The 68388-nt window shown below is 50.0% G+C and overlaps 5 protein-coding genes and 2 long non-coding RNA genes across 7 annotated transcripts; 2 read left to right on the plus strand and 5 right to left on the minus strand.

Moving 5' to 3' along the window:
* Positions 1–1584: 1584 nt before the first annotated feature.
* Positions 1585–13248, plus strand: MSLN (mesothelin; the record flags this gene model as incomplete). The annotated part of the gene is made up of 20 exons (XM_082490739.1): positions 1585–1685; positions 2308–2429; positions 2861–3032; positions 3344–3559; positions 3667–3837; positions 4889–5035; positions 5181–5230; positions 6103–6223; positions 6551–6636; positions 7219–7348; positions 7479–7669; positions 8437–8527; positions 9022–9133; positions 9367–9551; positions 10369–10515; positions 10748–10881; positions 11441–11568; positions 12169–12263; positions 12845–13038; positions 13125–13248. Exons 2-20 carry the CDS (start codon positions 2344–2346, stop codon positions 13246–13248), a joined length of 2580 nt encoding a protein of 859 aa, XP_082346865.1. The 5' UTR covers positions 1585–1685; positions 2308–2343.
* A 1514-nt stretch (positions 13249–14762) lies between these two features.
* On the minus strand, positions 14763–22208 carry LOC309677845 (mesothelin-like protein; the record flags this gene model as incomplete). The annotated part of the gene is made up of 16 exons (XM_082490742.1): positions 14763–14845; positions 15553–16597; positions 16817–16917; positions 17089–17222; positions 17488–17621; positions 17797–17952; positions 18152–18336; positions 18940–19084; positions 19180–19270; positions 19369–19559; positions 19645–19771; positions 20250–20335; positions 20469–20589; positions 21125–21174; positions 21683–21714; positions 22169–22208. The coding sequence occupies 16 exons, from the start codon at positions 22206–22208 to the stop codon at positions 14763–14765; spliced, it is 2721 nt and encodes a 906-aa protein (XP_082346868.1).
* A 4679-nt stretch (positions 22209–26887) lies between these two features.
* Positions 26888–29732, minus strand: RPUSD1 (RNA pseudouridine synthase domain containing 1). The gene is made up of 6 exons (XM_082490475.1): positions 29712–29732; positions 28859–29050; positions 28625–28748; positions 28378–28480; positions 28188–28289; positions 26888–27869 (listed from the first exon to the last, which is right to left on the minus strand). The coding sequence occupies exons 2-6, from the start codon at positions 29038–29040 to the stop codon at positions 27469–27471; spliced, it is 912 nt and encodes a 303-aa protein (XP_082346601.1). The 5' UTR covers positions 29041–29050; positions 29712–29732; the 3' UTR covers positions 26888–27468.
* Positions 29733–29954: 222 nt separating this feature from the next.
* On the plus strand, positions 29955–41382 carry CHTF18 (chromosome transmission fidelity factor 18). The gene is made up of 22 exons (XM_082490489.1): positions 29955–30059; positions 30199–30378; positions 30545–30671; positions 30787–30961; positions 31097–31186; positions 31327–31379; positions 31578–31719; positions 32388–32600; positions 33338–33435; positions 33530–33653; positions 33792–33925; positions 34297–34390; positions 34465–34563; positions 34834–34964; positions 35274–35436; positions 35693–35917; positions 36025–36174; positions 36750–36880; positions 38614–38758; positions 39619–39735; positions 40430–40487; positions 41087–41382. Exons 1-22 carry the CDS (start codon positions 29966–29968, stop codon positions 41221–41223), a joined length of 2880 nt encoding a protein of 959 aa, XP_082346615.1. The 5' UTR covers positions 29955–29965; the 3' UTR covers positions 41224–41382.
* A 455-nt stretch (positions 41383–41837) lies between these two features.
* On the minus strand, positions 41838–43147 carry GNG13 (G protein subunit gamma 13; the record flags this gene model as incomplete). Its single annotated transcript, XM_082490526.1, has 2 exons — positions 41838–41943; positions 43050–43147. 2 exons carry the CDS (start codon positions 43145–43147, stop codon positions 41838–41840), a joined length of 204 nt encoding a protein of 67 aa, XP_082346652.1.
* A 6969-nt stretch (positions 43148–50116) lies between these two features.
* Positions 50117–52250, minus strand: LOC309677746. The gene is made up of 4 exons (XR_014269709.1): positions 52185–52250; positions 51843–51965; positions 50377–50419; positions 50117–50199 (listed from the first exon to the last, which is right to left on the minus strand). It is a non-coding gene; the product is annotated as an uncharacterized lncRNA (long non-coding RNA).
* A 3145-nt stretch (positions 52251–55395) lies between these two features.
* On the minus strand, positions 55396–56590 carry LOC309677936. Its single transcript, XR_014269721.1, has 3 exons — positions 56523–56590; positions 55813–55866; positions 55396–55539 (listed from the first exon to the last, which is right to left on the minus strand). It is a non-coding gene; the product is annotated as an uncharacterized lncRNA (long non-coding RNA).
* Positions 56591–68388: the final 11798 nt, after the last annotated feature.

Consider the following 68388-nt stretch of genomic DNA (forward strand, 5'->3'; position numbering starts at 1 on the left):
AAATATTGCTATGATGAGAGTTGCTATCCAGAGAAGGGATTATTGCTAGAGTTGATTCTGTCCATAATGTTCAGATTCATGTGGATTTATGTTAATGTTTGTTTAGAAGTCCATATTCACTTGAATTCATGTGTTTCATCTCGTCTCTTACCTTCAGTTTTCTCACGTGCCTCTTTCTCTTGAGTGGAACATGATCTTCATTAATGGCCTGTGGGAGAAGATGTTGCAAGTACCTGATATTGACAGCCCACCCGTTTTGTCTCAGTGGGTCCATGAGGGGCTTCAGCCGTTCCTGGTTGAGCCCAAGGTCTTTGCTTGCCTGCGTGCCAAAAACGTGTTCTGTGAGACGTTTCAGAAGATGTAAGTGGTGAACACAAGCATCGTTTAGTCCCGTGTTGCTGAGATAGGAAAGTGGCCCTGACTCCAAAACAAAGGGCTAAATCCTGTAAGCGCTGTGAACTGATGGAGGCCTGGACGAGGTCTCTGAGAAGCTGTCTCCAAGGCTTCATAACACACCTGCTGACCCTGTAACTAGTCCTCTGCATCAGCCAATGTGTGTGTAATGGCCCTGCTAGCACTGCGTTTCCAAAGCAGTATTGCGGGATTGGCAGTGCAGCCCTCAGATGATTGTGGGGGCTCTTATGAAGGGATTGGTAGCTTTGAAAAGGGATGTGATTGATAGTATCAGTCTTCAAGTAATAGCTGTTTCTGTGAGAATCCAACCCTGCCAGGTTTTACTTCATCTGTGTTTGAGATGTCTGCCTTTCTTATTCATCTTTAGAGTTGCTGCCCTGAATGGCATATATTCTGACCTTCCAGTGGAAGAACAGAGGAATCTTTACACTGGGATCAAATACTATCTCATCCAGGATGGTAAATTACTTAATTTTCTTTAAGAAACAAGAGAATGCTTTAAGTCACTGATATATGCTACAACATTAGCTGCAATCTGTTACAGGGTGAGGCCTCACTGATTTTTTGTGAATTTATATTGTCTCTTCAATGGAAATCGTCTGGGAATATGACAGTGATAAGAAGTATTGGGAATAATTTCCCTGCCTGAAGGGTTTATTAATCCTGGGTTTTATAAATCAGCACAGTCAGCCCTATGCTGACTTATATCCTGTGCAAATGGCATGTACTGCTTTTGTTGTGAAAGAACAGTACAGGGTTTGGTTCTGAGAGCTAAAGAATTCAGCTCAGAATTAGAAAGGCGACCCAGATAAGACACTCCCCTGTCTCCAGGCAGTAGCTTGCATGCAGAATTTAATGACCTGCAAAAAGTTTTTGGCAGATTTGAGGGGAGGAAGGAAGAGACTGGAGAAGTATTTGGAGGGCTGTACAAGAATGAGGTATCTGTCCTGTCCCATGTGTAGGGAATGCACAAACCCCACAGATTTGAGCACAACGAGTGGTCAGAGGCACTTAGGGAGCTCTCTGCTCACTGAGTTCTCTATAGGCTGAATCCTGTTCTGCGTTTGGAAATCTCCAGTCTCCACTGATTTCCTGATACAGTGCAAGTCTGTAGTTTTATGGTGTCTGCCTGTTTTGCAGGATCAAACCAGAAATGCTACAGTGCAGCCATTCCAGGTCTGAATTCCACTGCTTGGTTTGAAAATTATCTTGGATCCTTCTTGGAGCATGCTACTGTTGGAGACCTGCAGCTTTTTGGTGATGAACCAACAGTAAGTGCAGGCTCATCATGGTGATGAAGAACCTACAGTGTGCAAAATATTTTGTGCCTGGGAGGTTGTCTTCCTTCCCTGACCAAAATTCATGGAGATGCTGCTAGCAGGAACATTTCTTTTGTTTATTTGTGGTGAACAGTCACTTCAGTTCTTATTTTCCCCTCCGTCGTGATTTCTTGTGATAAGAGGCACTTGCATAGAAGTTGGTTTCACAAAGGTAGTTCTGCAGAAAGCAAACCAGAGTCAATAAGAGGAGCAAACCCAAACTTTGTCTCAAGACCAATATCCAGGCCTGGTTTAGTGAATGACTGTATGTGTGAACAATGCTGTAGGGGCAGGTCCACATCCTTTAGCAGCTCTCCTACCTTTGTGCCTTACAACAGTCAAAGAGTGAGAGGCTTACCATGCCCTTGGAGTGTAAAGATAAAACAAGGTCCCAGTGTATTAGTTGAAAACAAAAAATAAATTTCCTTACAGCTTTAAAGCCAGGTGAAAAAAAACTTATTGCTTGAAGAGAGGTCTGTTCAAACTGTCCAAGTAACTGTCAGAATTAAAGTATACATCTAAATTATTTTTGTTTGGGTTTGTTTTTTTTTTTCCCTCATGTCAACACCCTCAGCTTCAAAAATTTGCCAGGGATCCAGTCAATATACAGATGATCAGCAACCTCACCTTGCTCTGGGAGACAGCTGTGTACTATACCTCGCTACTGACCTCTGGACCTGGATTTCCCTTATCAAGGTACAGGACCTGACCTGACTTCCTACTTGACTTATGGTTTAGCATGGTACTGTGACTTAGCAAAAGTTTGCTGAGTAGTGATTCTGATGGCTGCTTCCATGAAACCTTTAAAGCGTTTTTCTGTTCCTCAAATAATTTCATCTCACTTGATCTTGGGGAGGGCCAGACCACAAGTTCCAAGTCTTGGGAAATGACTGTTATGCAGTGCCAGCCACCAACTAATGACCAGTAGCACATCTTGCATGTTTTTGCAGTTTTGCATGACACAGGAGTGCTCTCTGTAAACAGGAGCATCAGCATTGTCAGAGCTAAAGTGAATCAGGGGAAACGTGCATTGGAAAAGAGCATCCTTTGGAAAAAAAAAAGGAAAGATCTGACAGATCCACTGTCTATCATACTGGCAACCTCTCCTCCTTGTCTCCCACCTGCAGTCTCCCAGACAGATTTGTTTGCTACCTAAGCCCTTCAGCAGTGAGCAACTTGAGCAGAGATGACGCTTTGAGCTTGGCCCAGAGGATCAGTAAGAACTGTCCATTGAACCTGACACGCAGAGGAATAACTAGAGAGAGAGCTCCCTCCTCCCTGACAACGGAGGAACTGCAGGTAATCTGTCCAGCCCAGTGACTCAGTTCTTCATTCAACTAGACAAAATTTGTGAGGCTTGAGGATCGACTCTAGTGCCTCCTCCTGTGTACACTCCTGTAGGCAATCTTGCTTTTTTTATTGTGGCTTCTGGCTGGTGTTTCACGATATGCAAAATCTTAGTCAGGGGAGGCCAGTCCGTCAACAGGCTTCATCACAGAAGCTTGAGGCACAAAGTCCAGTGATTTAAGACATCCAAAGGCCATAGGATCCAATAGGCTCACCTCGTTGTTGCTCTGACTTTCTTTTCTATCCGTGTGGGACCTTTTCAGGTTGCATCCTCTTTGGTGAGAAAATTTGAGCGTTTCCCTCCTGCAACCCTGCGTGCATTGGGCCAGGCTGCAGTTGGGCTGTCCATATCTGACATCGAAAACAGCATCAGTGATAAAGACCTCGAAGCATCTATTCCTGCCCTGGGTGAAGTTCGTGGCTGGAGCGCTGAGCAGTCCAGCACTATAATCAACAAACTGCTCAGCTCTGGCTACCAGGTACAAAGGATGAGGTCCACAAATGTACCTCACATCTGGTATAGCTAGCTGCCAGCAAATGACGTTTGGCCCTTCCCATAGTCATTCCTGCATGCTTTACCTTTCAGATCTCGAATGGACGGAGCCTGGCAAAGCTAGGTAGCTTGGTGGCTGGCCTCAACAGCAGCACACTTCAAAGTCTGTCTCCAGAAGTGGTCTTGGAAGCCATTAAGTTGCCTGAGTTTGTTCAGCAAATGGTGACCCTGCCCTCTGCTCTGAAAACGACATTTTTGGAAAAGGTGAAGTTGGTTTTCTCTTCAGGCATCATAAATTAGCAAAGCTCCAGTGACTCACAGCTAAGAACACTGGTTACCTGGGGCCAGGCATTGACACACACCCGCGCAGCCAGGCAGCATTCCCTTGGGGGTGTTTGTCATTGCTAAACAGAGTGTGCAGCAGGACAAGCATCTCAAGTCCCTATCACCATGTCTGTGTAGATGTCCTTGGCAGCCAGCCAGTGTGTCCTGTTGAACCTCCTGAGGACAAGGGCAGAAGAGACAGTTGTTTTACGGGGTGGTCCTGGAAGCTACTCCCCACTGACTTGAAAAGATGCTTTCAGAGAAAGGGTATCGTTGTGGTTTAGAGTGAGAACATGTGAGAAGGGAAGGTGGCTTAGAAAGTCGCTTTTAGGCTAGGCTGATCCTTCAGCAATGCACTATTTCATCCCCCCATGTGATTGTGTAGGACGTGTAGGATTTGGACAACTATGTTTTTTTCTAGCCATGACTTCAGTCTTCAGGTTGCATGCGTGGCATTCATGTTTGCTGTTACTCATCTTCCTCTGGTAGGAAAGACTCTGAACTGTGTTTGGCACCAGAGGCGGTGCCTACAGCATGTCTGGAGGCAATGGGGCAGTCAGGGCTCTGTGTCAAGCATTAGGGAAACAACACCTCATTCAGCACAGGATTGTTCTGCAATGTGCCTTAGGCAAGTTGAGACATTGCTAATGTTGGCAGAGGGGAAAGATGTGTCCCTCCTTTCTGGCCTGTTGAACATTTTTAAGGGCATAAAGCCAGGAGGTGGGAAACCGATAAGAGACAGAATCATTCCCATTCATCAGAACCCCAGATACTAGCTCCAAGCAGCTCTCCTAATCTGATGAATATGTTAAACAGGAAATATTTCATAGTGTTAGGTCTCCAAGAAATGCACAGATGATCAGCAGGGGAATTTGCCTGGCTTCTTTCCAGTTTGTCATTTCTTCTACAGCAATTGTTTATTTTAGCCACAGTGTTTGAATGGTTTTGTTTGGGGTTTTTTGTTTGGGGTTTGTTTTTTTTTTTTTCTAAGATTTCCTCCAGTGTAGGTCACCCTGCTGACCTGGTTAAATATATTCCTGATGCTTTGGCCAGTTACATTCCAAAATCATTGCTTGTTTATGGGGAAGAGAAACCCAATATTCAAGATCTCAACAGTAAAATGTGGACCCGAGAACAGTTAATATGCTAGCGGCTTGTGTCCTGCTTACCCCTCAGTGTCATCCTTGGACTCTACAGAGCTATGTGTTTGCTCTGCAAATCTGTCTGAAAATACAGGTGAATGTTGCATGGTAAACCATTGACACCCTGGCTTTGCTTCACAGGCTGCCATGTTTTTCAGTGATGTGATAAGGACTGAGCCTGACTTCAGCAGGTAGCATTTTTCTTCTCTCCTTCCATTTTCCATGTTTGTGTTTGCTTTGATTGCAATTTCCATGTTTCCTTTGGTATGTATGGCAGACCCACCATATTCAGTCCATAGGAGATAGCATGCAAACCCAAACACAGGCATGTAGCATCAATATTTACCAGAGTGTCAACTGCAAAATATACCCATAAACCACACTTTCTTTCTGAAATGATGCTTCCAGCTGAGACTGCGCCTGAAACCTTGTTTCTGACTGCCTCTGTGGAAGGCGTTTCTAATCAGAAAATATGTCAGTCTTCCACAGTGTTGTTCCAGGCACTAAATTTAGCTGATATAAGTCTTTTGTCAGCTCTCGTATCTGAGATGAAAAATTATGAAAACCATGGTATATATCTGGAAAACCAATAGTCGACATCAGTGTCCTGCTGATTGCACAGTGAAGCTTTTCCATATAAAAAGCAATCAAAGTTTCAAGGACTTCTCCCTGAGCTCTCCGAGACTGTGCAAACTATGTTCAGTGATGAGGATCTGCACAACTTTATTTCACTTTCAATGTGTGGCATGTGCTGTAAACGCAGGGAGAAGACTGATTTTGTAATTCAGAATACAGCAATACAACTTGGGATGGAGAGTTTGTCCCTAAATTCCTATTTCTACTACGAGTCTCTAGATTATGTCTATTTGACCAGTGATGGTTTTCTGATCCCCCACATAGGTCAAGACTAGCAATTTTGAGGGGATGGAGTTTGGAGAGTGTTAAACTTTGAGAATGGGGGAGGTTTATGCTTGCTGTATTTCTCATTATATATGTGGGAGATCAGCACTGAATTTTCTCCTGAAGTCCTTGCCCTTCTGAATTGCCTTCTGTAAATGTTCAGGCTTTCCCAGTCAGTCCTCCAAGGCTTCACATGTGCAGCTGTCAATGAGATGGAAGCAGAAAGATTTCAGGAGCTGGCCAAAATCATGAAGAAGAAGAATGTCAAGCTAGGAGAAGACCAGGTCAGTTCCCATATTTCGAAATGCCATGTTTGATGTTGTCATGAAGATTGAGGATTGTTTGAGCAAGAACAAAAAAACTTTCAGCTTCAGGGGCTAGAACAAAAGTAACTGGTCCTGTGTCTCCATTCCACAGTTCTGCATTTCCCTGAAGAGAGGAGGAGTCAAAACCCAGCTGGCTAGGTTTCTCAGGAACCAAACCCTCTGATTTCTTTTTTTTTTTTTCTTCCTTACTTTCAAGCAGAGTAAAATCTTTATATTTCTTTTATTTTTTCTTATGTTTTCATGCTGCTTTTTTTTTCTTTGATGTAAACTGTGGTGTCCTTTCAGCTGAGTTGCTTAGTGAAGATGGTGACGCTGCATGGGATTCCCGAGGATTTAGATAACTATCCTAAAGACCTGTTGCTGTTTTTAAGGTAACTGTGCTATGGTTTTCATGTTGTTGCCTTAGTACTTGGTGGGAAAAAGTGGTATTACTTTATAGTCTAGCTGGTAATGACTAGTTCATGTTTGTATATTTCAGACTTGTTCAGGCCTCCTTAAAGGGAAAAAAAAAGAGATTGCAGAAAGCTTTCAAAAGCCTTTAAGGTCCTTTCAGATTCAACCATCCATCGTATTAATCTAAACACTTTGAAGCTCTTTTTAAATATGTCTGTTTAGTTATGAAACCGGTATGGAGTTTTAGTACTTTCTGGCCTCTGTGAATGTGCTTTTTCCTTACAACATCAATGAAAACGGACAGTAAAGCGGATTTCTTTGTTCCAGTAGCTACCCACTGTGGTTCTGTATGCAAATCTTGAGCAATTTTAAGCTGAGTCTCACAATAGATTCCTTAAGGTGAAAATGAATTTTTAAAAAATGTGGACTAGGATCTTTGGGAACAACAGCTTCATAAAGTTTAGTCTGTGGATGTGGAAGATGTTATATTGGACACAGTATATGTTGAACAGCCTTTTTGATATCATTCACTAGAATTCACAGAGTATTTGTTTTTCTAGTCCTTCTGACTATGCAGCGACAGGAAGCTGTAGGCAGTACTTTGCTAATATTGGGAAAGCGAATCTTGATGTTCTGCAAAGGGAGTCGACTCAGCGGAAACAGCTGCTCTTGGAAGCTTTAGCATGTTTGGTACGTGGTCAGGGACAGCTCTGCACAAGGCTGCGGAGAACTTGGGGTTGTCAGCTGTCAGCAGGAGCAAGAATGCTCGTCTACAGTGGCATCCAGTTCTTTTTAACGCCTCTGTCTTGGATTATTTCAGAAAATTTCTAGCACACAAGTTAATGAGGAAAATGCAGAGATTCTGGGACGTCTGGTCTGTGACCTGGGTGGAGAATACATTAGAAGTTCTGGTGGGAATTTGCTGAAGCAATTAAGCCAGTGTGAATCTTTCCTGCCTGATCAAGAAGAGGCTATAAGGAGTGTCATCAGCAGTGGTAACACTACATTTGGGTATGAATTCTTCTTCCATCAACAAAACAGTTCCCTTAAGCAAAAACATTGTCCTATTAAGACCGGAGTGAACTCCAGCCAACCAGCTTGATCAAAAACTTGAATAATTTGTTGCTTTTGAATTTCACATTGGGCATTTTACATTGCTTTGTTTGAACTTTCTTCAGCTGAAAGGTCTGGCTGGAATTCCACAGGAAAATACATTGTCACTTCTCACCTGCACTAGTTATAAAAGCCTTTCCTCTGGTCTGTTTTTCATTAGCCAAACTTCTCTGAGGCTGTCCTGATGAACACAGGTAGGCTCTAGCTGTTCGTCAGCCACTCACTTTCAGAAAATATTCTGTTTCTACCTGTCAGACTGACAGTTGCTTGATAAATCCTTGGCTGTATCTAACAGAGGTGTTGTCCAGGGAAGCAAAATATTTTCCCTTCCTGTGTCATATGCCCTGAGATCTTGGCACTGAATTGGGCAATAGTGAGCAATAGATATTATTTGGGTTTCAGGCTTAGGAAAATAATGTATTTCTCAAATGCCATTTTCCCACCCAGCTGCCCTTATTCGTGTTAGTAACAATTGCTCTTGCTCTGGTGGAATGAAGTTTTGTGTAACAGGAAGAGATCAAGAAGTTTTAGGATTTAAATCTTGTATTTTCTTAACTTCAGATGTTACAAGGACATAATCCTGGCAGCTTTTAAGGTGTTGTTTTTGGGGTTTTTTTTGTGGCATTCTTTCTTGAAAGCTGATCCCTGCTAATTTTTGTGTGCAGGCCTCCTGTAGCATGGTCAGCTTTTACCTTGAATGAGCTCAGTGGATTGATTCCTGTATTTGATCACAGCATTTTGCAGAAGATCCCCAAGGTGGGTATTCATAGAGGTGTGGGGAGTTTGGGAAGCACTCCTAGGTCCTGCAGTATGGAAGAAATATGATGGGGGTTGTTTAACCAGTATGTTTTCAGTAGTGTCTTCATTTAAAAAGTGTGGTGCCAAAGGGGATGGGTGTACTGTGGGAAGTGAGGGTTGATCAAGCTGACAGCCTGGAACTGCAAATCTAGATCGCTGTCATCCCCTCCCTGTAACTGTTTGAAGGGTACCAGAGGTGGAACGCAGTAGTAACTGTATACAGCGCTTTGTGAGGGGGTAAAGTCATTTATGGGGCATGGGATATGATAGAGTTTAAGCATTTAGAAATTTTCCTTTGGCTCACTAAGGAAAAATCTCTACGCTTATAGCAGCAGGTCTACTGCCCATAGTACTTCAACAGCGAAGTTCCTTGTCTGTGTGAGTGGCAACTTGTTATGCTGGTGGTATGCCCAAGATCACAATATCCCCCTGATGAAACATTTTCCTTGCAGAATGCTTTAACTCTTTGGCTGAAAAACTTTGCACACGATTCACCTCTGTCAAGGGAACAGCTGGCCACCATTGTTGAAGAACTCCTGCCTACTAGGCATAGGCGTGCTGATGGTATGAGAGCTTTCTCTGATCCATAATGGCAGCATTCTCCCTGGTATCAGGTTGACCCTAGTGCTTGTGGGTCTCCCTAAATGCTCTGGGTTGAACTATGAAACACTTGGTGGCAGGTCGCCCAGCAGGAGGGTGGTACCATGATTGCATACCTGCCTATCTCCAGCAAGGGAGCATTCAAAGCTTGAAGCAAATGATTTAACACTGAGCGCATTTGATAATTGCTTCAACAGGTTGCCCACCTAACAAGCGGATAACAGAGATGGTTCTCAACAATTACTTAATGCCTATTGACTACACAGCTGAGCAGTTACATACTTGCCTGAAGAATGTCTCTCTGGATAATCACCTCTCTCAGATACTGACCTATCCCTTCAATACTCAGCAGTTAGCTGTGCTGAAGAGGCATCTGGATGAGGTAATGCCAGGCTGAAGGATGTAAAATTATCTACTGATGAGATTGCTCTGGGACTTGTCCAGTTGAGTTTAAGCGTCTCCAAGGACTGAGACTCCGCTATCTCTCTGGGCTCCTCTTCCAGTGTTTGACCAACTTTACTATGAAAATATGTGTTTCTTAATATCTAATCAGAATTGTCGTTGCCTGTTGGTCCTTATCCTTTCATTGTGCACCTCTGAGAAGAGTGTGGCTCCATCTTCCCTATAGTCTCCCATTAGATAGTTGAAGACAGTAATAAAATCCTCACCTAGTCTTCTTCAGACTAAACAACCCAGCTCTCTCAGTCCCACTGCCCCACTTTGAATGTTGTGTGCTTCTGCCTTCCTGACCAGCGTGGCCCTCTGCTAGACTTGCTAGTCTTTGCTAGACTTTGTCAACGTCTTTCTTGTATCAGGGAGCCCAAAACTGGACATAGTATGCAGATGGGGTCTTGCAAGTGCCAACCAAATGGAGGGGAATAATAATTTCCCTTGACCTGCTGGCTGTGCTGCTGCTAGGTAAGCCCAGTATTTGATTAGCCTTTGCCACTGCAAGGCATAGTGCCCGCTCAGGTCCGTGTTGAGTCAGTTCACAGTGCTTCAGGTTTTCTTCCTTCCCCCGGGGCCTGCTTGCCTGAACTATCAAGCAGAAAAAAGACAGATGTGCTCATGGAATCTCACTGGCTTTGGTTTCTTTTTCCTTGCAGGCCTTTTGGGCTTTTCCACATTAATTTTGCAAAGAGCATAAATTCATAAGCGCAGGCATGATAATGGTAGCACTAACAACAGTCTGTCCACAGACATATCCTGATGGGTATCCTGAAAGTCTGCTCCCCAAACTGGGCTCCCTCGTTTCTTTCATCACCCCTGAGGATGTTTCCAAATGGAAGATAACTTCGGCTGACATGCTGGCTGTCTTGCTAAAAAATCGGCCTGCTGATGCTCAGGTAGGGATTTGGGTTTGCTTTCCTGCCCATGTTTGCTTCCTGGTTTGGGAGCTGCTGGTTTAGGACTAGCTTAGTGGGTTCAAAGATGATTGACCCATCCTTGAGGTCCAAACAAATACATTTGAAATGATTCAATTTTATTTTTGTAATTATTGCATTTGTTTATCTTTTGAGGATGAAAACATAAATTCTGATTCAAGTTAACTTTTGAAAAAATTAAATGTGTTTCTAGGCTTCTGCAATGATTAGAAGATACGTTGGCTTGGGAAATGCCTTGAATGCCGATGCACTGAACGCAATTGGTACAGAATATGTGTGCCTGCTAACTGTGACCGAGTTGAATATGATAGACTTCAACAGCTTGAAGTGAGTCAAATATTGTGATGCTCTTGGCTTCTTGCAAAAGCACTTTCCCATCAACAAATGCATTTTCCTTTTCTCTCCACTCAGTGAGAGGAAATCTAGGAAGCAACTCGGTACCTGCCCTGTGTCCAGGTGTAAAAGCCTGCTGTTCTCTATCCTGCCAGGAAGGGCTCAGATTTGCAATCAAACTCTCTTTATTGTAGCTCAGCTGACAACAGATATGGTCTGCATACATGCTTTTATTCTAGAGCTAAAAGAGAGTTAATTAATTTAAATTCCTTTGAAAGACTGCTAAATGAAATTAATTAACTACATCTTTGTAAATCCAGAAACTTACCAGGCCCCATCAGAGTCATCATAACTTAGAAGACACATCATTTTAAGCAGGAGACCGAGCAATTATTTTTTGCTTTTAGCTTCTCTCCATACCTCTCCATACTGGGAAGAGGGGGTATCCTGTCTTACATAGAGAATCCCAGAAAGATACTCAGAGCAGTTTAAAATTTGTTCAGGTTGAAGATAATAAAAACTTTTATCTCCCTAAATCTTCGTTTTTCTGCAGACTAGCATCTCTGAATCCTTCAGCTTGTTCACAGTTTACGAAAGACATCTTATATGCTAAAGCAAAACGTGCTTTCTCAGACCAGCACCATTCACCTGCTTACTATGAGCTTATTGAACCATATCTAGGTATGTAAAAGAACAGTATATTACGGGGAAAGAGACAGGTCTTAACCAGAAGCGGATGAGTATCAAACACCATCTAAGATTTGGGAATTTTTAAAGCCAAGTTGTTCAAAGTTTCAGTCTTTTCCAACTTCTAGATGGTATAAAATATTCTTGAAAGATTGTGTACCTGACTTGCCCAGATCAGTTGTTGGACTATCACAGGGAAAATCAAACTCATGATTCCTGGGATGGGTAAGATTTGCGAGATCCATGAGAAATCAAACTGCTAATGCTTAATGCTTGTCTCACAGCCCTTCTCCATGTTACAAAACATGGATTTTTCCCTGTTAAGACAAGAATTTATTCACAGCCTGAGCAAACTCTTCTTTACCCCTCTGTCTAGCATCTGGCATTGTCGCAGATTGATTTAACAGCCAACACAATAATACCTCCAGCAAAATGAAGTAGTGTCCATGTATTTTACAGTTGGAACTCTGTTAGCAACCCCAGCCTAATAAATTTTGGAGACATCATTATAGCTCTACCTTACACAGATATACAGCACTGCTCATTTGAGGGTTGTCCCCCATGCTTTGATATATTTTCTCTTTTTGGTTCCAGGGGGTGCTCCTGGTGTGGATCTCAGAGCTCTAAGCAAGGACAACGTGAACATGGAAGTTAGTACTTTTGCGAAGTTAAGAAGAGACTCTGTGATGGTGAGCCGAATCATCAAATTGTTTGATTCCATGCATTCGTATTATGCTAAGTAGTTGGGTTTGGTCACATTATCAAATTCAGAATGATGCTAGACCAGTAGAAAGTGGAGAAACAGTCTGAAATGTCTTCAAAAATATAATTTGGAGTCCTACATGGATGCTAAGTCCGTCTTACTGGGGAATTTCTTCAGGGCAGGCTCTCATAGCAGTAGTGGCATGAGCAGGGGACAGTTGTCCATTAGACTGCAGTCCACAGCTATGTGACAATTCTTCTGACATGAGTGTTAGCAGTAATATAATCAATTTTGGAAGAAAGCCCAGTGATTTGGGCAGGGACTGGGGCCCCCACTTGAATGTGGGAGACTTGTCATCAGAGGACAACAGAAATAGTCTTTGAGGAACCATCATGTTCATTCCCCTAACCTAAGGGAAGATTGTCCCAGTTGAAACCACTTACCACAAATTTGTCTTCCTTGCTCTTCACACTTCTGCTAATAGAAACCTCATCGGTTCCTTGGTCAGAGGTATTATTTCCATTCCTGTGTTTCCATCTGTAATTCTTGCTTTTTGATTCCTCCTAGAGCCTGACACTTTCTGAGGTTCAGGGCTTGCTGGGCATAAATTTTCGTGATCTGGAGAAATGGCAGAACAAGTCTCCCATCAAGGAATGGGTTCAAATGCAGAAACAATCAGAATTGGATAAACTGCAGATTGGGCTCACTGGGGGAACACAAGAAGGCTACATCAACATTGTCGGGCCCAAATTTCAGCGTATGTATTATGTTAGGACTTCTGATTGTTGTGCTTTAAACAGTTCAATCGTTGATGTCCTTGCACTGATGCCCTCTCTTTTTCCTCTAGCGCCATCCTCAGCCTCTCCGAGTACTGTGGCCATGACATTCCACCTCCTGCCTGCTCTGCTTATCACTTTCCTGATGGTGTCGGTCTTGTCTTGAAAGTCTTCCCTCAAGAGAAAGCAAGATGAGGGGCACCAGCCTGTGACCTGCTCTGAGGCCTGTTGGGGACAGCCATGCCTGGGGGGTGAGGGGGTGTTTAGTGCTAGCAGGCAGCTAGTATGCAGCCCAGGGTTCACTTTTAGGTACTTTGTCTTTCAAATCACTCAAAAAACCCCATTGTTCTGTCTGAAGGGAAAATTTCAGACTCTTCAGAGCAGGATCTTTGCCTTGGGTACAGACTAAGCCCAGGTAAGCCCCAGCCATATAACTGCAACAATAATGATGTCAATATTTTACTGCGCAACCTTGCTGGGTTTAAGGGTGAGCAAATTGGCTGTTCTGCATGTTAACGATTACGTTTCTCAAAGAGCCTGATCTCTTGACAGTGCCAAGGCCTCTGAGTGAGAGTGAAGTTTTCCAGCTGATTGTGAATAAATAATGGAACTAAGTAAAAAATGCCAGAAGCAAATTGATGAGTTGCTGTTGTTGTCTCTTCATTCAGACTGCCCGGACCTTCATGTCTGGAGGTATCGGTCCCAATTAAATGGTCAGAAACCCCAGACATGCCTTTTCCTTTTCTTTGGTGTTGACTACTCAACACTAAAGAGCTGAGGCTGTTCTCAGCTTCCTCAGGGGAAGGGTATAAGAACTTTGTATAAGATTTTCAATGCTGTCTTTTCCCACTCATTGGGAATTTCTGTCCAAAAACCCCTCAGTGCAACCTGTATCCAGTCCCTGAAATCCCCCTTTTTCCCCCAGGAGGAGAGCCTGTCTGCAAAGACATTATAAATGTTCATTGTCCATGCTTTACAGAAAGAGGAGACCAAGAGAGTAAGCAGAAGATTTGCAAGTTGGAGGGAGAAACACTCTTGTAGTAGAGCTATTGGAGGAGGAGACGCTAGATAATGAAGAAAGTCAGAGCAAAAGAAGTGCAAACTGTTTAGATTTAAGCTAGCTAGAAAAACTACAATACAAAGGACTAAACACATCAAAGAACACATTTGATTAGGAAAAAAAGGCTAATTGTTTTATTATATAGCATTGCAACAGTAATCAAGATAAACTATCTTCAGTTAATCATCCCTCTCACTAGGCTTCGCGTAGTTTGAACAAATCTTGATCAAAAATCTCCTAAGTTCGCGAAACAAGTTAAACAAGTGGATCTCTGAGCTTTCAGACAGTGTTGCTGGGCCATATTCTGCTTCTTTTGCAGCAGCCAGTAACTCAAATCCCTGAGTTGTCCCACTGTTTCAACAGCATTAATGCATTGTCAGAGCAGTCAGTATTGCTGGCAATTGTATTACACAGACCAACTAGCTAGCAAGTACCTGTAGGGCTTCTTTGGGCTGGAAAAATTTCTATCCTCCTTTCACTGCCCAGCCTCAGAAATAATAAGCAAATTCTGTGCTGGTATCAAACAGACAAACTCTGTTCCTTTCCTGGGTTTCCGCTTTTCCGCAGGGAATTTGCCAGCACCGTTGTTTTGCAGGATGGTGAAAATTAAGGGAGGGATGCAGTGAGTATGGTGCTGGAGGTGGCAGTGTCAGAGAAGCCCCTGCAGCAGTGAGCTTGCCACGGCTGTCATCAGTATGTGCGCTAGGCAGGAGGAGAGTCTGGATCCTGACCCTAGGTGGAGGAGACAGATGAGAAAGAATTGGGTTATCCAGACAAACAGCACAAGTGAGCTGTGAGGGCAGTAGAGCTGCTTTGGGATTCAGGTACCCCAGAGGATTGCACGTATCAGGACAACACTTTTCTACCTTTAGTGACATTGCCCATACCCGCACCCCAGTTATAAATGTCACCTGGCCATGAATACTCAGCAGCACTATTTTCTTACTCTCACCAGTGTAAAGCAGGAGGAAATCTGGTGAGTCATTAAAGCTACAGATGTAGCTCTGTCAGGTTAAACAACTTCAGATTTTAGCTCTTTTACAGCGATGCCTATTCAGAAACACTGTGCAGCTAAAGCACGGAAGGCCATATCCTTGCCTTGTGAAAACCAGCACAGTGCATTGGCATTAATGGAATTAATCCAGCTTTCTGCAGGGCAGTTGAGAGGTGCTGTGCATGATGAGACACCTTACGGGCCACCTTGCCAGACTTGCAGAGTGCATGAAGGCAGTGTGCTCCAGGTCCAGGGGCTGTGACACCCTGGAAAACCACGTCGCTACCTGTCCAGCCAGTAACTACTTGGGGTTTCTTGTGGACAGCAGCAGACCAGTATGGAATCTGGCCAGGAAGCAGGTGGATCAGCTACTGCTTGTCAGTGAAGACTTCTGCCTCCCCATGGATTCCTAAGCCTTTCCCGACACCGAACATTGATGCCTTACCAGCTTCAGGTTGCAGGTTGATGTATCCACCAGGTGTTGGTCTCGGTGGCTCTGGCACACCTGCAGGTGTTTTTTTAGTGGTCTCACTGCTGGTGGTGGTGGAAAAGGGTCCAAGAAATGCTGGAGGGGCAGTGGTCTTGCAAGCTAATGTTGTAGTCTTGGCTGTTGAGGAGATGACGCTCTTTTGGGTGGAGATGGTGGAGTTGGGAATCAGGGTGGGCTTGTGGGGATGGAGGTTCATTTCTGTGGCTGCGGTGGCAGTGGGTGCAGAGGTGGAGATAGAGACAAGGGTGCTGGGACCATTGTAGGTGCTCAGTGTGGTGGTGTTAGGGGTGGCAGGAGTGGGGTTGACAGTACTCCCAGGTGCTGGGGGTTTCATGGACACCAGTGGGGTGCTGGTGTTGTGGGTGGTAACAGCCAGGTTAGTAACAACACTGGTGGTGGTGGTGGCCCTGTGTGTGAGAGCAGGGGGTGGGACGGAGCTGGGAGAGGTGGCGTTGGGGTTGACAGCTGCTAGGATGGTGGTGAGGAGGCTGACAGCAGGGGGGGTGGCCTTATTTGACGTGGCAGACTGGTGGATGGAGCATGGGATGATGGAGTTGGTTGTGGGAGCAGGTTGGGCAGCAGAGGTGGCAGGGGGACTCCCAGAAGCACTGGGGGTGGTGGTGTAAGTGCGTGGGGGAGTGCTGTGAGGGGGGGTCGGGCTGATAGCGCTTGGTGTGGGGGCCTTGTGGGGGCCGGTAGTTGAATTAGTGGTAGAGAGGCTGCTAATGGCAATAGGGGTGGGGACAGTGGGGAAGGTGGTGGGCGCGGGGACGGTGGCCGTGGGGGTGATACTGGCCGAAGGGGTGGGGTGAGGAGGAGTGGTTGTCCCCGCGGGGCTGGGGTCCTCTGTTCCCCCTTGCAGGCCGATTCCCAGCAGACAGTCCAGTTCCCGCTGGGACTGTCTCTTCACCCAGCTCATCACCGAGGTCTCATTTTCAGCTTCCTTCAGGTCACGGAGGTTTTCCCCGAGCAAATTTTTCACATCTGTGACGCTGAGTTTCTGCAATACATGTACAACAACGTCTTTGTTCATCCTCACAGCTGGCATCACCACAAAGTGTTTTTCTAATGGGACTGTAGAGCAAGTAATAACTTCCAAAAGAAAATTTAAAAAGGTAGAAAAATAGATACTTGGTGATCTGATGGTGCTGCGGCGCTCAGCCCTCGACTAGCCCTGCCCTTCAGCGGGGAAAAGAGGAACACTGTACTGGGGACGTACCTGCAGTTCATCGGGATTTAGGGCAAGAAAGGTGTCCATGTCCATGTCTATGGCAACATCAGCTTCAGCCAAGTCTTTCAGGTCCTTTGCTGGAGCTCCACCTTAAAGAAAGCGTATGGGGCACCTAGACACGTGCAAACACTTCCAACACTTTTGGAGGGGTTCTGGAGACTGCTAGGGGTATCCCTAGTGTGGCTAACCCCCCCCCAGCCGAGGAAGAGATGTCCAACCTCCGTCGCCACGGGAAGGAGGGTGAAGGCTGAAACACCTACCCAGGTACGGCCAAATCTGGCAATAATAGGCCCTGGTGGTGCCAGCCTGGCCAGCAAAGGCCTCCTGGGCTTTTCTGTAGAGCTGGTCCTTCTTGGTTTGAGAACAAGCAGAAATGTTTAATTGTCCAGCAGTCCTGGGGAGAGGGAGGGTCACAGGTTAGAGCTGGGGGCAGCACCCCAAGCCACAGCTGAAGCCCTTTTGTTGGGACGGGGACATGAGCCGTCTGTCCCTGCCCAGTGGCTCAGGCAGGAGCTGGGAGCAGGATGCGGCCGTGCCACCGTGTTGCCTGAGAGTGGGAAGAGCTGAAATGGAGGTGGGAGTCTGCCGTCCCACCATCTATTTCTCCCGTGGTCCCAGGGCCCTCACAGGACTGAAAAGCATCCCTAAAAGCGGCTTACCTGATTGCTTCTGGAGGGATTTGCTCGATCTGTTCCTCCTGCAGGTTACACAGGTTTCTCCCACCGATTTTCCGAAGCAAGGGCCCCGTCAAGGTGCCCCCCAGGGCCTGGTACCTGCTGAGCAGCTGCTGGACCTGGGAAATGGTTGCACGCAGGCAGGGAAGGAAGATGCTCCCAGTAGAAACGCATGCGCTGCAAAACCACCGTGCCGCCCTCGGGCAATGCCCTCGCCCCGAGCCGGGCTTGGGCACCGAGCGGTCCTGGTTAGGGTTGACCAGCACCCGTCCCCCGCTGCTGCCGTGGGTTTACCTGGGGAGCCTCCCACTTGCCATCTGAGGGGTTGAGCAGGGCGGAGAGCGTGTCGCTGGACGTCACCGGCCACAGGCTGATCTCCTCCGCCGTGTACTGCCGGGACAACGGCCCGAACAGCTTCAGCTGCTCCTCCGGGATCCCCGATGGGTAAATCTGTAGGGCCAGACCAGTGGGGCAGAAAAGAGGGTCAGGGAAGGGAAAAGAAGGCAGAAACGGGTGCAAAGGACCTGCTCAGGTGCCTTCATCCCCATGGCCGGTGATACCCGTTCCTGCAGCAGGTCTCGCCCGTGCCGGAGCATGCCTATGCTAACGGGAGGCTGCGTGGGGGTTCCTGCCCTGCATCACCCATCACCTGCTCCAGTTTTTTTTTCACGACCCGGAGGTACTCCACGGGGAGCGGCTGTTCCAGCAGAGGCTCCAGGTTTGCTTTTAAAACCTCATTGCTCAGGCAGAGGTCAAGCTGCTTGCTGGTGCTGTAGTTGATGAGTAAGAGGGGGTCGGAGACGGTGCTGGCCGTGACGGGGGCGGACAGGCAGCCTGTGGGCAGGGAGGGCAGGTCAGGCAGATGGCATTTGCTCCCTCCCGCCTGGCCCTGGTCCTGCCACAGGGCCCCAGAGCTCCTCAGAAGAGCCAGGGTGAATGAACAGGGAATTGCAATAACGCAGATCAAGCTGTCCTGCCAGACAGGATTGCAAATGAACCCCCCCATCCCCTGAGTCCCCAACCCGTGAAGATGCCTTATTTGCTTTCATTACTCAAAGTTATTCCTGAAAAACTCGGTGATGTTTCTGCAGACCTTGTGTGCTTTGTCCTGTTGAAGGCAACTAAAAATGAACCCTTTCCCACGTCACCCATACGAGCATCCTCCCCTGGTGCTGTTCCTGCCCAGCTCCTGGAGTTTTCTCCCCCTGCTCCAGCTCCTTCCCGGCTTTCCTGCTCCCAGCTAAGAGCAAACAGCCCAGTGTGCTGTGAGAACGTTTCCTCCATCTCCCCAGTTACTTTAAGGGAATCCTACAGCTTTCTGCCTGGTCCTGTCCCCCTCCCTGGCACCACCTAGATGCTAACCAGCCCAGGGGCTTTCCCCCCCAGCCCCGAGCTCTGAACCGGTCTGGACTGGCAGTGGTGTAGGAAAACACTCACGGTCTGTGTTTCGCTTCAGCCTGGGATGAGATGAAGCCGATGCCGCTGTGAAGGCCCTGAGGAGGGTCAGGGATTTCTCCCGCTGGGAACGTCCCTGGCTGCTGTACGCAGCCACGATGCTCCGGCTGAAAGCCTCCCGCGCTGCCTGCCGGGGGGAGGCAGAGGGTGCTGGGTCCCGCAGCCTCGGGGCTGGCCTGGCTGGTGGGCAGCGTGCCCCGAGGTCTTGAGGAGGGGGCTTACCTTGGGCACCAAGCTCAGTGTGGTCTGGTTCAACGCCAGCACGAGTGGCCCCAAATTTTGCAGAGTCTGTAAATCCCAGCTCGAAGGATCCCTGCAGCCATGGGGAGAAGGACTGGCTCAGCATCCTCGCGGGTATGCCATCCCTCCTGCTCATTGCCCACCCCATAAGAGGAAGCGGAGGCTCCTTACCCATACACTGTGCCCCCCTGGAGGAGCACGGCATTGAGGGCGTCCTGCTGGGCCTCTGTTAGTGCTGGGCAGAGCTTCAGGTTCTCCAGGACACTGGGGTCCGAGGCTGTGATGGTCTCAGGCTCCATGTCGCACACCAGTGCCCCGAGGCCACTGAGCTGCTCGGGGCGCAGGCGGCTGCTCCTCACCCCCTGGGAGAGACCACACAGCCCTCGTATAAATGCCCGTCGAGGGGTGCGGGGGACCCTGGATGCCCCCAGCTCGGTCCCCACTCACCAGGCAGGCCAGCGCCCCGCGCAGCAGCCCCATCCGCCGGGCTGAGCCCCTGGGCAGCAGGTCCAGGTTCCCGCGGGATGCCCGGGCGTAAAACGCTCTGCAGGTCCCACCGCGCAACTCGGCTGAGCTGCGGGGAGCAATAGTCAACATGGCAGGGAGGACCGGGACGAAGGGCAGGAGGTATTTAATGTTGTTTTTTTTTGGGGGGGAGCATGAGGAAAGTCATTTTAAATGGTCACTCCCTTCTGAGCAACGAGCTGCGGAGTTGCACGGGTTAGGGGGGGTCTACTCTTACCCTGGGGAGGACATCTCGGGCACAGGATGGGGGCTACCAAACCCCATGCACCCTATGCCGTGGCCAGCACGGCCCCAGCCTCGGCGAGGAGTGGGGTGAGGAGAGGACCAGGGGGGTCTGCAGGGCTGGAAATGCCCCGTGTGGGTCTGAAGGTGCCCGTACACGCAGGCATCGAACTGCAGATTTCGTAACACTCTTTTCCCACGCAGAGCTCCCGGGCCCCGGGAGCTGCGCCAGGGCCATGCCGGCGAGGGCTGGATGGCGTGATTCGGCACCAAAACCGCAGCTGTGTGCTGCCCTCGATACTCACTCAAAGAAGAGCAGCAGGTCTGGTGGGTACCTGCCGAAATCGGCCGTCAGGTTCTTGGCAGCGAGCAGCCTGGCCAGGCAGGAGAGCTGGGCAGAGAGAGGCTGTTCTTGACAACACTGAGGTGGTGAGTCCCCCTTTTCCCCGGCACCCTCCGGCTCCCCCCGGACTCCTTGCGCCCCGTGGGGCTCTGCGGGGTCCACAGTCCCTGTCTCTGCCCACCTGGGCACCGCTCAGCTCCACCGTTTCATTCTGCAATCCCTGGGCAAACGCGCGGATGTCGGCAGCAGGCAGGTCGCTGGCTGGGATGCACTGGAAACCTCGCAGGACCGAGGCCGGGAGGCTGCGATGGGGAGGCACCGCTTGCATTTCACCCTCCACTTCGGCTCCCCAACACCCCGCGGAAGAAGAACCCGCTTGTTCCCTTGGGAAATCCCCCTTTGCCCTGACCGCGAGGTAAGTGGGAATAACGTGGGGTGTTGTGAAAACGTCCCCCAGCCCCGGTGCCGTGGTGGTGCGGAAGGGGATGCCTTGCAGCCCTGAGGGTGCCCACCATATCCGGGCTTTGGGTGAGGGAGAAACCAGCGGAGCCTGGATTTCGGCTCGGGGAGGCTCCCGTTGCATCTGCGTCATCCGTAAAGGAAAGGAAATTCTTGGTGTGTTTATGCTACGCCAAAAGCCGTCGCAGCTGAAATCCCAGCCTGGGCGCCGGCACCAGAACCGGCTGCGCAAGGCTCTAAATCCTCTCCAGCCCAAGTGACCTGTCACAGCAGCCGTGCCACGGGTGTGGGGAGAAACGGAAAATCCGCCTGGGTGGATGCACTCCCCGAGACCCCCCCTCCAGCTTGTCAGGGACCCTGGCAGGGGATGGTACTTACTCGGTGGGCTGCTCGGTGGCAGACAGGACGGCTCCGACCATCAGGGTGGCCTGGGGAGGAGGACGGAGGGACACTCAGCGGCAGCGAGGAACAAAGGGCTTTTAAACACAGGGACCGAGCGGGGAATGGGATCTGCCCCGGCCGGTGTGCCCACACCAGCGGCTGCTGCCCACAAACCACAGGCGGCCGAGAACTGCAGCAGCCGCGGGGCGGCCCTGGGTTACCTGCGGGGGCAAAAGCCACCACAGCCGCTCTCAGGAGTGGGGACCCTTCAACAGCGGGTCTCTCCCTGCCTCCCCAGTGCAGGGTTTAGGGTCCCAGCCCTCGGTTTGGGAGCAGGGCAGGGAGGCTGCCGGGCAGCGGGTGAGCGAGGGATGGGATGGGAGAGGGACAGGGTCATGGGCTGCCCAGGGGGCCAGCGGGGACGCGGTGGCTTTGCCTCCCTGAAGCTGAGGGCCAGGGGAACTACGGCAGCTCTGCCGCTCCCGGCGCCAGCTGTGATGTTTTGGCAAAGCCCTGGCGTATTCGGAGCCGCTGGAACTGCCGACGGTGACTCACCATTGCCGCTTTCATGAGGTCTGCGGAGAAACCTGCAACAAAACGGGAGCGGGTTATAAAACATCCGTGACCGTATGCGCTGTTGGGGGCTGTTACAAAGCAGCTCCAGGTTTAAAGTCTGGGAAGGGTCTTTTCTTTGTCAATTTAACAATATTTAGTAAATGCTGGCGAACGCTATGCAGAGAGCAGCCCCCGTACCACCCTGCAGCCTGTGCCAGCCCGGACAACCTGGGGTGCCTCAGGGTGGGTTTAGAAGACAAAAAGTGATAAATCCGCCCCTGGGAATACGTTTGTGCAGATTTCTAAGGCGCTGCCGACTGCAGCTGGGAAAAACTCCCGCTGCCTGTGGATGCTGATGGGAGCAGCAGGCAGAGCGCGGGGAGCACCAAAGCCACCTGGGTTGGGAATGAAAAGCACGGTGGGCTGGAGCATCCCCAGTGCCGGGGGGTGCAAAGGGGCTTTGCGGAGACAAGACATACAACTCACGGAGGCAGAGAGCGATGGCTGCCGGGGCTGCCCATGCCATGCTGCCTGTGCCGGGGCTTCGTCCTCAGTGCAGGTCAGGCGAGCACAGAGCGCAGATGGGGAGCTGTGTCCCACACCCCGGGACGGTGCCGGCTGCTGGCCCGGCTAGGAATGGTCCTGCAGGCGATTTCCCTTGTCCGACGTTGGGGCTGGAGCCGCAGGATCGCAGCAGGTCAGCGTGCCCACCCGTGCTCTGTGAGTGCCTTCACAGCCGCCCCCTGCAACCAAGCAAGAGATTTTAAATCCTACGTAGCAGAAACCAGAATTTCATTCTCCATCTGTTATTAAAAGAAACTCCACAATAAATTGTCCTCTCTGACACCCAGAGCCCTGATCCCATCCGGACTCTGCAGGGACAGGGTCCCCTTCCATCCCTCGGCTCCACACGGAGCCACACCAGCACAGACTGGGAGAAACCCAGTGCAAACCAGTGGAGGAGCACCAGCAGGTGTTGCCCTCCCCCTGTACCCGACTCCACACCCCTCAGCTAAAAACCCCCAATAGCAAATAAATCCCCGCTCTAGAAATGCCATCGATGGGCTGCTCAGCGCCGCCCAGAGCAATTAGCTTATTGCCCTCCGAACTAGATGCGAGTGATTTTTCCGCTGAGTCTCATTACGCTCCCCAAATCCCACCGGTGGCTTTACCAAGTCACTCTCCGTCCGGCGGAATTTGGCTCGGTGCTGAGGACTCGGCGCTGCTCAGCCGGGGAAGGTGCTCACCCACCCGCGGTGGCCGGGGATGGGCAGCACCGGGGAGGGCTCCGCACTTATCTGCTGCGGGGTGGGGATGTTGCTCTGAAAAACGGGGTGTGACGGGGCAGTTTCTCAACAGTGTTTTGTAAAGCTGCTTTCTCTCCTGGTTTTGGTTTTGTTGGATTTGGTTTTGGTTTTTTGGGTTTTGTTTTGTTTTTGGTTTTTTTTTTTCGCTTGTAAAAGGTCACTTTGAACTTTGGGTCAAATGAGTTAAATCCTCTAGTTTGGTGATTTCTGTGCTCCAGATGGAGACAAAGGTCCTCCCAGTTTGTAAAAAAAACCTTCAAGCTATTCAGGGGCATATCTTATAGGGCAAACGGCGTGCAGAATAGATAAGCCCTTGGTGATGGGCTCAGCACCCCTCCGGGAGGTGCTTCCCTCACACCGTCCTTTTTGCCTTGGCTACGGACAATCCTGTTCCCCTTTTTACAGCTTTCTCCCTGGGATTTTGGTTGGACTTGATGATCTTAAAGGTCCCTTCCAACCTCACTGATTCTATGATTCTATGATTCTATGATTTCTGATCCCGCTCTGAAATGCCGTCCAGCACATGCTGGGCCAAAAGGAGACCAAAAAGAAAGGAAGCAAAACCTTTCCGAGGCTGTGTGATGAAAACCCAGAGGAGCCTGATGCTCTGCGGCAGCAAAGGTGTTATCTGTGCATTTATCCCGGGAAAAGAGAAGGTGAGAACAGTCGGCAGTGCTTGGCTGAGCCGTCCATCCCGGCCACGCCAGCAAGTCAGCCGGGTTTGGGGACATCAGCCTTCACACAGGGTCTCTGGACCCACCGGTGCAGCGCTGAGCGAGGTTTGCCATCCCCGGTGCCCCCGGCTGATGTCCCCGTCCCTGTCCCCCACCGAGCAACCGGTCCTGCAGCACCAGGGCTTGGTCAACCGCCCGCGGGTGTTTCTGGTTTCTATTTTGGAAGGTTTTGCTGTAAAAATAGCTCTTGTTGGAGCGGTAAAATTACAGAAACTTGTTCGCTATGAGGCTGCCGGTGGGACACGGCCCCTGCCCCAGGCTTGCTGGCCAGAGGTGGCTGGAGCGGGAGGGCAGGGACACATCAGGGCCCCTTTGCGGGTCACCGCGTCCACCATGTCCCCGCAGAGCTTAAAACTGGCCCTGAAACAACCTTGGGAGGAGCAAGCACAGGAGCATCCACCCCAAACCCGAATGTGCTGGGAACCATCAGCCGAAGCCCCTTCGCCGGGGGGTTTGGTGGGTCGGTGGTGGGCACCGCCGCAGGCAGGGAGGCGCTGGCCGCGCTGCCCCTCCTCTTAACCAGCTGCTTCTCCGTCCTTGTCAGGTTTATAACCTTAAAAGCCTCGCAGCCTGGAGACTGCAGACGAGTCCTTTGGATCTTCACTCACTTTTCCAGCTGCTCCAACCCGAGGGATGACCGTCGATGTTCAAGGGTTATACAGAAATCCTGCGTGGCAGCAGCTTCCCCTGTGCACCCCCTAAACACCGGCAGCCCCGGGGCTGCTGCCCCATTTCCCTGCCAGGGAGAGCTGCAGTGTTTCGAAATGAGTTGTTTTTCTTCCACCTCTGCTATTTGGTTCGGGACAATCCCAATTGCCGGTGTTGGCCGGAGTGGGCAGTGGGCAGGGACGGGCAAGGGAAGGGCCGGGGCAGTGGCATGTGCCCCAGTCACCTCGGGCATCCTTCGTCACCTGTGTCAGAGTTACTAAATGCAGGAGGGCTTTCGGGTAGGAAACCCTGGTGGTTTCGGCCAGGGGCATTTCAGCAGGGTGAGGATGAGCGCCGGTCCTCACACAACAGGTTGGCTGGGTTGGAGCCCCAGGGCCGGTCCCGCTCTGCCGGTCCGGGCTCATTCCTGGAAACCCCTGACACCGCTCCGGCCACGCTGGAGACCGCGCCGTGCCGAGCTGCGTGGCGTGGATTGAGAGACCAGAGGATGAATTGCAGGGTATATAGGTAATGGTTTACTACGGTCATGTGTGACAAGAAATAAGGGTTATCGCAACTGTACAGAACGTCACGAGACACACACCCCGTCACAACCCCCCGGGTCCGAATGCACGAGTGGTTTCACACACGTTGCAGCACATGGCCCCGCGGCAGTGACGGCAGAGAGGAGGGAGCAGGACTGGACACAGCGGAGCCAGGGAAAGATGCCTGGAAAACACCTCTCTGCAGGGTAAGGAAAATATGTATTTATCTCTGGTTCCAGCAATGTCGGGTAAAAGTGCAACGCACGAAGGCTGACGGGTGGTGCAGGGCTTCCTCAATGCAGATGGTGGGGTGAGCACTGGGCACCAGCTCCCCCCGAGCCGTGACGGTCCCTCACCATCCCCTTGTGTGTGGACACCGGCGTGTCCCCACGTACCACCCCCAGTGACCACCGGCCCTGTGGCCTCGTCCCGGACGTGTGGCTGCAGGACGTGTCCCCCGTCACGCAGCGGGGACCGTTCCCACAGTGGGGCCCATGGGAAGGGAAGGCTGCGCCCCGTCTCTGATGCCGCAAGTCTCACCCGTAACTTTTCAGGACCTCCTGTGCACGTCACCCACATTCATTCTTTGGCAAACAAGTTCATGACATTAATTTATAGCTTCAGGACCCGCCTATGGCTGCCGCTCCCCTCCCTGGCCATTCCTGGGAGATGGGACAGGCAGGGACAGGGTCTGGGAGGTAGATGATGGATCTTCTGCTTGTTCAAAGCCCTCCAAGCCCTCTGCCACCAGCTCACGAGCCTGCGGTCCCCACTCGGTGCCCGCCCAGGGCTGATGCCTGCGGAGCCGTCAGCCGTGCACATGTCCCCACCGTGCAGCGGACGGCAGCACTTTGTGCCAAGCCACAAAACCAAGGTGACAGCCACCTTCTCCCTGGCCACGCGCCGCAGCGCGGTGAGCTTGGACCCACCATCACCCAGGGACGCAAGGGATGGGTGATGCAATACCCCACGGGGTTTCGGTGACCCGCACGGTGTGTTCACCCACGAGGAGAGAGCTATGCTGGTTTAGTTCCCTCAGGGTAGGAACATGAGTTACGTGAAACCACTGTCAGGTGCATTTTAAAATGGGACAGGGCTTGTAGGGTGACCACAACTCCGTGCGTGTGCTGACGTGGTGCCTCGGTGCCAAAAACCCCAGGGACGGGTGCTCTGTATGCAACAGGCTCCAGCCACCTCCGTCCCCCCCCCCAGCCCATGCCAGCTGCCCTGCTCTCTTCATTTCCTAAACGTCCTCTACGGGCTGCAGAGGACAAGCCGGGTGGGAAGGAGAGAGCGAAGCGGCATGCCGCCGCCTGGCAAAGCAAGGGCATTTCCAGGGAAACTCCTCTCGGCATCCTGCAAAGCTGAGCGCCAGCGTGAGAGATGAGCTGCTTCCCACTCTTTGCATCAGCCCTCAGCCTTTCTTTCGGCTTCAGCTATTTCCTCGGCTGCTCTCGCTGCTCCAGAGCCCTCCCAAACTGCCCATCCGAAGGACCCTCTGGTGCTGACACCCCCTGCCAGCGAGGAGCCACGCGACGGGACAAAAACTGATCCGGCCTCATTTGGGGAAAGCAGAAAGGGGCTTGTGTCTTCTGACCTGTCTCAGCAGGGGTTACATCCACACCCGGGACAAAAGCGGGTGCTGAGAAAAGGCAATGATAGTAGAAGGAATAGTATGATCTATTAAAAAAGCTTTGGGCTGCCAACTATTCTGACCACAGAAATACTAAAAATAAGCGCATTTCCAAGACCACCCGTATTTCAGAACCGCTAAAAGCCTAGATTTTTTCTCATAAAAATTTGAAAAAAAAAAAAAAGTTTAAAATCCATTTGTATCAACTCACTCGCCTTCAACAAACCTTTAAAAAACCCCACACGTGGGCTGAGGCAGGAAGGAAAGCGCGAGGGCAGGGACGGGCAGGCAGCGCGTCCTCCGCAGCAGCCCCGCTCCTGCGCCCGTCGCACCGTCCCGCTCCGCCGGCAAAACGGGGGGTGGGGGGCTGTCAGTGCCCCCAGGCTGCGCTTCAGCCTCCTCATCTCCCACCTCCCACGCGACGTGTGTGCCAGTGAGCGCAGCAAGCGGGAGCAAAGGGAACGGGAACGTGGGACACACACCCCGAAGCTGCACCCGATGCGTTCTCCTCTGCCTTTGCTGGGCTGTATTTTAGCATCCCAGCACTGAGGGCTCGCAGATACATCCATCACGCTCATGGCAAAGGCAGCACTGGTGCTGCCCCGGCTGTGCCTGAGCCCGGGGACAGGGACGTAAAGCTTTGGGGTCACTCTAAGGTGGTACGTGACACACTGACTCTGCTGCTGAGGCCCAGAATTAGGAAAGGGGCATCCAGTGGCCAGATGGATGATGTGTATGTTAAAAAATAAACCCATCCTAATCCCTAATCGCTGCTAAAATCTGTCTAATCCCAGCCCCAGAAGTGAGGGAAGCCACGGCATACAGAAAGTGCAGATGTGGAGTCAGCACTGGGCTCCGCAGGGACCCACTGGGACGAAAATGGAGCATTGGGCTGGAAATGCAGAGACATGGTTTGCGCTCACTCCAAAGCCCACTCGGCCAACCACTGCTCACACCGGGCTCGCTGCTCCTCCGTCTCCAGGCTCTTGGCTTCGTGCTGTGCCTCCTCTCCTCCGCCACCAAGCACGGCTTCCAGGCTCTCCTCTTCTTCCCCCTTCTGTGTCACCTTGTCTTTCAGCTCTTGGATGGTCTCATCCAGCCGGTGAGTGACGTGGTGGGGCACCCAGTTGCTGTCCATTGCAGTGACGAAGGGGTCGGGCGCACAGACCTCGATGAGCTCCTTGCCGGTGGGGATGCGCAGGTAGTAGGCGTGAAGCATCATCCTGTAAGGACTGCTGTCCTTCTTGTGGCTGTAAGTGAAGTCCCCCACGATGGGGTGGCCGATGGCGCTGCAGTGAACCCGGAGCTGATGAGTCCGCCCTAGGAGGAGAGCAGGAGTGGAGAAATCAGGGACACAGCTTATCCCTCAAATCCCTCCTCGAGGGCACAGCAGTGCGAGGTGACGATGCACCAAATGGCATTTGTCCCCCCCAGTCTGAAAACCTGAGTCCTCCAAGAGCTGAGTGTGGCTCTCAGCTCCACTCAGCCCTTTCCAGGCTTTGGTTATTTTTACTATGCCACCGTGCTGCCACCAAGGCCCAGGGCTGCAAGCGCAGGTCCTGCTGCAGCACCTCTGCTCCTGCCTGTCCAGCCTCAGCAGCCCCCCGTGCCCACGCTGCCCCGGCCCCGACCTCCCACCTGTCAGGGGCTGCAGCAGCACTTTGGTCACGGGGTCTCCGCTGTAGGACCCGTGTTCGAGCACGATCAGCTCCGACTGACAAGGTTTGGGATTTTCACAGCCTGCAATGAGATCCAGAGGGGTGTCAGCTCCCCCCCGGCACGGCCCAGGTGGTCCGGGCAGCGCAGGCAGGGCGCGGGAGCCACTCACCCTCCGTCCCGTCGATGCACATCATGTGGGTCATGCCCTCGGTGGTGTTCTTCCCTATGGCGTAGCGGATCGTCATTCGGCTCTGGCTGACGTGGCCCCTGACCTGCAGGGCAGAAAGCCGGTTTGCAAACCAAGCCCTGGCACTCGCTCCTCACCGATGCCGGGACAGCGAGAAGCAGAGGCCGAGCTGCAATTTAGCAAAACCAGAAGGTATGTCCAGAAGCAGGACCTGGTGGGGTGGGCTTACCAGGGCGAGATAAGCCTTGGTCACCAGCCGGTCTTTAAAACACTTGTAGGCGCTTCCCGCAGCCGCTTTGTTGAGCGCGACACACAGGGCCCCGCTGGTGGAGAAGTCGAGCTGGTGGCAGAACCTGGGGAGGAGACGGGCGGCGGAGGAGCATCCCTGGGCACTTGGGCAGTGTCCCCGGCCGAGGCCGGCTCGGAGGCAGGGCAGAGCCCAGTTCCATCCCCGGCTGCTCACCTGAAGCCATAGTAGGTGTCGGGGTCGGCCAGCTCGGGGAAGCGGTACTTGAGCTGGCTCTGCAGGGTCAGCGTCTCGTACCACATCTTGCTGTCGATGCGGATGTCCCAGTGCTTGTTGACCACGATGAAGTCGGAGCTCTGGTACAGGATGGACAGGTTGTCGATAGTGCCCGGCTCCATGGCCAGCGCCCTGCGGGGAGCGTGAGAAGGGACCGGGGTGAGCGGGGTGGGAAGAGCCTCCAGCCACAGCCGGTGCACCCCCGGGGATGGGCACAGCCCGCAGGGGAGCGAAGGGACGCAGCGAGAGCGGGCAGGGAGCAGGGTACCCCCCGTAGCACAGGAGAAGTACCGGTGCTGCGGTGTACCGGTGTCACGCCGCATGGGTCCCTGAGTGACACCGATACCGGTGTCACCCTGCGCAGGTCCCACAGCGGTACCGGTGCTGTGACCGTGCTACAGCCACGGCCGTACCGGCGCCACGCCGCGCAGGTCCTGCAGCCCTCCCGCTGTCACACCGCACGGCTCTGCCGCTGTCCCGGTGTCACGCGTGGAGGCCCCGTCCCCGCCCCGGTGTCACGCGTGGAGGCGCCGCAGCCGCAGGATGCCGGGCCGATCCAGCCCGTCGGCGGGGATCGGCCTCCCCCTGCCCCCCCAAGTGCTCCCCCAGCCCCGCTCCCGCCGCCCCGCCCGCTGCCAGCCGGGGCCGGGCCGCGATCCCGGCGGTTCCGGCCGGGACCGCACGCCGCGGCGCCCCGCAGGGGACACGCACGGCGGAGGGGACCCGGGACGCGGCGTATGGGACACGCACGGCGGAGGGGACGGCCCGCCCCCACCCCCCGTCCCGGGCCAACCTGCAGCGCCGTCCCCGGGCCGGGCCGGGCGGGGCGGCGAGCGGCTACATCTTATCCACCGGCGGCGCCGGACCAGGGCCGCGCGTCACGTCCAATCAGCGCCGCCGCCGCCGCGTCCAGCCGCGCGTCGCGTCCAATCAGCGCCGCCGCCGCTTCCGGCCGGCGCGCCGTGTCCAATCAGCGGCGGCTCCGCTGCGGCGCGGCGGCCGGAAGCGCAGTACGGGCGGGAGCGGTGCGCGGTGCCGGCGCGGCCCATGGCGGACCCCGAGGAGGGCCCCGAGGAGGGCCCCGAGGACGACTTCTGCCAGCGGTTCGCGGCCGAGCTGGAGGTGCTGGCCGAGCTGGGAGGTGGGCACTGCTGGGGCGCCATGTCCGGTACCGGGAGTGGCGGCGGTGGAGGGAGGGAGCCAGCGGGCTTTGCTCCGTGCAGCTCCCCACCCGCGGGTCCCCTCCGGTGACCGGCGCCGTCGTGCAACGCCTCTTGCAGATGACCCGTACTCACCCGCTGGCCCCCAAATCTCCCAATTCCGGAGCAGAAAGCAGCCACCGGAGGAGCCCGACCCCCCCGGGGACCTCGTCGGGGGCAGCGGCCCGGAGGGCACCAACCCTGGGAAGAGGGACCGGGGCTGCATCCCACCCGGCTCCCCGCCATCGCCTGCAGCCCACAGTAGGTTTGGCCCAAGCCGGGTCTGCAGTTCGGGTGGGTCCCTGGGTTGCTGCTGACCCCTCTCCCCCCCCGGCCCCGATTGGTGTGGGGTGCTGCTGGAGGAGCAGCCAGGTACCGGTCAACGATGCTTCTCCTCTTCTTCCTCCTGCCCTGGTGTCTCACGCAGCCCCGAAGCCGAAGCGACAGCGCCTGGAAGCTGTTAAGAAGCTCAGCTTTGAGGCAGATGTTGAGTTGGCTCCTGATGGCCTCTGGGGTGCTGGCCCAGGGGCACCTTCTGCTCCCCAGACTGCCAGGTTGGCCACCTTGTACCCCACTTTTGGCAGGGGCGAGGGAAAAAGCCCTTGAATCCCACCAAAGGTTCAAGAGCTCTTTCCCTTGCCCCTGTTAAAGGAACCTGGAGTTCTCCAGCCCAGACCACCTGGAGATGAGCGGCATGGTGCCTCTGCAGACCACGCCGCCCTCCGAGAAGAAGCGGGTCCTCAAGCGGCCACCCATCCTGGAGGACTACATCAACGTGACGTCCACTGAGGGCACCAGGGTCTTCATGGTCGTGAGGGATGATCCCACCAGGACAGGGGTGGAGGTAAGGAGGAGTCTCAAGGCTGGGCTTGCTTTTCTGTGACCTCCATCCAATTCAGGAGGGGATCTTTGATGAAGCATGAAATGTTTGTGTTGAGCATTGGTACGAACATCGGTGTGTGTCCTCTGCTCCTTGCAGCTCCCAGATTCCCTGGGCTGGAATGCCCGCAGGCCGCTCCACTTGCTGGGGGTGCCTTTCTCCTACCTGAAGGAACAAGTGGATGAAGAGGTATCACATCTTATACCCACCTTTGCGTCTTCCCCTGCTACCCCTGGAGAGCCACAGCATTGGCTCCCAAATCCCTGCTCCCCCTGGCCGCGGGTTGGTGGGGCATCTCTGACTCCCCTCTCGCCCTCTTTGTGCTCAAGCGCCGGAGGCATGTTCTGGAGACGTCACAGCAGCTGACGGAGATAATAAACAGGTGAGATATTAGGATGAAATCCCATTCCGGTTTCTGCCACACTGTTGGATGCAGCTCCCAAGATGCTCTGGTGGGGTCCCGGTTTTAGGACCTGCAAGCAGAGGAGCCTCTTTGCTTGAGGTTGGCAAGTCTGGGTGTAATTCGCAGCCCTGCCCTGACTCCCTGGGTGGTTTGGGGCAAATTAGTTCTTTCTTGCAGTTGCCTCACGAGTGAGACCAGCGCCGAGAGCCCGGAGCCCAGCGGGGAAGCAGAGCTGGCAGACGAGGAGGAGTCTGCGCTGCACTGCCTCTGGGTGGACAAGTTCACTCCCCGGCGCTACAGGGAGCTGCTCAGTGATGATGTGAGGTGTTAGGATAAGTGGGGGCTTGGGGTTCGGGTGGGTTTACCACTTCTGTAAGGATCAAGGTTTTATGGTGCTGCCTTCAATTGTGGGGCTTTCAGAAGGACTGGCTGGGGGGGCTCTGTCCGTACTCCCCCCTGCCCAGGGGCAGTCCTGCTGCCAAGAGCTCGGGGCTGGGTTTTTTCTGCTGTAGGCTGTGGACCAAAATAAGACAAAAAAGATCAAGTGGACTTTAGCCAGGAATTGTTGGTCATTATTTTTTTTTTTTTTTGAATATTAGAAATTTTGTAGGGAATTGGAAATTATGGAAGAGGCTGAGAAGTGCTGGGTTGAGCAGAGACAGACGAGGGACAGCAGGGATGGGGCCGATGTGACTTGTCCTCGCTTGGTCTGTGGAATGGTGGCCGAGTTGGGAAAGGAAGCCGTGTTCCCATGCTGTCCCAGAGAGATGCCCCATGGAAACCTGGGCAGCCTCTTCCATGGCGGGGGGTGGCGTGCTGCTCGAGTTCTGTCTGGGCAGACATGCTCTGCGTTGCCTCTCCGGGCTTGGCTCCTTCCTCTGCATGCCACGGCAGTTTTTAAGCCGTAAAAGAGAGGGCTTCCTCTGTCCTCAGGCAGATCCTTCTGAGGTTTGACGGGGTTTGCTTGCTTTCTTGCCCAACACGCAGTACACAAACCGCTGCCTTCTGAAGTGGCTCAAGCTGTGGGACACTGTGGTGTTCGGGAAGGAGAAGGCTGTGAAGAAGGCCAAGCCCAGTGCCGAGGCTCATCCTCCATTCAACCAGCCCAAGGAGCAGCAGAATAAGTGGAAAACGAAGGTGCAGCTCACAGAGGAGATTCTGGAGGCTGAGCTGGACCAGCACAAGAGGCCCAAATACAAGGTGAGCAGGACAGGAAGCCGCATAGTGGATCTCCTCTCCAGTCCCACTCATCTGACCACCACAGTGAGGAGCAGAGTCTTCCAGAGATCCAGGATAAATTGGATTCATTGATTGTCCTTAGAGAACTTGGGGTTTTGTCGTTTCTCCTTCTGTTTTTGCTTGGGTAATGTGATAACAAGGGAAGAGGAACAGACTTCCTCCAGCCAAATTAAATGGGTTGGTTGAGGAAAATCGCACCCTGTTTAGCAGAGGCTGGTCTTGACTTTTTTGTTAGGGGCAGATGAGTCATGCCATTGAGCAACGGTTTCTGCATCCAGAAGAGAATGATGATGCTCAAATGGTGAAGGGAGCAGAGGAGACATACCCAGGCCAGCTAACCAGTTGTCCAGTGAGAAGATATAAAAAAGGGGAAACAAAACCAGATATCAACAGCACTGCTTCTCAGGAGTGTAATTCTGGAAGTGATTACGTTCAGCCTTTTCTATCTGTTGCCCTGCAAACTTAAACGTATGCAGGAGAGATGCTGCCAGGAAGTCTGTCACCCCCTGAGAGTTTCTGTTATATTATCCTTCCTCCAGTCACTTTCCCTTCTCCCCGTGTGTCTCCAAACCAGTGCAGCGGCTCCCAAGACCGTTTTGCAGGCTGCAAAGCCTCGTCCCCTTGCGTGGCAGCCTTGGCGGGTGCTGGAGGAAGCCCTGCCCCGCTGCCTGCCGGGCTGACTTACCTCTCTGCCCCAGGTAGCCCTGCTCTGTGGCCCGCCGGGCTTGGGAAAGACCACGCTGGCCCACGTCATTGCGAAACACGCAGGGTACAACGCCGTCGAGATGAACGCCAGGTGAGTCTCCACCGGCCACCCAGCCCTGCCCTGCCCCAGAAGGTGCTGGAGGCAGTGCGGTGCCGCAGCAGCCTGGCACCGGCTTGTCTTGCAGTGACGACCGCAGCCCTGAGGTTTTCAAAACCCGCATCGAAGCTGCCACTCAGATGAAGTCTGTGCTGGGCGCAAACGAGAAGCCCAACTGCCTGATCATCGATGAGATAGACGGCGCGCCCGCGGTAAGCCCAGCCCGGATCTGGCCACCTTTTGCATTGACCGCTTAATTATTGCCCTCTTAGCATTTTAGGAGCGGTTTCTTGCCTCTGAACAGCAAGAATTCATCCCTTCTGTCCTTGATTATTTTTTTTCTCCCCAAGGCATCTATCAACGTGCTGCTAAACATCATCCACCGTAAGGATGCGGAGGGCGAGGGAGCAGCTGGCACGGGCCGGAGGAGGCGGCGCGAGGGCGGACTGCTGCTCAGGCCCATCATCTGCATCTGCAACGACCAGTTAGTATCGCCGGCGTGCCCGGGGAGGGATGGGGAGCTGAGACCCCTGCCCCAAGTGAGGAGGCAGCTGCTGTTGCCTCCAGCCAAAGCCTTCCTGCGCCAAGTTATCCGCTGTCAGACCTGCGGCTTAGCAGTACCTTATGAAAAGTAAAACTACAACGTGCTCAGCTTTCGTGAACCCCCCTGGTTTTGTATCTGCTGGGCTGACTTGTAGCTACGTGTGAGCGTACAGTTGCACTTGTGCATGCCCGAGCATGCAGGGGTGTACAGGCAGCTGCTAAATAATCCATCTGTCTTTGAGCAGAGCATTAACGGCTGCGTTTCTTCCTCTGCTAGGGTCGCTCAGAGACCCCTGTGCTTCCCTTTGCCAGGTATGTCCCTGCCCTCCGGCCGCTGCGGCAGCAATCGTTCCTGCTAAACTTCCCTCAGACGGCGCCGTCCCGGCTCGCCCAGCGGCTCTGTGAGGTGCGGCGCGGCCAAGGGCTCCTCTCGCCCCCCGTGGCCGGCGAGCCCTCCCTGCTGACCCCCCTCTCCTGCAGATCGCCCTGCGGCAGGGCATGCGGGCAGACACGGGTGCGCTGCTGGCGCTGTGTGAGAAGACGGAGAATGACATCCGCTCCTGCATAAACACCCTGCAGGTACTGGCATCACCGTCCCGTCTCTGGGGGACGCGGTCTTGCAACATCTCTTGATTTGATTTGGGCTCAGGTGGGGATAGAGGGAAGGAAAACTGTCCCAGGCAGATCCCTAAAGTGTTTGCTCTGTCCCCTGTGTTATTTTTAACCTTGATTCCCCTACAAGGCCAGGAGGAGCGAGGTGACTCTGGCTCTGGCTTTCCAGCTAGCTGCTGCGGGCGCCCCCTCCCTCCCCACGTGCCCGTTTCCCCCAGCCCCTCGCTTGGGTTGCAGTTCTTGCACGGCCGAGGCCAGAAGGAGCTGAGCGTGCAGATGGTGCAGACGATGAAGATCGGCTTGAAGGACCAAAACAAGGGGCTCTTCTCCATCTGGCAAGAGATCTTCCAGCTCCCAAAGGTCCAAAGGTAAAAGGGGGGGATTTGTTAGGTCTGGTCACTGCTTGGGGCCGGCTGCTTTGTGGTATTCCCTGACCTGCTTGTTAAGACCCGCGGTGGAAAAAAAACCTGAAAGGTTTTGGAGAGCTGCTCTGCCCTGCAGCAGACCTGGCTTCCTCAGCAGATTTGTGTGTCCAGATGCTCTTTGGTCACTCTCTTTAGTGCCCCATAATTTGGTGTTGGTATTGCCTTCAGTCCAGTTTGCAAGGGTCCAAATCTTCCTTGCTGGTCCGCTTGGCGTCGGAGCACCCTGAGCTCTTCCCCTTGCGCTCCCCCCAGGCACAGGTTGGGAATGGACCCCGCTTTGCCAGCCCAGCTCCTGGTGGGCGATGAGGACCTGTCGCACCTCGGGGGGACGGCTGGCTTCAACGCGTCCTCCCACCGCTTCCACCACGTTCTGCAGCTCGCTATCTCCTCAGGGGAGCAGGAGAAGCTCGCCCAGGTAGAGCAGCTCGGGGCGGGGGGAAGTCGGGGCCCCTTCCTCTGGAGCAAGAGTGGCTCCTGATCCGGGAGTGCGTGGGCGGAGGAGGGTGCCTTGGAAAATCCCTCCCTGCATTAGGACTGTGCTAATTTTGGGTTGAGTGTTGGGGTGTTGTGCTGGAGCTGGGATTGGTGGGGTGCTCAGAATCCCAGCGGTGTGCTCTGACAGGGCTGTCTGCCCGGCCTCGAGCTGTCTCTAATCCCGTGTCTGCTTCCAGGGGCTGTACGACAATTTCCTGAACATGAAGCTGCGGGACTCCAGTTTCAGCTCGGTGTGCTTGGCCCTGGAGTGGCTGGGCTTTTCCGACCTGCTGAGCCAGGCTGTCCTGCACGGGCAGAGCTTCCAGCTGATGCGATACCTGCCCTTCCTGCCCGTGGCCTTCCACCTGCTCTTCGCAGCCACCAGCATCCCCCGGCTCGCTTATCCCAGCAGCCAGCACGAGGTGAGTACTGGGGAGGGCACGGCAGCAGCGTGGCTCCGGCTCTGTCACCCGTTGGGGACGCCTGTGGCTGCAGCCGTGGCTGAGCCGTCCCTGCCATTGCCACCCAGGCCCTGGCCAAGCTGAACCACATGCAGAACCTCGTCGTGTCCATGGTGTCAGGGATAACGCCCAGCGCCCGCAGCCGTGCGGGGCAGCAGTCCCTCGTCTTGGAGGTGCTCTGTCTGCTGCTGGACATCATCGCCCCAAAGCTCCGACCGGTGAGTGCCCACCAACCCCCTCTCACTGCGGTGGCAGCAGTCCTGCCCGGGTGACGTGTCCCCTCTGCAAACCCCCGGTGAGGGATGGGACACGTTCCCTGCGCTGTGTCGGCCAGGCTGAGCTATCCCAGACCTCTGTCCCAAATTGGGGGACGGTTTCACTTTGCAGCGGATGCAGCAGCCGGAGGGAAACTGGGGACATGGCACTGAGATAAGGACTGTTGGGTGTGTGGGGGGGGTGTCCTGTCCTGCCCCTCCCGGACCCCTGCACCCGAGGGGAGGGCTTGGCCGGGGCAGGGGCCTGCAGGGCTGTTGCTGTCCCCTTTCACAGCTGGTTCACCTGCACACGGGGTTGCGCTGGGTGCATTTACCCTTTCGGCCATCAGAGGGGACTGTCCCTGCTCTGTGAAGGACGTGTGTCCCTAATGGGAAACTAAACTTGGTCTGAACCTCGCGGGTATTAACTGTCCTTTCTCATATAGAGACACACCCTGTGCTTTGGGTTATTTTTATGTTTAGAAGTTATTATGGGTTAGCGATGCCCTCCCCTTACTTGGCTCCGCTCTCCTCCCCAGGTGAACACTCAGCTCTACAGCCTGAAGGAGAAGCAGCAGTTGGCAGATCTCATCAGCACCATGCTGGCCTACAACCTCACCTACCACCAGGAGCGCCTGCCCGAGGGCCAGTACGTCTACAAGCTCGATCCGTAAGTCCCGAGGATGAGGAGAAGGAGTAGGAGCCCAAAATAACAGCTGAGAACTCCGGAAGGAGTTTGAGCCTGAAGGCATCGTGGCGTTGAGTTGGTTTCCTGCAGCCAGAGGTTTCTCCGGCGATGGCAGCTGGGCTGGTGCGAGCTGCGGGGAGCCCACTTTCTCCCATGGTGGCTCCGTGGGGATTATCTGCTTTTTTGCCTTGGTTGTTTTTTTTTTTTTTTTTTTTAAAGAAGGAGCCCAAGAGCCTGAAGCAGGGCTGGCTTTGCTTTAATGGGATTAAAGGAAAGGAAGCAGCTGCCTTTGGCTGTTGCCAGAGCCAACACAGGAGGGACCGAAACTGCTGGGGGCTTGTGGCCGCAGGGGAGAGCAGGTCCACCTGGGCATGTTGCACACAGGAGGTCACTGTAGCCGCGGTTAATGTGTCTGTTAACAGCCGGCCATCGCTAGACTTGAGTCTCACTGTGCTTTAAGTATATACAGAGCTGTAAACGCTCCCGAGGCTTTGGTGAAGTAATACAGACCCGACCACAGCTAGGAGCAACGCTAATGTCTTCCTGGTGCAAAGTTAATTACAAAAATTAGCCGCTGTTAAATCAAGCAGCTGTATCTAATTACAGTGAAGCACTTTTTTTTTTTTACCTTTTTTTTTTTTTCCCCCCCCCCCCCCCCCCCCCCCCCCCCGGAAAGGCCTGCGGGAGCTGCAGGGGCTGTAAGGAGCCATCCTCCCCTACCCTCCCCGCGCCAGGCCACCGACACACGGCCGTGGGGAAACCGTGGGATGTTGGCAGCCATGTGGTGCAAGCAGGCACGTATCTTTGGTTTGCTTCGCTTTTTTTGCAAATTCTGAGCCCATTTCCTGGCCATGCGCAGCGATGACGGGGCCCATGGGGGTGTCACGTCCTGGTGGCACCTGCGAGTCACATCCCAGCATCTCTCTGGCAAACGAAGCTGTTGTCGACAGCAAAACCTGTGTTTTCTCTTGAAAACTTTTTAAATCATAGGTTTGACAGCTAATTTCTAAATGACTGCAAAGCCATCTGACATAGGACTTTGCTCCCTTCGCTTTAATAGTATCGAATGTGAATAAAGTGTGAAATATTTACAGCTGGCAGAGGAAGCGGCCCGGCTGGCTCCTCGGTGCTGGGGCTGCGCCTGGGCCTTCGCTGTGCTGAAACAGACCTAACTCCAGATCTGGCGCACCAACCCTGTTAAGAATAAAACGGCTCTGATTAGCCAAAATTACTGTTCATGGCCGTATCTCAATTAAACGGCTCCCCGCAGGCAGCTCGGGGTTCATGCGGAGGGTCGTGGTGCTGCTTGTGCCCAAGCTGTGATGTGACTGCGGCTTTTCCAGGGCAATCTGTTCGGCGCAGACCCGCCTGCAATTTCCTCTTCTTGCATTAAAACCAAGATTAAAAAGCACATAATCCCTCCCGAGTTCCCATTCAGCTGAGGTGCCCTGCAGCAAACCTGGCTCCGCACGGCCGGCACCGCTCGCTGGGCATCTTCTAGAGCTGCTGTCGTGTGTGCGGACTCGGAGAGGGCAGTGATGGGGAAACTGAGGCACAGGATCGTACCGAGGAGGCTGGAGGGGACGGGGCTGGGAGTCTGGTGGGTCTCCCTGTACACGTGTCAGCCTGTGGTTTGCATAATGCTTTTTTATTTTCAGTATTGATTTATTTTCAGTATTGATGTATTTTCTCTTCTCCCCTGCTCCGTGGTGCAGGAATGTGGAGGACGTCTGCCGGTTCCCGGACCTGCCGGCTCGCAGGCAGTTGACCTACCAGGCCAAGCAGCTCATCGCCAGGGAGATCGAGCTGGAGAAGATGAGGAGGACGGAGGCTTTGCTGCAGGCACGAAACCTGAGTGAGGTAGGGCGGGCTCGCAGTGTCCTGTGGTTTTGGGGGGGGGGGGTGGGGGTCCATCGATGGGGTTAAAGTCCTTGGGACTGGTGTGAGGACCTGGTGTTTCCAAAGCAGCCGGTGGCTTTCACTCTGCAAATGGCAATCCAGGATTAACCCCCCTGAGTCACAGCTGTCTGCCGGCACATCTGCCTTTGGGCAGCACATCCGTGCTGGGGCAATGAGCCCGAAGGGCTCATCTTTTTGCAGGAATTCTGGAAAGTAAAGCTCGTTGAGTTGAACTCTTCCGACTCTAATGAGGGTTATGACAAGATGGGAATTTTAGTTCGCCCGCTGTATGGGTCCATGGGGTAGCTGACCTGCTCTCTCCTGCCTGCACGTTCCACTTGCTGCTTCGCTTCACCCAAAGGTCCCAAAGACCCTGGGAGGAGCAGAGTTACTCTGCCCACTGCCGAAACCCTCTGTGGAGCAGCGGGCAGAAGGCAGGAGAAGGTGGAAATGGCTGAGAAACCATTCAGGTGTAGCTGGCGCCTGCCCTGGCCTGGTGCCACGGGGATAATTAATCCCTGAGAGCCCCGTCTTGCGGCAAAAGGGTTTTCTCGGGGGATGCATGAGGCAAAGAGATGCTACAAAAACATCTCTGAAGGTTCCTTGTTTACATGGTGCCGACCATGAAGTCCCAGGGAAAGGGACTGCAAACATCCACGGGCCCGAAGCGCTGCCGGGGCTAATCCCTTGTGCTGCTGCGAGACAGAAAAGGATGAAAAAAATACTTACCAGGTCGTTTGGATACTGTAATCAAACCTGGCAGCAAATAGAGGGGGATGCCCAAACCTCCAGGCCCTCGCTCAGAGCTCTCTTCTCCGCAGGAGCCCAGGAATGGCCTCGGCGGGGCAGAGAAACAAGCGGCCACGGGGCCGTTCGTGCCCCCCAACCACCAGCAGCGCTTGGAGCACATCGTCCGGAGAGCGGCGGTGGAGGACAAGGTGAGGGGGCGGCAATTTCTACCTAATTTCCTACCGGCGTGTACCTTGGCTGCTAGAGACTGGCTGTCTCCATCGGTATTTATTTATTTTTAGTACAGTTTCTTTTAATAGAGGAGTTTGGCACCATGCGTCCCGTAAATGCATCACTGGCTTTATAGCGTGGGGATGAGTTATATCTGGGTGACAATTAATGGATGTCCCCTGCAAAGCTTCCAGGGGTGGGGAAGGAGAGAGATGTGGATGTTTGGGCTCAAATAGCTGAATTTTGGCTTAGTGGAAGTTAGGGGGTCGGGGAGAGAGCTGCTCATGGGGTGGGGTGGTACACACACAGCTCGGGCGGCTGTGGGGATGTCAGCGGGTGAGCCAAGCTGGTCCCACTCCGGGCATCCCAACAGCGGCCAAGAGAAGCGAGAGATGGTCCCCTGCCACCACCCCTCTCCACAGGCTCAGCTTTGAGACCTTGACTGTCCGTAAACCTTTTGTTTTTTTAGCACGATGAGCCTTCAGGTTTGTCTTTCCCACCTGATTTTGAATGCTTTTTGCATTTTACCGAGGCCGCTGGCCCTTTCTGCAGGATTTGCATCCGGCTCCTGCTCGGTGGCTTCTTCCCGCGCCGGGTGCTTGAAGGGGGACGGGGCCGTAAACGCGGGCGCCGGCAGAGCCGCGCTCACCTTCTGCTTTTTGCTTTTCGCAGCCAGAGACCGATTTCTTCGGGCGGCCGCTTCGGTGGCAGCGGGCAGCCACAGCCCCAGGTAGGTGACAGAGGGACATGGTGGCTGCGGTGGCCTCAGCCCCGGGTGGGTGGCAGAGCGACGGGGTGGCTACAAGTGGCCCTGGCCCCAGGGAGGTGGCAGAGGGATGGCATGGCAGCGGGCAGCCGTGGCGCTGGGCAGGTGGCGGAGGGATGGTGGCCCCAGCCCCAGGGTGGGTGGCAGAGGAATGGGGTGGCAGACAGGGGGTTCTGCTGGGGGGGTCCCTGCGTTTGAAGTGCCTGGACCCCACACAGGTGGCCAAACAGGGGCTCTGTCCCTAAGCACTGCGCCCCAGGGGACATCAGCGGGGTGGGGAGGGGATATGGAGCGAGCTGCTCCCGATGCAGCGGGCGGGGGGGTGTCTGCGGGCAGGTCGGTGGCTTCTGGCAGCGTCCAAAGGGACAGCACGTACACTGAGCTCGGAGCACTGCTGCGGGTACCCCGAGGGTTTGCAGGATCCGGGACGTGGGAGCATCAGCTCTGCCTGTGCAAACCCCTCCCCGGCGCCCGCCCTCCCCGTGCAGCCCGGGTGCAGGTTGTAACTTTAAGGTTAAGAGTTTCTGCAAGTTTTTGACATCATTTCCCCCCCCCCCCCCCAGCCCCTCAGGTCTCCAAGGAAGAGTCGATCGAGAGCCAGATGGGAAAGGCCGTGGGGAAGAGCGATGTCTGGTTCCGGTTTAACGAAGGGGTTTCCAACGCCGTCAGGAGGAATATCTACATCAAGGACCTGCTCTAGCAGGGCAGGCGTGAAGTCCGGGAAATTATATAGGTGGAACTGAAGGGATAAGCTGACATGACTTTCTAACCCACAGATGGGGGATGTGTGCATTATCCTGGTTTGCTTTTTTTTATTTTTTAGTACCCACTTGTTTTGTTAAAAAAAAAATAAAATATATTAAAAAAATATATAATCGTGAAGTATTGTTTTGTTTATTTCATTTATAAACCCTCAGTTGTCATATATTGCCTGTTTTGCTGCAAAATTATATCCTACAGTATACAAAAGAATATTTAAAATCCCTGAAAATGTTTTATAAAAGTTTTGTTCCTTTACAAGTCGAAAAAATTTGCCAGCTTGACGGCAACGGGGCCGAGGTGAGCGGAAACTGCAGCCTGACCCAGCGGAACCCTTTGCTGCTCGTGTCCCCCCGCCACTGCCCACCCCCTGTGTATTCCCCGTCATCCCCCCCCCTATAAAAAAAGAAACACTTTTACGACTAAAAATAATAAGACAAGATGAGGGTAGGATTTTGTTCAGGTAGTCATATTAGGAAGCTAGCTAATAAAAAAGTACATTCAGAGTGGGGCAGCGAGGGGCGGCGGGGGCCGGCGGGGGTCGGGGGCGACCCCTCAGAGGATGGTGCATTTGCCTTTCTCCACCCAGGGGTTGTTCTTCATCAGCTCCGGGTTGAGGAAGGGATCTTCTGGAATGCCGTCCTCGATCCACTTCACAAACCTGCGGAGAGGGGAGGGGAGGGGTGGCGTTGCCACTGTGTCACCCTCTGCGGGGGGCGCAGGACAAGGGGCTGTGGGGCCGTGTCCGTGCGGCAGTGGAATGGGGGGATATCGGGGGGGGGGCGGGGGGAGCTGCAGTGTCCGGGATACCTCCTGCGCTGGCGGGGCACACCTTGTGCTGGGGGGCATGGAAGTCGGGGTGCACCCCGGGCTGGGGGCAGCGTGCGTGAGCCCTACCGGCGCAGGAGCCCCCTGTGCACCCCCCGTTTTTTTGGATGGGGCAATTAAGCACAAGACAATTTTAATAAAACCTTTTGTCCCCCCGCGCCTGTGGCTGCCCGTGTGCTCTGAGCATGGGGACAGCCTTTGCGTTGTGTTTTAAAGCTTATTTGCTAAAGTTGCTCTTTTTCTGTCCCCCCTCCGCTTCTAAGAGGCCAGTGAGGGAGGGGGACACAAGCTGGGTTAACTGGTGGGATGTCCCAAGCCCCAGGTTAACTGGTGGGATGTCCCTAGCCCCTCCACGGTGAAGAGCAGTGAGATACAAACCAGGGAGAGGAAACACCTTTCCATGACTTTGTTTCATAGAATCATAGAATGGTTTAGGTTGGAAAGGACCTTGAAGATCATCCAGTTCCAACCGAAGGTTGGTTCGAAGGTTTAAGTCTTTAGAGCTCTTCAAGGGGGGGGTCTGCACACTCACCCAGCTGAGCACAGAACGCTGGGTGCTCCCACGGGGTCCCTGGGTGTCAGAAGGTCCCAGGGATGCTGCCGCATCCCGGCCACCACCGGAGCTTGGGCAGCTGGAAAGGAGCTGGCACGGGGGGGGAGGGTTGAGGAAAGGAGCACGGGGGCTTTGTGGGCACCAGCGCTGGGGCTGACGTGGTTTCTGCCACTGGGGCTTGGAGGGCCAGAAGAACAGTAAGGGCACTAAAAATCTCTGAACCCGCCTTGTTTTGGGACAAATCACCCCAGGTGATTTGGAAGGGGGATGTTGGTGCTGCGGGGTGGAGAAGAGCTGGGCTCTGCTCCCGGCTGTGCAAAGCCACGTCCCGCCGCTGGGCTGGGGGCACGGGGAGGGGCGGGAGGGGAGGGTGGGCACCCACTCACTCAGGTATTGTCTTGGAGGACATCTCTCGCTTGTAGGCCAGCTGGTACTTCAGGCTTTCCACCTCCTTCTTCCACTGTGGCAGGTCCCACTCATCCATGGCAGCAGCCGGGGGTTCTGTGGGGCTGAAAATAGGGACCTTGGTGCTGTATCCCGTGGCCACATCCTTCCCTGGACCCTCCCCGAGCTCTGCATCCCCCCCAAAGAGGGGGTCCCCCAGGTTGGGCACAGCGTGCCACCACGCTCCGGGGTTTCCAACCTCCATGGTGGAGCAGCCTGTGGCTCTGGGAGCTTTTGGGGTTGTTTTCGTAAGGCAAAGTCTGCACCTACCTGCAGGGTGCCAGGCCAGCCCGGCACGGGGCACTGCCCTCTTGTAGCCGCGCCGTGCCAGTAGGCACATGCAAAACCGAGGACCTGGCCAGATTTGACTGCAATTTGGATGGTAGTACTGCTTGGGGTGGAGAGCAGCAAATAGCAGCCGGAGGCTATTTTGGGAGGGGTGGGGGGAAAGTCTGTCCTCTTGCCTGTCCGCAGCCCTGACCGAGGCCAGGAGGGATTTTTTTGGGCATCCACATGGCTATGTACGGAGCCCTGGAAACAGCTCACATGGATGGTCACCTCTGATTTGGGGAGCAAGACCACCCACGCTCCCACCACCACCCTCCTGCAGCAGTGGCCCTGGGTGCCGGCTAATGTGCATGATGGGGAAACTGAGGCACAGCAGCTGATGGGGCACAAGCCATAGTCGCACGAGACCTTCTGCAAGCACCTGGCTCCCTGCACCGCCCTAAAAATCGGTGGCACAAGGGGACATTCCCCCCCTGGCCGTGACCCCAGACCCTCCAGCACGCAGAGGCACAGGGCAGCACCCACCAGTGTCGCTTTGGTGGGGTGGCTGAACCCCAGGGCCCCCCACACTCCCGTCCCGCAGCCCGGAGCAGGCTGCAGGCGCAGGGGCAGGGAAGGGTTTGGGGTGCTGCACACCGGGGCAGAAAATCCATCCACGTACCAGCACGGCTCAAATCCAGCCACGCATTGGCACAGCTCGGCAGCTGCACGGGCTTCTCCTCAGAGCATCCCCGGGAAAAAATAGCCGGGCATGGGAGCAGGGAGAGCACCCAGAGCCCAGCACCCCCCTGCACCCGCGGTCTGGCCTCCCCGGGCATCCTCATCCCCGCCGGCAGCTTTCCCGGTGGCAGATGGGGACCAGCATCCCCATCCCCGCTCCAGCATCCCAGCGCCGTGGCTGAGCCTTCCACCTACCTCGGCTGGAAAAGGCGTTAGTGGGGAGCGGGGGCTGCGTCCGTCCCTGCCGGCTCGCCCAGCCGCCTTGGCCTTGCCCGCGCTGCCTCCTGCGAGCGCTCCCTTCGCTGTCGGCGAGCCCAAATCCTCTGTGTAATCTATTAATGCACGGCCGGTCCAGCTGCCTCCGACACAGCAGGAGCCGGATAATGGAGCATCCTTCCCCCCACCCCCCCGCCGCTGCTCCCGGGGGATTTGGCTCCGCTGAACGTGAGTGCCCGGGATGGAGGCAGCATGCCGGTACCCGGCGGCCGAGCTGCCGAAACGGGGTTATCCCGGTCTCTCTCATAGCCCTAAGGGATCGAAGGGTCCCAAGGAGGAGCAGGGGGGTAATGCGTGGTGGGACACAGGGGCAAGGCAGGGAGGCCTTGCTCCTGCCTGCATCCCTGCCCCCATCCCTGCCTGCATCCCTGCCCGCATCCCTGTAAAAGCCAGCCCCCCCGCCATGGCTTTCCCCAGCTGCTCCAGCTGTGCTGCCCCTGGATTTCGTGTTTCCTCCCACTTCCCTGGTGCTGGTGGAGCTGGGGGCAGGGATCTCCAGGGGTGCACCTGGGGAGGGGCTGGTTAAAAAAAGGAAAAAAGCCAAAAGAGATAAATGCAAAAAGTGAGCAGTCGGAGACTGAACACATGGTGGGTGAAGGGACAGGGTCAGCACGAGGGGCAAAGTGCAACAACACTGAAAAATAATAATGTGTGACCTACAGGGAGGGACAAAAGCCCACTGACAGTTGTTACCTGATTAATGGTAATTAATGCAAAGGCAAAATCACAAAGTGAAAAAAAACCACACCCCACCAACCACCCCTGCCCTGCATTAAATAACCAATTAAAAAAACTTCAGTTAATTATAGTGACAGCAGCTTTGCGCTTAAAAAAAAAAAAAAAAAGCCAAGCAAGGTTTCCACAAATAAAAACTGCCCAAAGCCCACCCTGAGACCCCCCTCCTTCCTCCCCCTCCATGGGGGCCCAGGGCCTGTGTCCCTCCGAGTGGCTGTTTGTCCTCTGCGAAACACACCTGGGCCCCATTCCTCCAAGTATACAAACTCACAGGAATGTTTAATAGACACACGCACTAAAAAAAAAAAAAAAAAAAAAAGAGAGAGTGCATATGTATGTGCACATACATGTTTACACACACTTACACACTTACTATATGCATATATATATCATATGTACAGAGCTTGAATAGGTATATTCATATTACATGTATGTGTGTACTTATAATTACATTTATATTTAGTACATTATGTTATACCATGTTCTATTATATTTCTTATATTATATACTATATATTATATAACATACAGAAATATAATACATATATACATATAATATATAAAACCATAGAGAGAGGGGGTACATAGGACTCCTCTTCCAGCAGGCAGAAGCCTTTATAGCATTAAACAGCCAGAGCCATTTCTCCGGCGCAGGATGCTGATGCCCTGCAGCGCCGGCGCGGGCGAAGGAGAAGCCCTGGCAGCCTCTGCGCCGAGAACACGCCGGGAGCAGGACGGCGATGAGCGCACGGGGCCGGGGCCGAGCCGGGCTCCCCTCCCAGCCCTCATCCTCCGCGGGCGATCGATAGCGGTAAGAGCCTCCCCGGCAGCCTCACGGAGCCACCGGCCCTCCGCTCTTCTCCGAGAGAGGATGCTGGAGCCTGGGGCTTGGCCAGGGATCGATGGAGCTGTTTGGGGCCAAGCCCTGAGCCCGCTGGAGCTGCAACACCAGGTTTTTCACCCAAAGGAAATAATAATAAGTATATATTTTTTTTATTCGCAACACCAATGCTGGGCTTTTCGTTGTTGCAAGCAGCCTTTGGGGGCAGCTGCGGCTCAGGGCACACTCCCCGTCCTCCAAACATCACCAGCGCCTATTAACGAGGTCAGCGATACCGAACGCTGAACTGCAGATTATCCGGCTGTTGACATCAATCGTAATCTCCCCGCGCTGCCTCCAAACAATTATGGGAAAGGCTTGGGTTTAACGATAAAATGACACTGGAGACGGGTTATTGGATTTCCGTGGATGTTCTGCGATCTGACGGCAGCGAGGGCTGAGCGGGGCCGGCAGAGCCACGCGGCAGCAGGGCAGCGCCCGGCCCATTTAGGACCCACCATGGACACCAGCCTTAAGTCTGGAGGGGTTCATCGAGCTCTTCCCTCCCACAGGCAGCGTCTGCCCAGCAGCGGGCTCCGCCGAGGCAGGCAGGGAGCTGTGTCTTGGCCAGACGGGCAAGACCAAGGCCACATGTGCCCACTTCTTGGGGGTCTGGGAGGGACGCGGCCGCGGTGGGTGGGCGGGCGGGCAGCAGCCCCCAGCGCGGCAGATTGGCGGCCCCGCATTAGCTGCCCCCACCGGCTTTGTAGATTAAAGAATTATGAACTCCTGAAGTTTTGCAATATTAATGATCATAGCCATCTGTTAATCTGGCAGCCAGCAATGAGCTGTTTTTTTTACTTTGCTTAGTCCAGTTATTAAAAGTGAGTATTTTTGGTTTGGCAGGCAGCTCGGGGAGCGCAACTTCTTTGTGTCCCAGGGCAGCTGAGCAATGACTTGCATCCCAATCCTTATCGCTGTCCCCACGTTATTTAGGTACAGCGTGGGAGCAGGGGGAGAAGAACCGCCAGGCAGGATCTGGCCCACAGGCAAGGAATAGGAGGCAGTGTGTGACAATGCCGTTACGCGGCACACGACACAGGGCTGGTGTCTGGGGATGAGGGACCACACCAGCACCGAGCCACCAGCCCCCACCACCTTGCCAAGCCATTGCTGGGAAGCACAGGGGCTGCCCTCAGCACTGGCTGCTAATTATGGCTCTCTTTAGGGTGGTATTTTAGATAACTCAGTTCTCTGGTGTGCACTCCAAAGGGATAAACTCATTTAGCAGGTTAATTAGTGTCCTTGGTAAAAATGGTATCAGCACTCCCCCAGCCCACCCAGCAGAGGAGGTTGGAAAGCGTAACGCAGACAGAGACAGTGTGTTTGGGGATGGCCCTGAACATCTCCTCCAGCTCTGTGGAGGCTGTGGCTATGAAGTCAGGCCCTGACAGCGTTAGTGAGGCTCTGCACTCCACTCCACATCCTCTACTCCGATGCAGGAAGAGCTCAGCCTCATTGTCAAAGCTGACCCTGTTGGGATGTGCATCACCATTCCCCACCTTGAGCAGAGCTGGAAACACAACACAGGTTTACTGGCAGCACTAGAGGGGGCAGGTTGGTGATTTGTTCTTAAATATTATACTAAGAACTCCCCCCTCTGTTAATAAAGTAATTGTTTACAGGCCAATGTATTTCAGAAACCCTATCCACCATCAAGGGTGACGCATACACTCAGAACAGGTCTGCGAATTGCTGACCACAGCCAAGCTGCCCCTTGACCCACATACACATTATGCTCCTGGGCTAGATGATATTCACATTCCAGACTTTAAGGACAAAGTTTTATCTGAAAATAGTGAAATTGTCTTATTTTCAATACAGGCACTTACTTGCAAATGTTCTATTTATTGTTTGGCAGTATCAGCTGTACACACAGTTGCTAAAACAGCAGAGTTCTGCTTGCTAAAACACAATATTTGGATGAGAGCACTCCAGGTGCCCATTTTCCTCTCCAAACTACACATCTCAATTTTTAATGAGCTCTGTTCATCTCAATTATACCTGGAATAAAGACAACGACATCAGCCTTCAGTTTACCTTTGGGGTTACACTAGTCATAGTCTCAGGGTACTGGGAAGATGTTTTCTACTGCAGTCGATTGTAATGAGTAGACCTGTCTGTCCAACCCATACCCAAAGCCACGTGAAGATCTTCAGAGAGAGGCTTTTTCTCATACATAAAAGATTTTATCATTATCTATAGTATAATCCTCACTATAAGGGCTGCTATAAATCATTAAAATTCAGGAGTAGATAAATAATGAATAGCCACGCTATTTACTTACAGTAAATAAGCAGTTCCTTGCCTTTCCTTGTGATGGTAAATTCAGGCTTGAAAGGGGAACAAAACACCTGCGCTCATCTGCTCCCTCTCCCTCCTGTGCCTGGGCCTGCACGGGGCAGCAAATGGGACTACATGGAAGTCTACATCCAGTCCAAGTTCAATCCGATATCGGTGCATACAGGCTTTTGCTGTTGTCTTTTTACACCCACAGCCAAGTGGCACGCCCAGCAACTAACAAAATGGATTGTTTTGGAGAGTTCAGAACAGGAGCCTTCAGGGCAGGCGGCTGCTCAACCTCTCCACGTTGCTGGGAGAGCGCTCAGAGCATCACAGGACGGGCTGCAGGTCGGGAAAGGAAAGCTCTTACACCAGGGGAAAGCAGAGAACATGGATACAGCGCCAATGAAGATTAGTTTGCAGCTTCCTTCTCCCTTTTATTTTTTTTCCTCCCTGTCAGTCATAGGAACAGGGACCTTCTATGACTTGGGTAGATGAGATGAGAAAGATCATATTATTAGGAACATGCATGAAACACCCTTCTTGGAAACCCAGCTGAAGCACCACATGGCGTCTTTAGGAGCACAGACCAGAATGAGACACCACATGGCCACAGTCAGCAGAACCAGATTCCCGAGCATCAGGGGACTTCACTGACCTCTGTGTCCCCTGGCTGGACTTGGATAGCACAAGATAAAGGTACAGCAGCCGCTTTACAAAAAAAAAAAAAAAAAAAAGAGACAAGAAAAAAAGGCACAACCAACCCCCCCCCCAAAACCAGAAGAGACAAAGTAATGACAGAATTTCTGCAGAGTTTTACTTATCACATACACTTTTGTAGAAAATAAGCATAGCTTATTTAGGATAACAAAAGCTGTAAAAGCCACTGAAAGCTTGAAGTGTGCAAAATACAGTTAATCACATATTAGGATTTTTTTTTTTGCATCCCTCCTCCCTGCCCCAGACTGCCAAACCAAGGCAGACACGTATCACCACAGTGCAGAGAAGAGCATAAACCAGGCTCAATGTTTCTCTATTTCCACCTCTACAGTTCAAATATTGACCCTTAAACTTACCACTATAATAAGGATGTGAGAAATGCAGACAGACATCAGCACCAGTCTAACAGTCACCTATTGCAGAAACAAAGCTCCACAATTGGAAGACCCTGAAAACTAGATTTCTTTTATTTACAAACAAAACAAGCTATTTACCACATTAGGCCTTCCTGAATCCGGTTTCTTGAAGCCAGTAAGAAAGTGAACATCCTCCAACCTCAAGAGGGGTTTATTTTTTATAATTATACACGAAACAAAAGAGGGTGTGCAAACAGCACTCTAACACACACTGTTGAACACCTGTGGAGAGGCAGTTTTCCTTTTTCAAACTTTTGCTCTCTCCGCAGTTGTCTGGCTGCAGACATCTCACCCGCAGCATACCTGTGCAACACAACAGAAGTAAAGACTTGTGGTGCTTTCTACTTCATCCATGTTCCTCTGCCCTTATTCCTCCCTCCATTCAGCATCTCTCCGTAGACTGGCTTTTTTTTTTTTTTTTTTTTTTTTTTTTTAAGAAAAACAAAAACTTAAAACTGCTACCTCTTTAAACAACTGCTTAATACATGGACCTGCAAGAACAGAAATTTCCAAAACATGTCTGCTGAAATCCAGTCACTCTTCACCATCTTAACCTAGGATGTCATTTTTGGATTTGTCTGAAGTGTTTTTAGCTGAATGTTTCGGAGATGACAACCAAAGCAGAACAGAAGGGACTCCAGATAGAGATTTCTCAGCTTAAGACAAAGTGGAAAACATTCCTGAAGATTTTGCCAAATTACAGTTTTTCAAAAATGTTTATGAACTTTGAGACTTCATGATGAGCCGCAGTGCCAAGGGGCAGGTGCCTTAATCCCTGGGCAGAGAAAAAAATCAGTGTACTTTAGTAATTTTTATAATAATATCATGTCAATGTCATTATCATATTTGATACATGATACATCAAATTATATATAGAAATATATAATTAGTAAGTAATATAGTTGTCATTGATATGCTCTGTTGTCAAGTTCTAAAATACAGAGATACCCACCACGTTGTGAAAGAAGTTGCAAAGATGCTTTGCCCATGGACACCTGAAAAACAGATACAAATTCTTAATACTTTTTCTCATAGAGACAAACCTGCACCTACTCTCAGCCACTGTTTTGCATTCCTCAAAGCTTTACAAGAAGGCTAATCCAACAATTCACTTGAACTTCCAAAAGGAGATGATTTCAGCACCAGATGTGCAGTAAAATAATTAAGACAAAGATAAGACCATAAGAAACAGGATTTGATCAGATTCTCTTGGATCACTGCTAGAGCATACTGTAAAGCCTCACAAAACGGAAGACAATTAATGGAATTGCAAGTTTGTTAAATACAGCTTAGCTCATACACAACTGAGTAAAATGAGGTACTTTATTTAGGTATATTATCGCACGCAGCAAAGGCTGGAGAGAAGAAACAGACAGCAACGTTCCACAAAGAAGGTCAACTTACATGTCCATGATTTCCACTTAAGAGAGTTACTAAGAGGTGAATTCTCAACATTACTCTGCTGCCATCAGCTATGTGTGAATTAAAAGGGCCAGGGCAGACAATTACTCTGTCTTCTGGTATACAACCAGAGAGTCAATTAATCTTAAAACTATTATGTCAATACATTAAAGTCTATCACTCTAAAGCCTATAATGCTTTCTCGCATAACACAGGAGAGCAAGGATTACGCTTATAAACAGCTAGTGGTTTCAAAAGTGCCACACCAGTGTTTTATTATCATTTATAATCTCAATAAAGAACTCGGATTTTTCCAGAACTCCGTTTTTCCCAGCCACTGAAGGTTTGTGCTTCTGCAGAGCAAGTGCTCTCTCCTTTTTAGAAGGGGATAATATAATATAATAATATAATAATAATATAATAATCCTCAGTTTCCATTACAGTGCACACATCTCCCTAAATCTTTAGTTTTTGGTGGGGATCTACTCCCTCACCACCACGTAAAGTATTTCTTACAAGTTTAGAAGAAACCTTGACATCTGTACACCCACTGTATTCTCGTAGATACTCAATAATACACATATTGAGTTACTTTCAACTATTTTCTCTAAATAAAGTTTTATGCATTATTATGCATCCTTCAAGTCCAGTAACTACTTTGCTGTAAGTCCTAACTAAGGTTTTTCGGTTGTTGTTGATGACTGTGATATTTAAGTGACAGAACTAGACTGTACCAGACGTAATCTTGATGACTGGTCAGGGCTGCCAAGAGCAGGTAACACGTTTTGATAACATTGGGCACTGGGAAGTGAGAAGGCCATTGGGTTGCAACAGGTAACACAGAACAATTTCAAATCTACCCAAAACATCGTTTTCAGTATCTTTACCACTGCTAATAACAGAATAACAAAAAAATAATAATGCATCGTGAGCTAAGACTGTTAATTCAGAGAAAACAACCATCAGTGTTGTAACACAATGATTTTCTATTTGGCTGTGACGAAGATTCACACTTACATATGCAGATTCTCTGTAATAATATTCAGAGTGAACAGGCCGATGGACTGCATCTTCTTATGTCTGCATGTCAGGAACAGGCAAAGGAATTCACCCACATACTGGGGACCAAGGTTTTGCCACCTAAGCAATATAAAACCAGGAAAGAGAACACAGCTGTTCAGCAGAGACAACTTTCCTGTTGATTCTTAGCATCTTATTTGCATTCTTGATTTACCCACAGCACTGGCCTGGCTGGTTTCAAAGAGCTAAGGATTACATCTCTGCTAAACATTACTGCTGTGGGACGGCTCTTCCTGTTTTTATAAACAGACAGACTTCAGGTAGCAAGCGTTTACTCACAGTTTTAGCATTGTCGCTTTCTGACGATTTAGATCTCTCAAAATCAGGTTGACAATGCCATGGAGAACATGTTCTTCATAGGAAAGATGGTCCAATAACAGCCTCAGAGCCCAAAAGTTATTCTAGGAAGAGGGAGAAAAAAAAAAAAAAAAAAAAAAAAAAAAAAGAGAGATCGATGACCTAATCTAATTGCCAATCATTTCTTAAAAAACAGAATAATTAAAGGTCAGCAAAGCCAAAGGGGAACAAAACCAAGTGAAATGTGTCTAAACTCTAAGCTGGTGTTACACAGACTTTAAATATAATTTGCTTTAATCTCTTAGAACAGAAATCAGTATCTAGGACTCACCCCAAAAGCCAGGGCTATCTCTAAGAAGGAAGTCAAGTATGGAAGATCACAAAAAAGCATCTGTTGTACTGCTTGCACTGCGAGAATAAGACAAGCCTCATGGTGCAACTACAGGAAGAGATATCAACAAGATGACAAACTTAAAACCCCACTTTCCTACTACGTGTATTTCATATCCAGTCAAACCAGCATTAAGTTACCACCGTTCCAATCAGACAGGCTGCATATCAGACATGACATCCACAAGAGTCTTATGAATACCAAAAGAAGGGGGAATAGAACAGGTACTTCTATTTATATAGCATGTTTCACCTGCTGCTCTCAAAGTCCTCACAGAAACATGAAGTCTCACACCATTACAGAAACAGAAATAGAATTAAGGGAAAAAAATTCTGGCCCAGGAGTCACATATTTGGAGAGTAAGCTAAATGCAATTTCCTCGAAAGAAGTAAAAAAGAGTAAGATAGTTCCTGAGATATATTGACTGTATTTAATATAGAATATATTTCAAGCAGTCTTTAAACATGTTCCACTATACTTGAAACCATCCTTCAAAACAAGTTTAGAAATTCTGAGTTTTGAGACAAACACATTGTCAAGTCCCAATAATAATCTCCAGTTTCAATCAAATAGCTTCTCACAGGGTAAGCTTGTGTTAAGACTGAATCGATTACTACCAACCCTCCCACTTTATAAATGCATAAATTTGGACAGTGGTGAAGTAAGACTTGTTCTAGGTTGAAGACAGTCAGACCAGAACAGAACCCAATAGTTTTATTGCCTTCAGATATCTGCTCTAGCCTTTAGACTGTGCTAAGAACAGTCTTATGCTGATTCCCCCCTCCCCCCAAAAAAATATCTTCAAGCCCCCTCTTAAAAGCTTTTCATAATAATCCAACTGTTTTCACTACTGCTGTATCTTCAAGCGCAATAAAACAAATAATAAATTTTCTTATTGCACACTTACATGAGGAGAGAAAATAGCAGGTGGTAAAGAAACATTAATTTTTGCCTTCAGTTCCTCCAAAAGGCCACCACTGGCAGCGAGCACACCCTGAAACAGAAGTAATGAGTCACAAGGGGAAGGATGTCCAGATACTCTGCAAACATCAAACAGTGCCCAAGATGGTTCCTTAATGTGCTTTTACTTATTTTTTTCAGCCTTTTTTTTTTTTTTAAACAGATGACTGTTCAACACCATACTCAAGGAAAGTAACTAACCAGCTGTATCACATAACCTCTTCATTTCAACCTACTATGCTTAGCAGACAGCTCTTTCTGTTCTTTTGAAGAACATACCCAGATGCTGACTCTTCAGGACTACCTGAACATGTTTTTTTTTAAACTGCTTTCCTAACCATTTCATTATCTGATGCACCTCACCATTAAAGGCTATAGAATCAATCTTAGGCATTGAGCTGCGAGCAGAGTACATCTGTCTACTGCTGCATTTAACACTCCTAAATCACAACATTTTGCAAAGTCTTACATTTGGCACACACCACAAGAGTATTCAGTGAGACACTGTAAAGTCAACCTCAGTATTTAGAAGAATGAGCCAATGCCCACGTCAAATGAAGTCTTGTATAAAACCAAGACAACAGATTCTCCCATTTCACAGTACTGTTTCAGTTACCTTTTGGAAGTCAAGTGGTGGCTCTTTCATGGATAGGGGATGAAGGTGCCCGCTTTTTTCCAGCAAACTGCTACTACCCAAGATCATGATGAGGGAACTCCAGCATTTAGGCTAAAACACAGCAGAACATTAGTGTTGTAATGCCAAATCCATTCAGAGGTCTATTCAGAGAGAAAAGGGTTCTGACAGTAAATCCTTGCATTAAAGAAGCAACTGGATAAAACACATAACAGAAACACAGTTTTAATACAGACTCACATTCCTGTAGAGTAACACATTGCTGTAAAGGAGTTTGAGCGCCTGCTTAATTAGAACACTGTTTTTCAGGGGAGACCCTGCAAGAAGAAAAAAATCCAAAACATACTTTATATTCCCCGATTAACTATAGAGTGTGAACACAAACAAGATACTAACTTAAGTTACAGATAATGTTTCTACAGGAACTTAACAAAAAGAAACAAACAAGTGTCTACAGGTATTTTACTATATTTTGTACGTTCTGAATAGAAAACCAACATCAACTGTAAAATGCTATTCTGGAAAGCTGCAAAGAACTGCATACAATTTAGACTAAGCCATCAGAGAACAAAGTCTTCATTATGTGCATCACACCACAGTACAATGTGATACACACTGTCTGTATCTGAGTTCTATTAGTAGCTGAACATGTCCAAAAGGATCTTTCATTTCAGAATATACCTTGACAAGTAGCATGCACCAAGACAGATGACCACAGTTATCAGTGGCTAAACTAATAACAGAACATAATATGCAGATTGTGAAACCCTTTCCATGAGGAAGCTTTTATTCTCAAGGTCAAGGCTGAGACATACCATAATGCTAAGTAACACACTGCCACTGGTAATGCCACGATGTAATAGAGACCTTTGAATTTTTTTTTTTTTTTAAATTGTTTGCTTTCAGCAAAACAGCTTCACAGCTGACAAAACTAGCTCTCTGTGTGAAGCATACTAAACAAGTTCATGCTCAAATATAAAGACTTCTTCCTGCCCAGTGTTATGTACCATGCTTTAGTCTGGACAGTCTATAGTATGGTTCAAAGTCCCTCAGAACGTTACTAGACTTAATGAAAAAGTAAAAGCTGCAAGTAACTAAGGTTCTAAACATATGTAAGCAAGAAATCACACTTGCCAACTCTGATCCAGGGCCCAGGGTCTACAATATCCTTTCCAGCGGGGACACTGCCAGTTCTGAACATCTTCAGGTAGACCTCAAACTGAAAAGGCGTTATCCGGCAGGCAGTGCAGCACGCAAGGCTATTGACGGGAAACAACAGCGAATGCGCAGCATCGAGGAAGTCTCCAGTTTTACACAAATAGAATGGGATTTTATCTCTAAGGTCTCTTAACCTGAAAAGAGGGAAGAAATGAATATTTTATTTTCATTAACATGAAAGTTTTACAGTAGGTATGTACAGATCTGATTATGCTTGACCACTGGCAAGTGGTAAGAAGTTAATTGTAAGGCAGAAGTTAATTGTAGTGCAGTACTGCTTTCACTTAGCAAACAGCTGCCAAAATCCTACTGCTTTTCATTCTGCCAGTTTATTACACATTGAAGAAACACAGACTGGGACACAATCCTAAAGAAAATAAACAAAACAAAGAAAAAAAGCTATTTACCCTTTGGTATCATTGCATTTCACAGCTCTCAGGTAGCGAACAACTTCTTTATAGCTGGAGAGAAAAAGAGAGGGTGGGTAGGAAGAGGAAAGAAGTGCAAAGCTATATACAGGTCAATCAAATATTTACTACAATTAATGAAGCAGACCAGTAGATCTTCCCACACAAGAGGTGTTGCACAATAGGACAGGAATACAACTGGCAGAAAGACACAGTTGGAAGTGAGTTTTAAGAAGCTATCCACAGATTGTCTCTCTACTCTGGCGAAATAAAAGAGGAGGTTGCCTTTCAATTTAAGTCTTTAAGTAGACTGTATTCTTTTGAATACAGGCTTCTGAAGATCCAGAGACCAGAACACTGTCTTCCCCCCAGTCAGCCTTTGATGAACAGGATTTGTTTTAAACATCAACATCTAAAACCTACTGGGGTTACGGAAACAAAGAAATTATCCACTTCAACATTCTCTTCTGGCCCTGAGGTGTTCAAAGAGCTTGATTCTGCTTTGAAAAACTTCAAAAAGCTACTGGCCTTGTTGATAAGAAGTAACAGGCATGAACAGCTTCAAATGTGTCTTTGTTTTGTATGTTCCTCCATTATGCAAAACTCCCGCAGATGTTAGGAAAACACTATACTGCAGTCAATACCATGCAAAATGTAAAAGTTAAGTACATAAAAAGAAAAATCCAAAACAAGACCCAAACCGATCTTACTTCTCTTTGTCTATCAATTTCTCCACTCGAGCCTCTATAACAGGAAGTGTTTCCCACAGAAATACTTTTCTTCCTTTCTGTGTTCTTTGACCAGTGATGTTCTGGCCTTTTAAAACCGTGGTCAGTAATACGTGGTCCCATGGCACAACATTCAAGCTGAAAGTACAAAAACAAAGTCATTTTAAACCATGTTTTGTTTGTACACCACAAATTACTTTCCTTAAGTAACGCAAAGATTTACCAATAAAACATTTTGAGGTTTACTCACTTCTAGTGGGAAAAAAAAATGGCAAGCAAAAAAAAAAAAAAAAAGAAAGAAAAGCTATATGGACAACAACGTAGCCATAGCATAAAACAACAACCTTTCCTGTAAGGACAGGACAAATACAAAGCAGCTAATACTGAAATCTTCTGATAAAATGCTCACACCTAACACTATCAGTGAAAGAAGCATTCTATATAGCTGTTTTCAAATCAGGCAACCATATAAAAATGTATTCTGTAAACAAAACCCAAAGAACATACCTGTTTGAGAAGCCAAAACAGTGACATGGAAGTGAGATGGACTGGAAAAAATTAACAAACTTTTCATACAAATTTTTTGGGAAGTCACACAACACCAGCATCCTCTGAAGTTGTGTTGTAATCCTGTGTTTTGAAAAGAAACAAAAAAGAAAAATCAAAATATCTTAAAAATTGGGTGAATTACTATTAAGTTGCTGTGGTTTTTTAATCCTATGGGAAGCTATTCTACAGAAGTTTTGGGTTGGGTTTTTTTTTTTTTTTGGTTAAAAGACAAACAGTTTAGATCTATATTTTTGTGCTTTAAGATTTGTGGTTAGTAACAGTATTGCTCTTTTGTTATTTTTAAACACCAGTGAAACCAAGGTTCTGTGTTCTTAAGTTTTAAAACAAAGATCCCCAGTGAGTATATGCAAGAAACACTGCAGAAACATTATGAACCCCATAAGCAACCTGATCAGCCTGAGCAGCTTCAATGCTAGCACAACCATTTTTATCTTAGCTGAAAACTGGAGATAACACACTGACACAAAGAAGAGTTTACTCTTTTAAAATTGGGGGAGGGAGGCAGAAAATTCTTTTTCCTGTTCTTTTAAAGTAAGAAATTAAAGAATTCAAGAATAGTAATTTAAAATGAAAACAATTATAACCTAAATCCTGTATCAGTTATTAGTTTCAAATAAGAGGTGAGAATATATAATTGTTTTTGAGTGCTCCTGAAAAAAGTTAATTCTTAATTCATTAACCTTCTGTTGCAAGTGAATTTCGGGTTAAAGGTGAAATACAAAGCTAAAATGAGAAATGAATTAAGCCAAGTGAGCGAGATGCCCTCATTCAGTAGCCTCTGGGGGAACTTTACTATGTTACATCCCTGGCTACTCCATCCCAGTGGAGTACTACAAGGCTGCTGTTTTGATCTTTAACAGACACTATTTACTCTTTGGCTTAATAACCACAAGTAGCTACCTGACACCACCTTCTGGTCTGGCCTTACAGAACACTCCTAGACTACAGTTGAAAAGTAACCCATCTTCTTGGCTTTGGAGTTCCCCATTGAGTTATTCTCTTTTAGGCAACAAAGAAGGGTTTGAGTGTTTACGTGGCTCTAAATAAATCAGGTATTGCCCTTGTCCTTCACAGAAAGGGACTGGCATTACACAGAGCGTCTAAAAAAAAAAAATAAAAAAAAAAATCATGATTTGCAGTGTACAACTGTAGAACCTGATAGCACACTGTCCCTGCTCATTAGGCTGACTGGTGCATCTTGTTTGTATTCTTCTGCCTGTCACTACCCATCTGCAGTCTACACACAGGCATCAGAAGGCTATTCTTGCTCTGCTCGAACAATGCCTAAGACAGTACAGTGGGGTCCTGTTCCCTAATAAGGGGTTCCTGATGCTACAGAACCATAAGATTCTACACCTGTGCAAGGTTACTTTTGGCTTGTAAGAGCTAAAGCGTTCACTTTTTTCCTTCATGTTTTTGAAAAGAAGTAATTTTAAATGCATTTTAAATGCCAGTAGAAAGTTTGCGGCCAACACCACTCCACCACTGCCATCTCAACATCATACGATAAGACAAGTCTTACCTTTGCAAGAGACAGGGGACAGCAATCTTTAACGAAGCAGTATGACCAAGGTTTTGCCAGCTTCTAAGAGGGGACAAAAAAAAGCACTAATTACCATTCGGCTGTTTTTTCTGCCTTTTCCCCTGCTCTATACTCAACTGTTTAAGAAAAATACTTTTTAAGAAAAAAGCATTGGGACCTATCATGTTAGTAAAAACTATTCTAAACAAATAAAACAAGTGCTCCAAGTATAAAGCACTTTTAGCATTAACACTGTTTTACAGCAGTACCTAACCAACAGAAGCATACCTCCCCCCCATCAACCCATGCAGAGTAAAGCAGTACCAAATCTTCTAACCTGCCATATTAGACCATTGTGGGCACCTTCTTGCTTTTACAGTGCCTCCAAAGGGCTGTATATCATCATCCCATGAGAGGGCCAAACCACATCCCATGTAACTACAGCAAATACTGCAGGACTCATAGTAAGCATACAAAGTGAGACCTACCCAAATAAAGTATTGAGCCTGCTCCTTGCAAACCTTGACAGTTCCTCAGAAAGAATTGCAGAGGAGCTGCTGTTTCTGGCCTGTCAAACCAACCCAGATCACATTTACTTCTCTTTTATAAAAGCCTTGAATTTAAGCCTGAAAATATATAGGTTTTGCAAAGCAAAGCTCTGGGACCTTGCTCAAGCTAGACAGTAATCAACCATGAAACAGCCATGATATAAACAAGAAAATAACCAGCACAAGTAGTAAAGACCGAAGTATGTAAAGTCTGTTTTTATTTATTTATCATGTAGCCCTTCCAGCTGACAGATCAGCCTCCAGACTTACAGGAATCATCTAAAACTTATTACCCAAGGAACATCACTTCCTCCCTTCCTTCCAGACATTTCTTCACACAGCGCAGCTTGTGCATTCTCCTCTCAGGAAAGCTCCCCTGCCCCTGTACCTTCTCCAGAGGAATTAACCCCACTTGCCATCATCTGTCTGTCACCCTCCCTCCTCCCAATTCCTATCTCAAATTTGCTCTCCTCATTGGAGATCATCTCTCCTCCTCATGACTCAATCCCACTTAACTTCTTCCTCTCATATTCAGCCTTTAATCTTCTCTTTTCCCCAAAGTCCCTCCCCATAACCAATCTCTTTTCTCCCTCAGGTGTACTCATTTTCCTCATTGTGCTGCAGCCAGGGCTGTGATCTTTACACTGTCCTTACCCTTAATAAATGGAAGAAATAGAACTCTCTCACTTAGTCTCCTCCCTTTAAGGAGCTGTTATTGTTTAACCCCAGCCGGCAAGTAAGATGACACAGCCTTTCACTCACTCCCCCCTCTCTCCCCAGTGGGGTAAGAAGAGGGAGAAAAAAGGAAAAAAAACCCTCTTGGGCAATGGTAAAAGAATATACAAATAAAGTGATGCAACACAAATTACTCTTGCTACCCAAGGATCGAGGATTCCCCCCCCATCAACATACTGAGCATGACATGGTATGGAGCATTCCTTTGACCAGCTTGTCCTCTCTATGCTCCCTCAGAGCTTCTACAGGAAGCTGGAAAAGTCCTTGACTTACTGTAAACATTACTTAGCAACAACTAAAATGGTATGTGTTATCAACATTATTCTCATACTACAACTGTATCTGAAGGGGGCCTACAAGAAGGCTGGAGGGGGACTTCTTACAAGGGCATGTAGTGATAGGACAAGGGGTAATGGCTTCAAACTGGAAGAGGGGAGATTTAGAATAGATATTAGGAAAAACATTTTCACTATGAGGGTCGTGAGGCACTGGAACAAGTTGACCAGGGAAGCTGTGGATGGCCCATCCCTGGAGGTGTTCAAGGCCAGGTTAGATGGGGCTTTGAGCAACTTGTTCTAATGGGCGGTGTCCCTGCCCATGGCTGGGGGGCATGGGGGGTGGAACTAGATGATCTTTAAGGTCCCTTCCAACCTAAACCATTCAATCCTCTAGGACTATAAGAAATTGCAGGTGGCTTTGTTTACTAGAGAAGCTATCAATCAGCCTGAATTATTGACATATTTTTGTGTAGCGTAGCTTTAAATATCTCCCTCATTCTTTTTTCATCCTCAAATGTAAAATAAATCCAAAACACAGCAGCTACTAGGAAGAAAATTAACTCCATCCCAGCTGAAACTAGGACAGAAGCAAATGAAGATTACACACTAGATGTGGAACTGGATACTTACACAGCAGGGTCTTTATGAAGTGCTACCTCTTTAGCTGCTCCCAGAAACATGACAGCGGCAGCTTTGGGACTCTCTCTTTCTGCCTGATTTAAAAATCTTGTTACCAGTGCAAAAACTCCAGAATACCTAAGAAAGTTAAGTAGTCTATAAGATAAAGCATCTGCAATGATGTACTTTGTAAACAAATAGCAATTATGACCACTCTACAGTTCGAGAGCAAACTGACTTGCCTTTCCTTGAAAACCATCTATAATATAGTGAAAAGGTATTTACACAACCCCTTCCTAAAAAACAAAGTAGTAAAATACAGACTTTCATGCTTTCCCAGGTTATAATAATGAGGGCTGTTATCAAGTGTCTTAGTATAGCACAAGAGATGTATTTAAAAAGATATTTAAGATGTATTTAAAGATGTAATTAAGGGTGTGTTTAAACTACATCCAAGTGCAATTTAATAGCTCACTGGCCAAGTAAGTTGTCTCAACTATGTTTCTGCTATATCAGGTGCCATGATTCTGATTATCATTTGACTAAAGGAAATCAAACCTGCACTGACCAGTAAGTACTGCTAATAGCTGAGCTCTGGTGTCACTTACCTGTATACAACCTCCATGTTGCGTGATCTACAGATATTGCATTGCCCAGGAGGCAATTTTGGGAGGCAAAAGCACTCATGTAGTGTGGGTGGCATTCTTTCTCCAATCAGATACTTATTATATTCCACAGAAAGTTCCTGGATAAATTTTATTAGAAGATTTCCTAAGAGAGCAGACAGATGTGAAACTGTGAGTGCAATTTTTTTTTTTTCCCCAAAACTAAAAGAAACAGAAACCCAATCATAAGTACCCAATATAAATATTCAGCAAGTTACTTGCATGCAATCTTATTGACCAGGAAAGCTTTGTTGCTTCTTCCAGAGGGAGGAAAACAGGAAAGTATGCAAACTGGACCTGCAGAACTGTGCCTGGTCTGAGTATGGCCCAGAAAGAGAGTAGCAACAGTAAGATGCTACCTTAAAAATTCACCAAGACATCACAAGGAGGGTTGTGGACCAGAAAAGCCATCCATCAAGCTTGAGTAGACACAGTGATCTACAGGTCCCCCAGGACAGCATGAGAGCATAACACTTACCACCATGCCGAAGGTCTGCGTCTATATCTGTGAGCTCCAAGTTGAACATTACAAGAACCCCAGCCAAGGCAAAGTCACGCTGGTCCTTCCAGAATTTGCTTTTGTTGTGTGCATTGCAGTGACAAAGGGAAGGGGTTGTCCAATTCTCACACTATTTCAGAAATGTGAAAAAACAGGGAGAGGTTTTGTGTTGGGTTTTTTTTTTCCCTTCTCTCCAGTTGAGCAAATCGAGAGTTAGTTCCTCTCTATGAGAGAGGGGCTACAATTCATTTCATCCTTTACACAGCTAGACAAAGCCACAGTGAAGTATTTTCACAGTCAGGGCAAGAGGCCAATACGGCAATACCTCAATACTATGGCTTAAAAATAAAAAAAACAACCCCAAAACAAAACTCACAGTAGTTTACCTTCATTCCTGAATACCTTATAGAGACACTTAGAGCTGGCACTCTCCCCATGATAAATTAGTAACAGAGCACTGTCTTCGCACGTTCATCCCAACCCTGTTCACAGTTCAAAGTTTTCTGAATTCCAATAAAAACCCAAACAAACTCCACAGTTCCAATGCCCCTTCCCCCCCGGCTCTTTAGGACATGAAAAACTAAAAGTTTGACATTTGTTTAGTGCAGTAAGAAGCAGTCTGGTTTAGCAATCCGATTCCATGCAATACACAGTGTGCCTAAGGCAAACAGGAGGCACATTTACTTAAACCAAGTGAATATCTATTCCAACAACTGGCTGAACTACTAGAGATAAGCCCGGACAGTGACCACATTTTTAGTAGTATTGTGATGCAGAGAGGTATCAACATTTAGGAGAGGAACTGTTAAACTAAGTAATCAAGTATCATTTATTCTTTTAGTCTGCCGAAGAGTGATTTCTTTTAAAAAGACTGTTGAGCAATTTAGTTCACTCAAAGTTGTGCAGTTCTTGATTACAGCTCTTCTTACCTCAGAAGCTAGTTTATCACAAATGTAGCAGTAGCATTGATTACAAATATCAGCATTTTTTCCAAGGGGTGAGCATGTATCACATTCCATTCGCCTACAAAGTTGAAAAACAGAAGGTTATTTATGAAACAAGTTACATGCTTAAACAACTCTACTTCTGCTTTTAGCTGTTAAAAAGCTAACAAGGTTACTTGACAAGATGGACTAAATGTGAAAAATGAAACCCCCATATCAAGCTCCACGTCATTGAACATACTCAAATGGGTGTGTTGTACAGTCATATCTTGCATGAGGCATCACTTTTGCTTGTTTACAGAAAGTAACCATCAGTTCACACTCCTCATCCACAACTTCTTCAGTTTTCTTCTCTTCCAGGGCAGACTTCTCTGTAAAAAAGAGAATATGTGGTATAAATCACTATAAAGGTAACTACAACTTCAACCAGCTATTGACATTTATTTTGTAAAAGCGCTTTAAGGCATACATTTTCTTGTGATTTCACATGGTGCGAATAAGAATGCTACAGTGGCCTGGGACAAAAAACTTCCACACATTATCAAAACAGAGGTAACAATCAAAAAGGATCCAATTGGCATTGAAAAGGCCCAGTCTTGGCTAAATTTGTAATATTTTGAAACTACTAGCAATATACTTTAGGGTAAGTACTGCCGTCAAAGAAATCCCCAAAATTATGAAATAATGGCAGTTCCTCCTGATTTTATTTACTTTTGAAGTACTTTGTTTTCCTAGCAGCAAAAAGACATATTTCAAGAAGATCACATAACATTTTACTTGAGTTTATTTCAGAAGTTCTTTACAGAACTTCAGCAACAACAAGAGCACAGTACTTACCCAATGGGTCTACTAACAGAACTGAATTCCCCAGCGTGCTCTCAGCTTCATCATCACTGATCAGGATTATGCTCTGCTCTTCCTCTTCTCTTTTCGATGGCCCCATGGCTACTGAACTCCAAAGGAAAGGAACGACTTGGAAGCTAACAGGACATAAGGATAGTTCCCACTTTGAAGGTCCTTTCCTCAGGAAGGGAAGAAAAAAGCTTTTCCAAGACTCAAATTCTTCATCTATGTTGATTAAGTTATACTAGGGACAGAAGCATTCAACCCTTACTGCAGTCAGCGGCTCAAAAAAACATTGCAGTTTTCATCCAGAGCTGAGAGAACCCTAAAACAAGGAGGTAGGAACAGGAGAAAAGGAAGGAAGAAAAAAAAAGGTGAAAAAAAAAAACACACACAAAAAATGATGAGCGCTGGCATTCCTTTGGTGGGACCACCCTTGAAAAAAACCAATGATAACAACTATGGCTACTCACAATAACTTAGCTGTGCCTTGCAGACTGTGTGCTCAAGGCCCCAAAGATGCCTAGTGCAGACCCGCCTGATCTCCCTCCTCTCTCTCCCAGCTCCCCAACCTCAAACAAGCGCACACCCCACCACCACCCCATAACCCCTCCCCCACCGTCCCAACAGCCCCCCCACCAACCGGCCTTCCCCCCTCCCCGCTCCAAACCGCCCGAATCCCCTCGTCTCGTCCCCCCCTCAACGGTCTCCTCGGCCCCCCGTCGGGCCTAACCCACTCCCCCCCAACACCCACCCCCCCACCGCTTCCCCGCACCCCTCAACCCCCTCCCAGCACGGCCCACCGCCCTACCCCCGACGCCTGCCCATTCATCCCAGCCGCTCCCCCTCACCGTACGACCCCCAGCCCCGCTCGCCGACCCAACAGGCCCCAACCACTCCCGCCGCCGAGCGGCTCAACCCGCCACTCTTCGAATGCATAAGTACTTCCGAGGCGGCGACCCCGGAAGGGGTCCGCGCGCTGACGCTGCCCGCGCGACTTCCGGCCTGGCAGCGGGGTGGCAGAGCTGCGGTGGGGCCGCCATATTTGGTGAGGGCAGAGGGGCAGTGCTGTTGGCGCCTGCGGGGCGCAGGGCCTGGCGCGGGGCCGGCTCCCTCAGCGGCGGGGCCACAGTGATTAAATAAACCCTTCACCCTCCACAGGCTGTAGAATGAGAAGGAAATCGGCATAAGTGCAGGGTCCTGTGCGTCTTCTTAACACGTGAGGGCCTGCGGGAGGGAAAGAGGGAGGCGGTGAAGCCCCATTGCGTCTTCTGTGGCCTTTTGGGGGGTGTCTTGGTGGCCCAGTCCCCACAGGTGACAACCTGCACAGATGCCTGGCTACGTGGCCCCAGATGCCTCCTTGCAGCCGCGGGAGCTGCTGTTATTCCAGTCAGGCTGGGGTGTACTCATCCTGAGCCACCACGGCCAGGACAGCAGCTGCTGGCAGAGGAAGTGTCTTCACTGCATGCGGGTTGCCTGAATCGCCATGTTCTGTCACGACAGGCTTTTCCTACTGCAAACCCGCCCAGCAGGAGATCAGGGAGGAAAAGGCCACATCCAGCCGACATTCAGGATTTCCCCAGTAACACTAGATGGTACCAGAGCTCCACACAGGCTCAGACAGGACCTAGCTGGACAAAGTACCCCAAACATGGAAATTCTGAAACACGGAAAGCTGAAGATGTAAAGCTGCAATATATTAATACACTGTTGGCAAAGTAATCGCTTTTTCTAGGGGAAAAAGCGGGGCAGGGGAGTTGCGACTAAAATTAAAACATTTTTCTGGTGTTCAGGGCAACAAGTGTAACACAGTATTTGTGGTTAAAAATTATCAGCGAAGTGATAGTATCACAGCACCTGGTAGGGAAGCATTTGAAGACTAAGTCTCAGGGAGTTTTTCATTACTAGTAATTAGTTAAGGAAAATCTAGGAAGTATTTTAACTTAAGCAGAAACTACCATTAAATCATAAAAATGAGGTACATTCCTGGTATCGTTAAGAACTATTGAAACAGCACTCGGAACATGATCACCTTTTTCTGTAAGTGGCTGCACACACTGCAACGCATTGCCTGAAATATTCATGCGTTAAAAAAAAAAAGAAAGTCTTCCTGCAAATGAATATTTATTCCATGAATAATCTTTAATGTCTTTGTAGCTTTCAACACATTCAGGCAAAATGTTTCAAGTTTCTGTACTTACAATGAAAAATCTAAACTCGACACCTAAATAGGTGGCCTGATTTCAGCTGTATGGAGCACTTTCAGTAGAGACATCATTTCCTTCACATAGTTGCCTCTGTAGCATGGCAGCATTTTAGCAGCCTCGAGTAACTCAACACAGCAATTTAGGTGATGAAATGAAGTATTGAGATAGCAGGGAGAAATAATAAAGGCAGAACTGGCACTCGGCCAGAATAATTTTTCTAAAACTCTGCTCTCATGCAGAAGTCGTATGAGATGATCTTATGGCTAAATATGGTCAGGACATCAGCGCTGTGCCTCATCCAAAACACAGAAACGCTGGTGTTTCCTCTCTTTCCAGATGAAGAGTTGGCGTCGGCGTCCTATTTTTAGTGGTGTGGGTGTAAAATATGTTGGTTAAATTTCAGATCGCCTGAGCTCAGTCTGCTCTGCCATGTCAGGTTTCGTGCCCAGACGTAGCAAAGCTCAAGGTCTGGGGTTGACATCATAGGCTTCTGCTTCATGGTCTTCATCTTGTAGGTTAGTGTCTTTTGCATTTAGGGTGAACAAACAGCTCTCCTGCTCCTTGAGCCCGTAAGTCAAACAAAGCACTCTGTCCAGAGCCACAAGCTGTGTGGGGTAAATAAAAAAGAGAAACAGTTTCCAGTGAACTCCCACAGTCACAGTGACCGGACCGGTGATTAGGCTGGTGGTCAATCCATTTCAATGGCCAGCGAGAGCTGGTCCCTGTAGTGCTAGAAATGTCTCAAAACACACCTGGGAATGCAAACAGGTTCTTCTGCTCATTTTTCAGCACAAGAGCAGCAGCTTTCCCATCACTTCACAGCACAGACTGCTTTGCAGGGCACTTGCCTCTGCCCCTTTCTGTGCGAAGGAAGCGGGAACTCCGTACTGCTCTTTGCTGGGGCTTGGCGCAGCACGGGGTTGTGCTTGTCAGCTGCCTGGAATGGGAGTAGAGATTTGGGAATAAAGAAGGCGGGGGTATATTTGGGGATATCTGGCATCCTCAAAATAAAGAAGTGGAATATAGACAATAATTAGCTGCAGTCTGGAAGGTGAAGCATTAAGGAAGGAATACGCAATGCCATGCATCAGTAAAGCTGCTACCGGCTGTTGGGGCTGTACCCATCATTTCCCCACAGAGCCCTGCCATGCTCTTGGTTTATTTTACAGGGGAGAGGTGTGGAAGGGTCCCAGACTGCACCCACATCGGTGCTCCCAGGAGCAGTCTGGACCAGGCTGGGGCACTAACTGAAAATGCAGAAGACTTCTGCTCCCTGGGAACAAACAGCCGAGGGCTGGAGGAATGGGTTTCTATCCACCAGCTCCTGAAGTAGAAGGGGAATTTCTCTCTGACCGCAACAGCAGAGCTGTAGAGCGAACAGACCATTAAAATGTCCGTTCAAAAAAAATTTTCACGTCCCATTTATATTTACTGCTGCTTCATTCTGTTGAAAGTCAAAGGCCCGTTTGTACCTGATGAAAGGCTTGGGATAGATCAATTGACTGGAAAAGGCTCTGAGGATTGAAACCTACAATTCCACATGGACAAGTGCTAATCCATCAGTCTGCTGAGCCCAACCAAGGTGCCGCAGGTCTTTCCAGGCACTCAGAGCTGACTCATGTCATGGCTCTTGTGCTTCTTTGGCCCCAAAAAGGATGTTCAGTGCTGGAACTGTAAAAGAGATTTTTATAACTGAGCTTCTGGGAAAAGAGTTGCGGTCTTTTCTAGCTACCTTTGGCATCTCTGCAGATTCATTGCCTCTGTTAATGGGCAAACTTTCCATGGTGACATGAAGGCAGGTTCCTCCCTGCTTTAATCTTTGAAGTGCCTCCTACTGCATTGCAATGGGCTGACAAAGTGTCATCTGCTGTATGGAATCAGCTCTGCTCAGGTTTCATAAGGAAACAGGACTTACGCGATTATAATGTGTGTATGAGTGAACGACGGGATCTGTTTATATCCTGATGTTGCTGAGATAGGAGAAAACCATCTTTGTTCTCCAAAAATCAGGATCCAAGAGGAGGGGTTGAGAAAAAAACATGCCTCACTGTGCAGGAGGAGAAAGCCAGTAGCAGAGCAAGGAAAACGGGTTAGCTCGGGTCCTGCCTTAGCGGCTCTCTGCCTCCATCTAAATAAGAAACAAGCTTTTTCTTGAACCTTGATTTTGTGAGGAAATGAGATTTATGTGGTGATAGCCCATGTATGAGTGCGTGTTTCCCTCACAGCCCCAACCCCCGGTAATTAGTGAATTCTGGTGCCAATTTCAACCAAACGGACAGCAGGTAGAAATCCCAAAGGTAATATGTTCCTAAAAGTGTTGTGATTTGCGTGTGTGAGATAGAGAAACCCTCCATTTATGCCTTCTCTGAGTTCAACCATGATCAGAAAACTACAAATCCAGGAAGAGATGGGACAAAAA

Source organism: Vanellus vanellus, assembly GCF_965231255.1.
Source record: "Vanellus vanellus genome assembly, chromosome: 14".
NCBI lineage: Eukaryota > Metazoa > Chordata > Aves > Charadriiformes > Charadriidae > Vanellus > Vanellus vanellus.

Coding starts and splice junctions, on each gene's coding strand:
- RPUSD1 (XM_082490475.1), bottom strand. CDS start 29,040: ATGGAGCCGGGCACTATCGACAACCTGTCCATCCTGTACCAGAGCTCC. Junction 28,749..28,858: donor GACACCTACTATGGCTTCAG/GTGAGCAGCCGG, acceptor TCTCCTCCCCAG/GTTCTGCCACCAGCTCGACT. Junction 27,870..28,187: donor GCTGCTGCAGCCCCTGACAG/GTGGGAGGTCGG, acceptor CTCTCCTCCTAG/GGCGGACTCATCAGCTCCGG.
- CHTF18 (XM_082490489.1), top strand. CDS start 29,966: ATGGCGGACCCCGAGGAGGGCCCCGAGGAGGGCCCCGAGGACGACTTC. Junction 33,926..34,296: donor ATCTGCATCTGCAACGACCA/GTTAGTATCGCC, acceptor TCCCTTTGCCAG/GTATGTCCCTGCCCTCCGGC. Junction 38,759..39,618: donor AGGCACGAAACCTGAGTGAG/GTAGGGCGGGCT, acceptor TCTTCTCCGCAG/GAGCCCAGGAATGGCCTCGG.